Source organism: Malania oleifera, chromosome 5 (genome assembly GCF_029873635.1).
Source record: "Malania oleifera isolate guangnan ecotype guangnan chromosome 5, ASM2987363v1, whole genome shotgun sequence".
NCBI classification, from domain to species: Eukaryota; Viridiplantae; Streptophyta; class Magnoliopsida; order Santalales; family Ximeniaceae; genus Malania; species Malania oleifera.
In genome coordinates this window covers 63,324,875-63,396,963 of record NC_080421.1, presented here as the reverse complement: position 1 = coordinate 63,396,963, position 72,089 = coordinate 63,324,875, and the positions used below count along the sequence as shown (strand labels likewise).

The window sequence follows — 72,089 nt, the reverse complement described above, 5'->3', positions numbered from 1 at the left end:
GGGAGAGTTCGTCGACGAACTACCTTCTTGACCTCGTCGACGAGGTAACGTGGCTCGTCGACTAAGACCAGTGTATAAATAGGTCAAATCTTCATTTTTGGTCGAAATTTCCTGTGTAGATCTCCTTTTCTCTCTCCTCTTTAGTTCCCTACCCTTCTCTCTTAATTTCTAGGTGCATTCTTTGCCGACTCGACGATTCAAAGCCACCATGACACTCCTGGGAAAGTTCTCTACATATTTTGCTGGAGTGGATCATCGGTGGAACGAGCTTAAAATTCATCCCAGATTCAAGGTAAAACTTTTTATTCAAAATTTGGCTTTACCATAGTTGTAGGAAATGTTATATATGAATAAATATTGAAGTTTAGTTTTGGAAGATGTTGTTTTCAGGGTGTTGACCAGGGAACCCTACGGGTGTTGGAGTGATTGTTTTAGGGACTTTTTCAAGAATCAGGTAAGAGGATAAACTAAGCTAGTTATTTTCATGAAAATGTATATATGATTTTACAGCATTTGATTTCAGGAATATATATATATACATATTAGCATTATGTTTGGGAAAATACCACTATAAATGAGAATATGTTTAAAATATATGAATACCCATTTTGTGTGGCATAAGTGGAGTTTATTATAAAATACTATTTTCTAGGAAAATGCTAAATGATATAGAGTTTTACAATGATATACCGGCGTACAAGCCGAGAGTTTTATATGATATACCGGCGTACATGTCGAGGATGTTTTTGTATGATATGCCAGCGTACGGGCTGAGCTTGTTACACGTTATGCCAGCATACGGGTCTAACCATTTATATGATATGCCGACATACGGGCCGAGCTCCTTATTGATATGTGATATGGCGTACGGGCCGTGATTGATAAAATATGAAATGTCGGCGTATGGGCCGATGATTTTCACATTATGTGTATGAAATGTGATATGATGATATTAAATTGACAATTATTATTATGGAATAGTAATGTATCATAATTTGGAATATGTTATATGTTATCAGAACCTAGTTGGCTTTGTAATGACCTCAAAATTTATATAATTTTTTTTTATGTATATATACTATAACATTTATAATGCTCTGATACCAAACTGGATTAAACCCATCCATCAGCCCAAGCAGCGAGAAGCAGAATTCAAATAAACATAACCATATATAATTATATACAATACTAGAGTGCTAAAATGTTTCCCAAAATATACATATATGACTGTTTTTCAGAAATACCCTCAACTGGCTAGGGCTATACAAAAATACTCCCAAAATACTCAATCTACTTTCAGGGCAATACTGAGGCCCCTCTATCTGCGAGCCTGGTCTGCTCGCCTACTTGGATCACCTGAAAAATGTTATAAAGTAATGGGATGAGCCAATGCTTAGTAAGACGAAATATCCTATTGTTAGTGTGTGGCAAATGAGTTACAATACTATAAAAATCTGTTTCTATATAATCATGTATAACTGAATCTATAAATACAATACAAGTAATATGAATCACCACCTTTTCCATGTTGTTTAACATATTTGTATTTTAGGTTTCTACTCAAATACTTCTAATGTACTTAAGTATGTTCTCTGTCTCTGTAAATTTGTATATACATAATAATAATTGAAAACTTCTCTCTAGATAAATGTGTGTCATGATTTAACCCCTCATGACAGGGTTGTACAGCTCGTAGGTGGGATCTATCCTGACTGGTCGACCAGGATAAACCACTATACTCTATCGGTCTGATCAGCCCTCCTCAACCCATATATGATGGGGAGCCTTTCCACTCGTGGGTTCTATACGATCGACTTTTATACCATGTATTATTTGAATAGGTGGTAGAACTCTATACTGTATATAGCTATGGTACTGTGCTTTGTAAACTATATGGTCCAACAGGGTTTGATACTACATAATACATCTCTATAAACAACTATCTATTTTATCATGATTCTGTAACAACTGTATCAACCATGACGTTGTAAAAAACTGTATATATATCAACTGTGTTTTTGTAATTAACTGTAAATATGTATGTCATGGTACTGTAAAACTGTATAATCATGGTATTTTTGTAATTGCTATAAAATATATACATTGTCTGTATATTCTAGAAAACATAACACTAAAAATACTATAGAACATGTTTCTGTACTGTATCTATATTCTCAAGCCACACAGTAATTTTAAAACATATTAAACATACTGTATGAACTGTTTAAATTTCTATTGTGAATAATATTCTGATAGTAACGTATAATTCATACTGAAAATATACTAGGATTGCCTAGCATAGCATATTTCCCTTACCTAACTATTAAAAAGCCCTTATCGTATACAAGTTCTACCCTCGTGGTGCTTCCTACTCGACACCTTGAAAATAACATTCTCTATAATAGAATATCAATATTTCTTTGCCTACATCATTTCCTACAACTGCCAGAAGGCCAAAAATTGACTAAAAGGTCTTACCCTGATTCTGGGAAGAAATTCAACTCGATCCCACCGATGATCCGCCCTAACAGACTTGAATAGAACTCCGCCAGGAGCGCCGTGGTGGCCTCACATCGTCGATCCGGTGACTAACGGAGCCGAAATCGAAGATAGAAGAGGGAAGGATCGTAGAGGAGAGAGAAGAGAGGTTTCGGTGAATTTCCTGCGCATAAAAATGAGTTTGGCACTATTTATACTGCAGCCTTCATCGACGAGTCCCGTAGAAAGTTCGTCGATGAACCTGCACCCTCGTCGACGAGTCCCATAGAAAGTTCATCAACGAACCTGCACCCTCGTCGACAAATTTCAGACTTCCAAAAATCCACTCTCGGTATCTTCTCATTGACGAAACTTGTCTTCGTCGGCGAGACCCTATGTTATCCTCGTCGACGATTGCCCTGTGTTTGTTGACGAGGTCGTTAGAAAATTCCTGAATTATTATACCCTAAAGTGCAAGCATTCTTCAACGAAATCAGCTTCCTCCTTCTGTTACTGTTTCCATTTCCCTCCCTCTTCATTATTTAAATACCATTATTCTTCAGGTCACTACATTCTCCCCTCCTTATAAAATTTCATCCTTGAAATTTACTAATCATATATCTCATCATTCTTTAAAGGCAAAATGGTCTACTTATTTTACTACCCACCCTCACTTATGGTGGAGGAATACTATAGTTACATGGGTAGCTCTGGGAGATTACAAGTGTAAAAGAAAATTCCCTCAAAACCAAAATACTACCTATCCTATACTTTAAATTACATTTACATTGTACAAAACAAAACTATCACTACTTTAATTACACATCACTGCTATGACCCACTAAACAAGTGGGGATATTTTCGTCTGATCTCATCTTCAAGCTCCCACGAGGCTTCGTCTATCGCGTGATTTCTCCACAGGACTTTGACTAATGGTATCTTTTTATTACGCAATTCCTGTTCTTTTCTGTCTAAGATCTGTACTGGAGCTTCCTCATATGCTAGATCACCCTTGAGTTCCAATTCTACATAGCTGATGATATGGGAAGGATCTAGGACGTATTTCCTCAACATAGAGACATGAAACACATTGTGAATCCTGAATAGAGATGGCGGTAAAGCTAGCCAATAGGCAACTAACTCAATCTTCTCGAGTATCTCAAATGGGCCAATGAACCTAGGGCTCGACTTACCCTTCTTCCAAAATCTCATCATCCCCTTTAATGGTGCGATTTTCAGAAATACATGATCACCCATTTCAAATTCCAGTTCCCGTCGGCGAGTATCCGTGTAACTTTTCTGCCAACTCTAAGCTGCACGGATCCTATCTTGAATGAGTCGAACTTTATTGTACACCTACTATACTATTTATGGCCCCATAACTCGCCTCTCACCCAGCTCACTCTAGTATAAAGGGGAACAACATTTCCTACCATAAAGTGCCTCATAAGGAGCCATGCCAATGCTAGTCTGGTAGCTGTTGTTGTAGGCAAATTCCACCAATGACATATACTGAGTCCAGTTACCCCCAAAATCTAAAACACATACTCACAACATATCCTAGAGTACCTGAATAGTTCTCTCTGTCTGACCGTCTATCTAAGGATAGAAAGCGGTGCTGAATGCTAGTTGAGTCCCCAATGCCTCCTACAAACTCCTCAAGAACCGTGATGTAAAATGTGGATCACGGTCCAAGACTATGGATACCGGCACTCCATGGGGTCGAACAATCTCCTATATGTAAATCTCTGCTAACCTGTTCATAGAGTAGCTAACCTTAATGGGTAGAAAGTGCGCTATATTCGTCAACTTATCAACTATTACCCAGATGACATTCTGACCATGCGGCGCCGGCGGTAACCCAATAATAAAATCCATGGATATGTGGTCCCACTTCCATTAAGGAATGAAAAATGGTTGCAACTAACCTGCCAGCCTGTGGTGCTCAGGCTTAACCTGATGGCACGTCAAACACCGCTGCACAAACTCTACTATTTTCCTTTTCATGCCACTCCACCAGAAATACTCCCGCAGATCCCTATACATTTTCGTACTGCCAGGATGGAAAGTGTATAGAGATCTGTGTTCCTCTTCTAGAATCGTCCTCCTGATACTGTCATCTACAGGCACACACAATCTGGTGCGAAATCTCAGAGCCCCATCATTAGAAATGCTGAATTCTTCCCCTCGACCATCCTGTATTCTGGCTATTACTTCTGCCAATTCCGAATCATTCCTCTGAGCAGCTTTAATTCTCTCATAAAGTGTAGGTTGTATAACCATACTGACAATAAGTGCCTGAGGATCATCTTCCACTAACTCCACACCGAGTCTTTCCAAGTCCATCTAAATTGGGTGTTGAACTACTACGGCTAGCTGTGCTGTATTTTCTGATCTACTGCTTAAAGCATTAGCCACCACATTTTCTTTACCTAGGTGGTAACTAATGGTACAGTCGTAATCCTTGATGAGTTCTAACCACCTCCTTTGCCGCATATTCAACTCTTTCTGTGTAAAGAAATACTTTAGGCTCTTATGGTCAGATAATATTTCACATCTCTCACCATATAAGTAATGTCTCCAGATCTTTAGTGCATATACAACCGCAGCCAATTCCATATCATGAGTAGGGTAGTTCTTTTTATACTTTTTCAACTGCCTGGATGCATAAGCCACCACCCTACCATGCTGCATCAATACACAACCAAGCCCTTTCAAAGACGCGACACTGTAAATCACATACCCATCACCTCCTGATGAAATCGTCAGTACTGGTGCAGTGACGAGCCGTTACTTTAGTTCCTGAAAACTCTACTCGCATTCTTCATCCCACACAAATCTGGCATTCTTCTTGGTCAAACATGTGAGAGGTCCTGACAAAGCCGAAAACCCCTCAACAAACTGACGATAATAACCAACCAGTCCCAAGAAACTTCTAACTTCCTGCACGTTCTTCGGCTTGGCCCAATTTACTACCGCATCGATCTTGCTGGGATCCACTGATATACTGTCTCCTGAGATCACGTGGCCTAAAAATGCAACTTTCTCAAGCCAGAACTCACACTTACTAAACTTGGCATAGAGTTTCTCTTCCCTAAGTGTCTGCAGTACTTGCCTCAAATGCACCTCATGATCCTCAAAACTCCTTGAGTACACTGATATATCATCAATAAAAACTACTACAAACTGATCTAGATACTGGTGAAAAAATTTATTCATCAAATTCATGAACACAGCTGGAGCATTCATCAGACCAAAAGGCATAACGAGAAATTTATAGTGCCCGTACCTGCTCCTGAATGCTGTCTTTGCAATGTCCTCTGCCTTTACTTTAACCTGATGGTAACCTGATCTAAGGTCGATCTTGGAATATACCTGTGTACCCTGGAGCTGATCAAACAAATCGTCAATACGGGGTAGAGGATATTTATACTTAATAGTAACCTTGTTGATTTCTCTATAATCAATACCATCCTCAGAGACCCGTCTTTTTTCTTTACAAAAAACACTAGAGCTCCCTATGGCGATACACTGGGTCGTATAAATCCCTTATTCAGTAAGTCTTGCAACTGATTCTTCAATTCTCCAACTCAGCTGGAGCCATACGATAAGAAACCTTAGAAATCGGTGCCGTCCCTGGAGGTAAATCTATGGGAAAATCCACCTCGCGTTTAGGAGGCAACCCTAGTAGCTCCTCTAGAAAAACATCTAGAAATTCTCGTATGACTGGGGTACTGTCAAGCTTCACTTCATTCTCTGACACTTCCTTTACAAAAGCCACAAACCCTTGACTTCCATCTAGGAGCAATCTACTCGCCTGCATTGCTGATACTAGCTGTGATGGAGCACATACACGAGAGCCAATAAACCTAAATTCTTGCTCACCAGGGGATCTGAAAATTACTTCCTTCTGAGAACAATCAATACTGGCATGATTAGTTTCCAACTAATCCATACCCAGTATAACATCAAACCCACACATCTTAAACACAATCAAGTCTGCTGGTAGCACTCTCCCCTGAATTTCTATTGGATAGCCTCTGAGTACCCTTTTACACCTCAACACTGACCCTGATGCTGTAGCTACTGACAGTTCTCTATCTAATAACTGAGTCTCACTTCCAGATAATTTAACGTATGATTCTGATACAAAGGAATGAGTAGCACTTGAATCAAATAAAATAATAATAGAATATGATAAAACAGTAAAAGTACCAGTCACCACATTCACGGCAACCTCAACATCACCCGACGTCAATGCGTAAACCCTCGTCGGGGCCACATTCCTCTACTGTCCTCCATAAGGCGCCTGATATCCCCCCTGATAGAGCCTAGGAGCTGGGGCCTGGTCTGGAAGTCCTAGGCATGTATGTGCTATGTAACCGGGTCTCCCACATCTATAGCATACATCTCTCCTTGCTCGGTACTCCCCCAAATGATGTCTCCCGCACACTTGACATACCAGGATGATTGGCGCACCCTGATTCCCCTGAGGTCCTGCCATCTGCCTCTGATCTCCCTATCGCAACTTCCTCTCCATGGACCCCTATTGGAGCCAGCCTGAAAGCCCTGAGGCGCAGGCCTCTTCCTCTGACTCTGAGTCGCTATGCCTCTCTGTATACCACTCTTAATGATCGCAGTTCTGTCTACAACCTCCATAAATATCTAAGCTCTTAAGCCAATCACCTGCTCAAATAAGTTTTGCCTCAGTCCTTCTTCAAACTTCCTTGCCTTTTTCTCTTCATCAGGTGCTAGATGTGGAGCAAAACGTGACAACTCGATAAATCGAGTCGCGTACTAGGATACCGACATCTGCCCCTATACTAGGTGCATAAACTCTGCTGCCTTCGTGCTCCAAACGATAGCAGGGAAATACTGCTCAAAGAACATCCCCTTGAATCGGTCCCACGTCACTGGCACTAGAACAAACCTCTGCTCCTCTATCAGTCGCGTTGATCTCCACCAACGCTTTGCCTCCCCTATCAGCTTATATGCTGCAAATACTACCTTCTGCTCATCTGAACAAGGAAGCACTGCCAACGTCTCTTCGATGTCCTGGACCCAATTCTTAGCTACAATCGGGTCATCTCCTCTAGCAAAGGACGGGGGCTTCATCCGCGTAAACTGCTCGATCGAACAACCACGCTCCCCAGAGCTCCTGACCATCTCAGTCATCACCTTCTAGGTGACGCTGCGCAGTACTGCGTCAATATCTCCACCCATGCTAGAACGTCTTGACCTGTCTCCCCCAGCATTCGTACCACTACTTCTTGAGTCCATCCTGAAAACAAAAAACACACTTAAGAACCTTATCTTCTACACAGACCTATCCTATACCAATTCAAAATTAACTACCTTTCCTGACCTTAACTCAATATCCAGTTCTATCACCTAGACACACGACTCGACAATAGTTTACTATGATTTTCCTAAAATCGTCACCCTAGGAAAAACAAAGAAACCACCACGGTAATCCTGTACCCAGACCACAGAACAAACCTCAAATTCTTTCCTATACTTTGGTATTGCTTTCGCTGCACTCTAAAGTCTATAGAACCTAGCAACCTAGGCTCTAATACTAAATTGTAACGACCTCAAAATTTATATCATTATATATATATATATATATATATATATATATGCTATAACATTTATAATGCTCTAATACCAAACTGGATTAAACCCAACCATCAGCCTAAGCAATGAGAAGCGAAATTCAAATAAACATAACCATATATAATTGTATACAATACTAGAGTGCTAAAATGTTTCCCAAAATTTACATATATGACTATTTTCCAGAAATACCCTCAACTAGCTAGGGCTATACAAAAATACTCCCAAAATACTCACTCTACTGTCAAGGCAATACTAATGCCCCTCTATCTGCGAGCCTGGTTTGCTTGCCTACCTGGATCACCTGCAAAATGTTAAAGTAATGGGATAAGCCAACGCTCAGTAAGACAAAATATGTCATTGCTAGTGTGGCAAATGAGTTACAATACTATAAAAATATGTTTCTATATAATCATGTATAACTGAATATGTAAATACAATACAAGTAATATGAATCACCACCTATTCCATGTTGTTTTAACATATATGTATTTTAAGTTTCTACTCAAATACTTCTAACGTAATTAAGTATATTCTCTGTCTCTGTATGCAATGACCCAAAAAATAATGGTATTTAAATAATAAAGAGAGAGGGAAATGGAAACAGAAACGGAAGGAGACAGTAGGATTCGTCGATGACATTGCATTTTGGATGGAATAACCTGGAAGTAATACATAGGGCCTCATCGACGAACACAGGGAGTTCGTCGACGAGTGCATAAGGGGACCTCATTGACGAAGCTACGCCTCGTCGACGAGAAGATACCGAGAAGGGTTTTTGGGACAGTTTGAAATTCACCGACGAGGGAGGAAGTTCATTGACGAAATTATTAAAGGACTCGTCGACGAGGTGACGTGTCTCGTCGACGAATCCGACTCTATAAATAGTGAAAACCCAAATTTTTGATGAAATTTTAGTGCAGAAAATCCTCTCCTCTCTCTCTCTCTTTACGTCCCTCTCTCATTCTCTCTTCGATTTTGGGCCCATTTCTTGCCGAATTAAAGATCTGAGGCTACCACGACGCTCTTGACAAAGTTCTCTGCAAGTCTGCAGGAGCTGATCGTTAGAGAAGTTGGTTTGGATTTCGTCCCAATCTCAAGGTAAGGCATTTTATTTAGTATTTGTCTTTCTCTTAGTTATAAAAAATACAATACACGAAGAAATACTGATGTTTTGTTTGGGGGATGTGGTTTTTAGGGTGCTGAGTGGAGAGCCCTGCGGGTGTAGGGCTAGAGTACAGTAGGGGCCTTTCAGAGATAAGGTAAGGGAAATATGCTATGCTAGGAATTTTTATAATGTTAACAGAGATTTTACACATATGTATATAGCAACTTATTACCTAGTTTTACAGAATATGAGTTTAAAATGCTTGTGTGGCCTAAGTAGATATTTATGTGATAAAGAACTTATATAGTTTTTACAATATATCATACTATACTGATTACACAGATATAGACAATATCTTACAGTTTTACTCAGATCTGTATGTTATAGTTTTATACAGATCAATATATCACAAAAATTTATCCAGAGTAGTATATTACAATTTTACTAAGATCAATATATATATATATTACAGCTTTATACAGAACAATATATACAGTGTTTATAGTATGTCATGTTTCCTATTATCATAACATACAGAGTATACAAATAGAGCATATAGACAGAGTATACAGAAAGATATATAGAGATAGCATCAAGATGTTACAGATACAGTATACAGAAATTACAGTATTTATAGTACAGAAAGATAACGTTATGGTAATTTTTGAAACATGATGAAAACAGTAAAAAAAGTATATATATATATATAGTATCAGATCCCTGAGGAAAGATTACAGACAGATACAGATAATGAATACAGGGCACGGTACCATTGCTATATACAAATAGAGTGCAACCACATATCTCAGATAGTGTGTGGGTACCGTCAACTGCAATAGGAGAGTATGCAGCTCCCCAGTTCACTGGGTTGAGGGGGCCAGTTTGAAGAGGTAGCAGCCAGTCCCGTGCCTAGGAGAGTTTGCATTTTGGCCGAGCTAAGGTATTGTAGAGTATATTGACTTATCTAAAGGGCCGACCATATTAAATCCCGCCTACGAGCCACACAACCCTGTCATAAGGGGTCAAATCATGACATACAAAGTTCTAGGGATAAAGCACAGTTATGTATATGTATATAGTTTTACAGTATATGATGAGTATAGTATGATATTAGTAGTATGAAAAGTAGAAAATATAGATGATACAGTTATATTTTTAAATTATGAAAAGAAAGATATGCTTTACAGATTTACTATTGTATTGTAGTTCAGTTGTTATTTAAACAGTATTCCTAACTTAGTTGCCACACACTAGTAATAGCATATTTCCACTTACTGAGCGTCGGCTCACCCCATGACTTTAACATTTTTAAGGTGAGCCAACTAGGTGAGCAGATTAGACTCGCGGATAGAGAGTATATTGGTTACCCTAGTTTAGAGGGTAAGTTTGTGTAGAGTTTTGCATTTTGGGACATATATTGTAGAGAGAGATTTATTTTATATAGTTATGGTTTAGAAATACAAATTCCTGGTATTGTATGATGTGTATGGATGTATGGATTACGTTTCCGCTGCATAGGTATGATCTTATATTCAGATTTACCTAGTGCCTTTCGAGGCTCGAGCTTCATACCAGAGGGTATCAGAACAGTTAATATATATATATAAAAAATGATATAAATTTTGAGGTCGTTACACTGTAAATTTGTATATACATAATAATAATTGAAAACTTCCCTGTAGATAACGGTGTGTCATGATTTAACTCCTCATGACAAGGTTGTGCGGCCCGTAGGTGGGATCTATCTTGGCTGGCCAACCAGGATAAACCACTATACTCTATCGGTCTGATCAGCCCTTTTCAACCCATATCTGATGGGAAGCCTGTCTATTCGTGAGCTATATACGATCGACCTTTATACCACGTATTATCTAAATAGGTGGTAGCACTCTATACTATATATAGCTATGATACCGTGCTCTGTAAACTGTATGGTCCGACAGGGTCTGATACTATATAATACATCTCAATAAACAACTATCTGTTTTATTATGATTCTGTAACAACTGTATCAACCATGACTCTGTAGAAAATTGTATCTATATCAACTGTGTTTCTGTAATTAACTATAAATCTATATGTCATGGTACTGTAAAACTGTATAATTATGGTATTTCTATAATTTCTGTAAAATATATTCATTGTTTGTATATTCTAAAAAACATAACACTGAAAAATACTGTAGAACATGTTTCTGTACTATATATATATTCTCAAGCCACACAGTAATTTTAAAACATATTAAACATACTTGATAAACTGTTTAAATTTCTGCTATGAATAATATTCTGGTAGTAACGTATAATTCATACTGAAAACATACTAGGATTTCCTAACATAGCATATTTCCCTTACTTGACTATTAAAAAGCCCTTATCGTATACTGGTCCTACCCCCATGGGGCTTTCTACTCGTCACCCTGAAAACAAAATTTTTCAAAACAGAATATCAATATTTATTTGCGTACATCATTTCCTACAATTGCTAGAAGGCTAAAAATTGACTAAAAGGCCTTACCTTGATTTTGGGAAGAAATTTAACTCGATCCCATTGACGATCCGCCCCAGCAGACTTGAAAAGAATTCTGTCAAGGGCATCATGCTGGCCTCAAATCGTCAATCCGATGACTGACGGGGCCGAAATCGAAGAGAGAAGAGGGAAGGACCGTAGAGGAAAGAGAAGAGAGGTTTCGGTGAATTTCCTGCGCAGAAAAATGAGTTTGGCACTATTTATATTATGGCCTTCGTCGACGAGGTGAATCGAAGAGCCACGTCACCTCGTCGATGAGTCCTATAGAAAGTTCGTCGACGAACCTGCCCCCTCATTGATGAATTTCAGACCACTCTCGGTATCTTCTCATCGACGAAACTTGTCTTCATTGACGAGACCCTATGTTATCCTCGTTGACGATTGCCCCGTGTTCATCGATGAGGCCGTCAGAAATTATTTGAATTATTATACCCCAAAGTGCAACGTCATTGACGAATGCTTGGCTTCCTCCTTCTGTTACTATTTCCATTTCCCTCCCTCTTCATTATTTAAATATCATTATTCTTCGGGTCACTACAGGCTTGGTTTAGGCTTGCACTTGTACGGTATCATTGCTATGTGTTCATGATCATCATGATATTAGTGTTATCGCTGTCGTACGGGGCAACGTGAGGATGGATAGTCGATGTGGTTTATTGAAGTGATGGCGCCCCTGGTGTATGAACTAGGTTTGGCCAACCCATCGTACTTACAGACTATACTTTTGACTTGGCAGTGGTCAGCCAGCCATTGTCAGGTCCCACATTCAAGTCACACAACCCAGTCATGTGGGGGTAATACATGACACCAGCTAGCTAACCTTCGAGGGTTGTTTTGTATTATTATTATATGTGATGAATTATGCTTATGGAAATCCATATGATTATACGTTTTTTTCCTAGAAATAATATAGACAGTTTTACTAAATATGCTTATGTATGTTTTTATGTATAACACGGAAATACTCATGTTGTCACACACTGGTATTAGTTTATTTTCCCTTACGGAGAGGTGTCTCACCCCAAATTATATGAACATTTCCAGAGCCTCTAATAGGAGAGCGGATAAAGCTCCGCTAAGGTAGTTACAACTAGTCTGCCGTTTTTGAAGGGTAAGTAATTGCTAGGGTCAGATGGATTTTGGGTGATGACCCTAGGACTGGTTTTTGACTGTTTTGGGTTGTATATGATGAATGTAGTAACTCTGGTATTGTGTTAAATGGTGCATTGGGATGTGTATGATTTTATGTTTCATGGTGCTTAGGCTTCTGTGTTGTGTTTCTGATGTATCCCTGGTACCCACGGGTTCAGGTTGATTATGATCTGCTGGGTTTATTATATTGGTTTTGTTATTATGGAAAAAAAAATGGTAAAATAAGCAGGTCATTATAGATATCCTCACAAGTGATGACCAAAAGATATGCTTTGGGCTCCTATGAGCCAAATGAAGGATGATTGGAATGGTGCATTCCTAAAAGAGGTGAATTGCGTATTAAAAATATTTTGCTAATTTTAAACATTTCCTATTCACTACATTATATCTCATTTAAAATAAAATGCATGTTTGAAAATAATTATGACAAAAATAAACATTTAAATAAGATATATATATATATATATATATATATATATATATAGAGAGAGAGACACACACACACACACACATGATTTGTTATCGAGGTTCGGCCAAACCAGCTTACGTCCCCACCTTGGGTACACCCCCAAGGATTCCACTAACCCTACTTACTTAACGGGCGGAGCAGAAACCATTTATACTCTTCTTATGGGCGGAGACTCCTCAGCTCAAATTATGGGTCTGAGCCATAACCAGTACTCCCTATAAGGCAGAGTCACCTCAGCTCAATTATAGAGCTGAGCCACAACCAATTCTCCTTATGAGGTGGAGACACCTCAACTTAATTATCAGGCTAAGCCAAACTGTGCACACTTTATCGGATGGTGCAAATCCTAGCTCAATTACCTAGGCTGAGCCAAACTGGTTTCTCCTTACGGGGCGTAGTCTCCCCAGCTCAATCCCGTGCTGAGCCGAACTGTTACAAATATAATATTTTGTACAAAATAAATGCTTCTAAAAATAAGCAAGGATGTACAAGTTGAAGCTCAAAATGTACTCTTTAATGATATGAAATAAGCTCAGTAGAGTAAGGGCTATTTTCTCAAAATAATATTTGCAATCTTTGAATGAGATGAATATGTTAAAAGCATCAAATATTCAACCCTAATAAAAGTTTCTCCAAATAAATTTTTTTTTTATTAAAATGTAGGATAACCTAGGGTTTTCTTTCAAATGATTTTTGCAAACAAAAGATTTATATATGAAAGCTCAAAAACAATAAGGCTTTTCTAGCACCATGTATATGAGTGTAAATATGTGATTTAAGCCTTTTAAAAACAATCTAAGAATATTTTGTAGAACATGAGATTAAGAATAGAAGAGTGAAAATATACTCATGTGTTTTTAAAGGATGAGTAAAAATAAATATATGCAATAAAAAGCTCCTTCAAGAATCTAAGCTCAATAAAAAGAAATTTTTTCTCCAAAGAATTTTTTCAAAGGAAAGAGTAAAAGAAAAGTTACAGTTTATGCACTCCCAAAAAAGGATGGAGTGGAGCTTTTGATTTTGATTCAAAAATGCTTAAAATATTTGGGAGGATTTTTAGCTAATCAAAAGCAGTTAATTAAAGTTATGAGTGAGTTCTTTATAGATTTTTCGAAAATATGATCGTTATGGGACACACTCGTCATTTTGAAATTATTTAATCAAAAAATTAAACATGTTTAGCGCTGAAATTTTGAACAACCCGAAAGGGTCAGTTGATTGACGACTTCGTCGATCGGTTGACCAAAGCTAAAAATTCAAATTTATTTTGGGGCTCAATCGACTGAGCAAATCACTGGTCGGCTAACCAAAGGCGATTCCGAACCCTTCGTTAGATCGGTCAGATGTCCACAAATGCCGGTCAGCCGAGTGAACATGGTCGATCGATTGGTGTTATTTTGTTTTAAAAGGTCAATCGGCTGAGGAATGCAAAAAGGCCAAGTTCTAAGGTCAGTCGACTATGTAAACTTACTTAAAAAATGCTCGGTTGACTGAGTCTTGTCAAGCTTTGACTTCTGGCCTAGGGCATGGTCGGTCGACTGAGCTAGTTTGAATGTGGAGGGTTTGGTTGATCGAGCTCAGTTAAAACCTAAGTATTAGCACTGTGTTGACCTTGAAATTTTCCAACCCTATGATCATGAGTATGACATTTTAAGTGAAGGGTTTTCTATGAAAATTTTGGTTTCCTAAGGTCAATCTACGTTCATTCTGAGTTTAGCATCATATCAAGTAGAGCATGCATTATTACAGACCAAAAATATAAACCAAATGCAATTAAAAATCAAATAATATATATATCTTCTTCTTCTTTGCTTTTCCGATTCTTCATGGAATACATCATACAAGATGTTCTTTAAGTTCTTCGGGCTTCCATTTCTCTTTTACCTCATGTGTATGCTGAATCATAAACTTGTTTAAACAATAAATGCACACATGAGATACAAGTGGTTTGTCATAATCAAAACGGAATCGGACTCAAAAAGTCAATAATCTCCCCCTTTTTTATGATGACAAACACAAGAGAGCAAAATGGGTACAACCTAAAAAGGCTCCCCCTTATAGTATGCATAACTTTAATGATAAACCATGAAACTCAAGCATATTCAAAAAAGAAGACATAACAATTTAATTATGCATTTAGTTTTGGCATTAAGGCACAAACACTCATCCTATTTAATCGTTTAAGAATACAGGGAGTATGAAAAGATTAGCAACATTTTGCTTAAAAAATTCTCCCCTTTTTGGCATCAGCAAAAAGGTCGAGTTAAGTATAAAACTGTTGATCTCATAAGTCACACCAGGTTTTGATAATGACAAAAACTCAAGTATTTGATGACTATCTAATTTATGTGCAGGTATATAATTAGCAAATCAAATTAATGGCATGTAAGTAGAGCTTGAAGACCCTGAAGACTATATTATGTTGTATTTCAATTCATTTCTTATATGGGTCTGTAATAGTAAATAGGAAATGATCTATAATAATCAATGCATTACATGCATGATTAGATAGATAAGCTCAAAAAGACCTAGAATGACCTTAGGTCCCATATGCATATATAAAAGAGTGCCTTATTAAAATAAGTTAATCATCATGTGAATAGGGTCAGCATTTTAAAGAGAAAAGAACTGAAAATGCCCAAATTGGCATGTTCGGTCGACCGAACCTTGATACATAGGGAAGTTCGGTCGATCGAACCTCCCTGGGTCAACATGTTGACCCCTCGGTCAACCGACCAAGAATATATAGGCAACACCTTGGTTGACCGAACCCCCACATGGGAAATTCCAACCGAACTGAGTACGGTTGACCGAACCGCGCAAGATTTGGAATATCACCTTCAAACCCTCAAAATGGTCGACCATCTTCTTAGTTCAATTTTTTCACGGTCGATCGAACTAAGACACTCGGTCAACCAAACCTTAAGTACGGTCGATCGGTGCTTTTGGGTTGGCAAAATTTACCGAGATTAAAACACTGTTAAATTTTATTAACCTCACTTAAACTTTTTATAAAATGACCAATATGTCATGAATGGTATATAATCTTGGGGAATTCTATATATTACCCCTTATTTGCAAAAATTAGTCATTGATTAGCAATCTTAATTGGCAAAAATCCTCTAAAACTCAAAAATTCCTACTCTCATTTTCAAGCATCCTACACTCATTCTTATTGCTAAAATCACTTTGTAAGTGAGCTTGAGTATTCTTCTCATTAGGCTTACACTCTCACCTGTTTGGTGTTGATTGAAATTTATTTATCTTGATAGTAAGCCCTAAATGTTTCTAGGAGACTTTGTTAATAAGTCTTCCTTAGGAATACTTCATTGAGCTTTTGGGTTTTGCATTGCCATTGCAATACTCAAGGAGTACACATTGTGTTTGGTTGCAAAAAATATTCTACAAAGCATTTTCAAAATATCTCTTGTGCTTATCTTTGAGAAATACATTTTTAGATACTTGAGTGTTGAAAATCTTTGTTACTATATTTTTTGATTGATATCATTATCTTGACACAAAGATCAAATAAATTTTTTAAACCATTTTTGAATATCTATTGTGGTTTATTTTGAGAAAAAAATATTTGTTGAGATATTTGAAGTGTGCTTGTGATCTTTGTTGTTGCATTGTGATTGAGACTATTATTTTGACACAAAGATCTTATCACTTACACTCTCACGTACTGATTGCAATATTTGCATAAATATTTGAGAGTAGACACTAAGACTACATTGAGCTTATTTTATCACATCATTCGGTAGTGTATTGATCACATTGGTACGTAATCTGCTTAGTTGAGAAGCATATTAGTTGTACGCAAATTTTCTTGTGAAATCTGTTGTATTTCAGGAGTGGCCTGAGGGGGCATTAATCTAGCTTAGAAGGATTGTGTAGGTTGAGGTCAACCCCGTGAATTGACGTGTTTGTATTAGGTTCCACTCCACCCGTTAAGTTAGCTTATAGTGTAATCCTTGTGTGTGCGTACCAAGACGAGGACGTAGGCAGTTTGCCAAACCTCAATAACATTTTTGGGTGTCATCTCTATTTACTGCTTTATTGTGCATGTTTAACTAGATTAATTGTGCAGTTTTATTTTCGCTGTATATTTATATTGATTTACTTTATCTGCACTAGATTGACCTTAGGTTTGCGTAATACTAATGTTAGTGGATTGACCTAGGGGATAAAATTTGAAAATACCAATTTACCCCCTTATTGGGATTACGGTAAAGCTAACAATTGGTATTAGAGCCACATAGTATAGACTTAATAGTTAATTTGCAAAAAATCTAAGATGGCTCATAGCACCGTAACCTCTTTCCCTGAGAGACCCTCTTCCACATGCCCTCCAGTTTTCAGTGGAGTTAATTACACCTTCTGGAAACAGAGGATGCGCATCTATCTTCAAACACTAATTGGAAGGTGTGGAGAGTTGTCTCTAGGGGTAATTTTGTTCTCACGAAAAATGAGGGTACAACTAGAGTTCCTAAAATCGAAGAATAATATAATGATGATGATATGAAAGTTGTTAGTTTGAATGCCACTATTATGAATATTTTATATTGTGTTCTTGAAGTAAATGAATTCAATAGAGTTATGACATGAACATCATCAAAAGGGGGGAGATTGTTAGCCTTGGTGGTTACATAATTATATTTAATGTGTTTTGATGATATTAACCTATTTTTTGTTCCAAGCGTATCCTATCTTTGCAGATCATGTTAAGTCCAGATACAAGTGACAAATACATGAAATACTAAATCAAAGACAAAGATCGGACCGAGTAGATGTTTGAATAGGAAAGATATAAAAAAACACTCACTCGAAAGAACTCAAGCATATCCAAGGAAACTAATGTAGAATCATATGTAATGGAGACTGTTTGAGGTAGTTTTTATTGTAACTCTTGCAGTTTTGTTTCACACATGTCTATTGAGCAAGAGTTAAGAAAATTGCATATGCACACTGCGATATACGAATATATAGGATATCACTTAAATGAAAAATTAGTTTTTCATTATTTCATACTTCAGATTTTTCAAAGGCAAAATCATGACTTATATGGAGATATATTATACTCAACTTTGATTAAAATGGGACTAGTGTTAAGTGGTCTTAGTATTGTGAACTTTAATATACCTGATTTTCGGTTGAGTCAAAACTATTTTTATGTACCTAAAAATTCAATAAAATCAAGTATATTTTCATAAGGATAAGTTTTAAATCATATTAGTGCTATAATCTTTTACAAACTTAGTCTTGGTTGGGTTTTAAACCTCAGTTATGCACCTATCAAATTTCCTGAACACCCTTAAGTATTAGGGGCATAACTTTTTCTAGAAAAGTCCAAAAAGGACAATCTTGGTATATATGAAAAGTTAAGAAAAAATCCCACAACTTTCATGTTGATGAATTTTTCTAGTATGAGTTAATCATCAATGATTTGGGGTAATTCATCGATGATTTCTAGCAGAATGTGGCCCAAATAAAACAGTCAACGAATTGGGTCAATTAGTCAATGATTTGGGTCAAATAGTCAACAATTTGTGTCAAATAGTCGATGATTTGCATCGAGATTCAGTCCCCAATGGTTTTAAACAGCTATTTTTTAATTTAAACATATAATATATCACCTCCAACGGCCATAAAATGGCTAGTAGCCCATTTTACCTATAAATACGTCCAAAGAATTGTTTTTTATATTGATTACATATTATTCACAAGCTCACTTCATTTTAGTTCATTATTCTTGTGCTTAACATCTCTCTTGCTTATTAATCTTTTTGTGAATCATTACTTGGAGAGATTAGTATAAGGTTGTATTGTATTTGATATCAGCTCAATTAAAGGAGCATCATTTTGTAATCCATCTTCTTGTTGTAAAGGGATTGGCTCCTGTATTGAAGGTTCTTGGTGAACTGTCATTGAAGGTTCTTGGTGGACTAATTTACAAGGCTTCTTAGTGAACCTTGCAGCTTTTGGTGAGCGTTGAAGGATTTGTTCTTGTATTGTAAGGCTTCTCCACCGGTAAAGGACTTTGATAGTGGATTGTGAAATCCTTGAGTTGGTCTCAAGGCATGGACGTAGGCTTGGTGTTGAATCATGTTAAATCATCGGTGTTAAGCTTCTCTACCCTACACTCTTTAATTTATATCTTGTGTACATTTTATGTTCTATATATTGTGATATAATCATTTGCTTCTTGCCAAGATTTATATTTTGTTTCCAAAACGTATAGTTAACACCATAGAAGATCGGAGGGCATAAAGACGATTGTCCCTCACTAAAATGGGATACAACAAGTTGAGCCATGTGATCTTTATACAAATATGTTTAAGCTTTTTGTAACAAGACTCTAATACCAATTTTTAGTTTTAGTGAAATCCCAAGAGGGGGATGAATTGGATATTTAAAAATTTAGGTCAACTATTTTACCTATTTTTCAAACAAACACAATCTCAAGTTTAGGGTTTCTTAACCAATCAAATGCTATAAATATTTAAACATACAAGTGCAGAAATTTAAATGAGAGAAGGGTTAGAGCAAACAACTCTGAGATTTACAAGGTTCGGCAAATTCTGCCTACATCCTTGTCTCAAGACAACTGCTTAAGGATTTCCATTATTGACTCCTTCAACTAAGGCAAAGCTACCATGTACAACACTCCTTCACTCGGACGGAGATACCCGTTATAACACTCCTTGTAGGCAGAGCTACCTTTCCAAACGATATGCACTCGCTTGGCATGGTTCAAAACTCAAACCGCAAAAATATGAAGGAGAATAAAATTTTGTGTATAATCAAATGCTCCTTTAAGAGTTGGCGAGTACAATGAAAGAACTTTTTCTAATGCACTCTCACAAGATAAGGATGAAGCTTAAGGAGTTGGTGAAGATTCTCTTAAAAATATTTTTGAAATAAATGAGAGTAGATGATCTTTGATGTGAGAAAAGAGTATAATAAATGCCCAAGGATACAAAAGTATGAAATAAATTTTGCAAGAGTGTTCTCCAAGTGTTTGGGCTTAGTATTTATAGGCAAATATAAGAAATAGACATTATATGACCATTGTGTATTAAAATAATATTTAATTTCAAATTTTATGGGCGTTTTCTTGTCAGAATTTCTAGAACCCAAAAGTTCCGGCTGACTGAACTAAGGTTCAGTTGACTGACCCAATGGTTATTTCCCTTTTAGCGCAATTCAATCGACTAACCTGATGATTCGATCTGTCGAATCATGCTCGGATGAACTTTGGTTGACCGGGAAAAACATTTGGTCGACTGAACACTTTAATAATTTGAGTTTTAGTCATTTTTCAAGTTCAAAACCATTTCACACCTTTTGATTTAGTTTATCATTTTTAATAAAAAGATTTTCCATGAAAATTTGAGTTCTTAAGGTCAATCTATGGTCATTATTGAGTTTCATATCAAATCAAACGAGACATGCACTTACAATTGAAACCTAAATACATTACAACTGAAAAAATACTTGTCTTCAATCTTTGTTCTTCAATCCTCCATGGAATGAGCCATGTGATGTGTACTTTGAGTGCCTCATGACTTTCATTTTGCATCGACCATTTGTACTTTATGAAACAAAAACCTATTCATATACTAGATACACAAATGAGATGCTTGTGATTTGTCATTTTCAAAATGGGATATGATTAAAAAAGTCAACAAGTTAAACTTAGAAAACATCTCCGACTTGTGTCGCATGAAATACACCAAGACCTTTCATGATAAACTCATGAAGTAGATATGTCCAACCTGTGATGTTATCCTTACCGATCTCCAAACATCTTAATAAATGTAGTCCTCTGTCTTTTGTGTGGTTGTTTTACACAAAAAAATATTACCTGTCTCAAATTTTATAGCTGCAGCTCCACCTACAACTGTGGTACCCAGCAGTGCATAGATATTTCCCGCTAACTTTTGTCCCTTCATCACCATTAAGTCACCTTTACACACCTTCATTTTCCCATTTTTAGACTTGTAACTATACCCATTATAATCTAAAGTGCCCAATAAAATTACATTCTTCTGTAGATCCGATACATGCCTTACATCACATAATTGTTGGCCTAACTAGGCTTTTCAATCTTGTTTTGATGATAACAAATAAAGATGGTTTAACATGTGTTATTAAGTGACTTTATTTCAGAAATGCATAACTCAACACTTATATTTGTCATGGAAGCAAGCTGGAAATCAAATACAAATCAAGAGAAAGCTTCATTAAGTATTTAAAGACAAATGAAACAACTTAAAGACCAAAAGGGACTTGAAGTCAAGAGGATCATCAAAAGACTTGATGATTTAGTACTCAAAAGCCATATTTAGAAAATTTGTTTGTAAGTACCACATATTTAATATAATTTAGAAAATATGAAGCTCTTTAGGTGATATTTATGGACTTAGAGACCTATTTTAAAATCCCAGAAAATGTTTTATGAAAGATCAAAACATGTGAGCAAAACTAAATTTGAAAAGCCAAAAAGGAAAAATCAGTAAGAGGTCTGCCCAATCGACTGACTAGAAACACTTTGGTTTAGTCAATCGACTAATAGAAAAACACTAACTGAAATAATTGTCTAGCCGACTGACTCAATAAACGTAAACCACCCAGTCGACAGACAATTCCTAGCCGACTGACCCATTTTGAATTGTGTCATGCCAGCCGACTGACTATTTCATAATTTAACTCCTGGGAGACAGAAGGGTGTCAACCACCTATCCAGCCAACTAACCCTATGAAAACACACAACCCAGTCGCCTGTCCAGCCGACTGACTCTACGAGTTTTTGATTTTTTTAAACTCCAACAAGAAAATTTCAAATTTTGGTTTTTCAAATATGAACGTTGTAAAATCTTGGTGGACACTCCAAGTCACTTAGGGAACAAGGAAACTAATCCTAGAATGCCTATAAATACTCCTTTAATCCCAAGAATTCAAACATCTAAGCAATTACTTAGCACTTTTGCAATCAAAGCTTACAATCTCTCAAAGCTCTCTATTAATCACACTCCATCTGAGAGAAAAGTTCTAAAATTGTTGCTGAATCATCAAACCATGGTTCTTCCATTAAGTTTTCTTAATCAACGAACCTTTGGTGATCTCTATACTTGAGCTTCATACTTTCTTTATTATTATTTGATTGAAGTATAGTCTACACTCTAACTTGTACAACTCTACTCTATTTTGAGAGTTTCTTTGTACTCTGATAATTGTAGCATTCTCATTGCATCATTGACGGTTCAAAGCTTGTCTGGATTGTTGTACCAAGCGGGGGTTGATCGCTTGGAGAGGTTTCTTTTCCTGAAAAAGAGGGAATTTTGTAAAAGGCTTGCTTTGCCCGAAAAGGAGCACACTTAGTGGAATCCTTTGGTGGAATTAACCAAAGGCGTCGACGTAGGCTGGGGATAAGCTAAACCTCATAAATCTTGGTGTTCTTATCATCCTTACTCTTTTTACCTTTTGCACCATATATTCTTGTGCATGCTAAGTGCAAGTTGCGGGGCTTAAAATTCATATTCAAAGAAGACTCTTGATTTTAGAAAGTACATTTTAATTAATCGTTTGCGAAAACCCATAAGGAAGTACGTTGGTTAATTTGCGAAAATCTTGATTAAGAGAAGCGCAATAAAATTTTCATTCAAAGCAGGGTTTGCAAACAACTACAGGGCTGCTAACAAAAAGCATAAAATTCTTGAATAATTGTTTGATTTTCATACTTTGGTTGTTTGGATTGAATTTTTAATTTTTCAGTACTTTGTGGTGTGATTTGGTTGTGATAATAAGATTAATTTACTTTCTTGTTGTTGCATTAATACAAGTAAAAAGTTTAAAAGAGGTTAAATTTTTAAATAATCCAATTCACCCCCCTCTTGGGAAAGATCTTAACAAGAAGCTATGAAAAGATCTAATTGCACATATAGGAGTAGCTCTCTTCGGAGAGGGCCAATCCTCAACTCGTCCACCAATCTTTTATGGAAATAACTATACTTTTTGGAAAAAAACGAATGCAAATCTATCTTCAACATATGGATTGGAAATCTTGGGAAGTAGTCATGGATGGAGATCTAATTCCTACTATAATAGTTGATGGAAAACAAATTCCTAAAGAGAAAAGGATATGACCGATATAGACTACAAAATGCTTCAAATAAATTCAAGTGCCATAAATGCCTTATATTGTTCTTTAGATGCTAATAAATTCAATAGAGTCATGGCTTGCAAAACGGCCAAAGAAATTTGGGACAAGTTAGAAGTAACGTATAAAGGAATGGTAGATGTTAGAGACAATAAGATAGACATGCTAACCATTGAGTATGAACCATTCAAAATGAATTCAGATGAAACAATCACTAGTATGTATACTAGATTTACTCACATAATAAATTCTCTAAGTGCCTTAGGAAAGACCTACACTACCTATGAGATGATTAGGAAAATACTAAGAGGCCTTCCCTCCATATGGGAACCAAAGGCCACTGCAATTACGGAAGGTAGGAATCTTAAGACCACCTCACTAGATGAACTTATAGGTTCACTCACCTATGAAATGACATTAAAAGAAAGAAATCCTGAACCTAAGCATAAGAAGTCCATCGCCTTTAAAGCATCTAGTAAAAGCTCAAGTGAAGATGAAAGTGAATCAAGTGACCTAGACCAAGATGAATTAGCATTCATCACTAAAAGACTTGGCAAGTTCTATAGAAGAAATAAAAGGTTCCCTAGAAAGCTTAGTAAAAAGAAATCTGAAAAAGGGGAAACAAGTAGGAAAGAAAACGAAAGTAAAAATGATCCTCCTATATGTTATCATTGCAAGAAACCAAGACACATCAAGCCGGACTGCCCTTTACTCAAGAAGGATAAAAAGAAGAAGAAAGAAGCCATGAAAGTTACTTGGGATGATTCAAGCTCAAGCGAAACGGAGAACGAGTCAAATGGACAAGAGATAGTGAATATGTGCTTCATGGCAAATGATGAAGAGGTAAATTCTTACTACTCCTCAACGGAATCTAGTAATTAATCTTGTGATGAATCTTGCGATAGCATGCCCTCTTATAAAGAACTACAAGCTGAGTTATTTGCCTTATATAAAAGATTTATCAAAGTCTTCAAAAGAAACATAACTTTGAAAGAACAAAATGAAGAACTAATAAAACAACTTGAATCTTCTAAAACCATTGAAAAGGAGAAAGATTCTCGTATTGAAAAGTTAGAAAATAAAATAAAAGATATGACTCAAGAAATAGGCAAAAAACAAATAGATGATCTAAATAAGAAGGATTTAGAAATAATTGAACTTAAAAAGTCAATGGAGGATAAAGATAAAATCATTTATAGCTTTACCAAAGGTAAAGAAAATTTTGAAAAGATGATTGGACAACAAAGATTACATGGAAATAGAGAAGGAATCGGATATAATGGAAAAACAAATAAAAGAAGTAAGAAGTTATTCATAGGGTATTTTGTTAAAGAAGCAAAGTACTATGCTAGTACTTCCTCAACCAATATACATGAACATACTACTTGCTGCATGTGCAAGAATAAAGGACATGTGATGTTCAATTGCCCACTCAAAAGAAAATATGTTAAAGTTCAAGGCGAATGGAAAGTAAACAATGGAACTAGAAATAATCCAAAGAAAGTCAAGAAAATTTGGGTTCCAAAAACTAACACCATGAATCCTTCATTGTAGGTGTGCTTTAGGACAACACCATCAAGGGAAAAGTGATACTTGGACAGTGGGTGTTCAAGACACATGACCGGTGATAAGACCAAGTTCACCACACTAAAACAAAAAGATGAAGGATACGTGACCTTCGGTGACAATGCCAAAAGCAAAATTGTTGGCATTGGTAAAATAGGTAAAGAACCCTCTTTTACAATTGATGATGTGTTGTTGGTAGAAGGTTTAAAACATAATCTTTTGAGTATTAGTCAATTAAGTGACAAAGGTTTTGAAATAATATTTAAGAAAAACAAATGCATTATTCAAAATCCTAAGAATGAAGTAACCTTATTCACAGCTCATAGGGTAAATAATGTATATTGTATAAATCTTGATAACCTAGTTAATCAAAATGTGACTTGTATGGCTGCCATGAATGAAACTAGTTGGCTTTGGCATAGAAAACTAGGGCATGCAAGCATGGACCTATTATCTAAACTATCCATGAAAAATTTAGTAAAAGGATTACTAAAAACAAAATTTATAAAAGACAAGATTTGTGATGCATGCCAAAAAGAAAAACAAGTCAAAACAAGTTTCAAAAAGAAGAAATACATATCAACTAGTAGACCCTTAGAACTCATGCACCTAGGCTTATTTGGTCCTACTAGAACCAAAAGCTTAGGAGGCAAACAATATGCCTTTGTGATTGTAGATAATTATTCAAGATACACTTAGGTATTGTTCTTAGCAAATAAAGGTGAAGCTTGTAACATGCTAATCACTCTATTTAAGAAACTACAAAATGAAAAAGGCTATAATGTAACTAAATTTAGGAGTGATCAAGGTAGAGAATTCAAAAACAAAGATGTTGATAAATTTTGTAATGATCATGGAATAAACCATAACTTTTCAGCACCTAGGACTCCACAACAAAATGGAGTTGTTGAAAGAAAAAATAAAACCCTCCAAGAAATGGCAAGAACCATGATAAATGAAAATAATTTACCTAAGTACTTTTAGGCGGAAGCCGTAAATACAGCTTGTTATATTATAAATAGGGTATCTATTACATCAAGTCTAGATAAAACACCTTATGAACTATGGAAAGGTAGAAGACCCAATATATCCTACTTTCATGTATTTGGATGCAAATGTTTTATTCTCAATAATAAAGATGATTCAGGTAAATTTGATGCAAAATCTGATGAAAGTATCTTCTCAGGATATTCCACAAATAATAAAGCCTATAGAGTTTATAATAAAAGAACTCTTACTATTGTTGAATCCATACATATAACTATTGATGAATCAAATCACTATGTCAAAGAAATTAAGAATGATGAAAGAGAAGATATCTCACAAAAAGAAGAAAATCTTGAAATAAAGGAAGAAAACAATGATGAAACTTCAAATGAAGACTCCATAGAAAACCAAGAACTACCAAAAGAGTGAAAATATGTTAAAAGTCATCTAAAAGATCGAATTCTTGGAGAACCATCAAAAGGAGTAACCACTAGAGCATCATTGAAAAATATATGCAACCATTATGCATTTTTATCTCAAGATGAACCCAAGAATATTGAAGAAGCCTTAAAAGACGATTCTTGGATTATGACTATGCAAGAAGAACTAAATCAGTTTGAAAGGAGTCAAGTATGGCAACTAATACCTAAACCCAAAGATCATTCAATCATAGGAACCAAATGGGTCTTTAGAAATAAGAAAGATGAAAATGGGGTAGTTGTTAGAAACAAAGTTAGGCTAGCACAAGGTTATAATCAAGAAGAAGGCATTGACTACGATGAAACCTTTGCCCCCGTAGCAAGAATGGAAGAAATTAGAATGCTATTAGCCTATCCAACTCATAAAGATTTTAAACTATATCAAATGGATGTAAAAAGTGCATTCTTAAATGGATATATAAATAAATAAGTTTATGTTAAACAACCTCCAAGTTTTGAAAGCACAAAAAATCCCAATCATGTATAAGTTAACAAAGGCTTTGTATGAGTTGAAACAAGCTCCTAGAGTTTGGTATGAAAGACTAAGCAAATTTTTACTCAAAAATGACTTTTCAAGAGGAATGATAAATAACACACTATTCATTAAAACTAAAAACAAAGAAATGCTAATTGTTCAAATATATGTGGATGATATCATATTCGGTGCTACAAATGAAGAACTTTGAAAAGACTTTGCCACATGTATGCAAAAAGAATTTGAAATGAGTATGATGGAGGAGTTAAATTATTTCCTAGGATTACAAATTAAACAAGCCAAAAATGGAACATTCATTAATCAAACTAAATATATTAAAGATATGCTTAAAAAGTTTGATATGGAACAAAGTAAACCCATAGGAACCCCTATGAGTGCCTCAACAAGCCTTGATAGAGATGAAAAAGGAAAACAAGTAAACACAAAACATTATCGAGGAATGATATGTAGTTTACTATATTTAACTACTAGTAGACCCGATATCATGTTTAGTGTATGCATGTGTGTTAGGTTTCAATCAACACCTAAGGAAACGAATACTTAGGTACTTGCTAGGCACACTTGATCTAGGCCTATGGTATCCAAAGGATACTGACTTTGAAATGATAAGCTATTCCGATGCTGATTATGCCAGATGTAAAATTGATAGAAAAAGTACAAGTGGCACATGTCACTTCTTAGGTCGATCTTTAGTATCTTGGTTCTCAAAGAAACAAAACTCCATGATCTTATCAACCGCCGAGACTGAATATGTAGCAGCCAGGAGTTGTTGTGCACAAATACTATACATGAAACAACAATTAAAAGACTTCAATCTAGATTATCAAACAATAACAATAAAGTGTGACAACACAAGTGTGATAAACATATCTAAAAATCCCATTTCACACTCAAGAACCAAGCATATTGACATAAGACACCATTTTCTAAGAGATCATGTTCAAAAAGAAGACATAATTCTTGAATTTATTAATACAAATGATTAATGGGCCGATATCTTCACTAAACCTCTCTTGAAAGATGGATTTATAAACATTAGAATAGAGCTTGGACTATTGCATAATAGAGAAATTGAGTAAAAAGTCAAATTAAGAAAGAGTTCACAGTCAGCCAACTAATTCCAGGTTTAGCCGACAGATTGAATAAAGAAATAAAGAAAAGCATTGCAGTCAACCGACCGGCCCGAGACCCAGCCGACTGACTGAGCTACGGTTTCTGAAACAGAGAGCAGTCAGCCGATTGACCCTGAAGTCAACCTACTAACTGACGGGAAAACCCTAACTTTGTTTATAAAAACATGAGTCATTCGAGTTGTTAGCCAATTAACTTAAAGTTTCTACTCTTCCTTACTTTCATCCTCTTCCTTTCCTCGGTTCCTTCTCCTCCAAAAATCACCAAATCCTCTCTTCCATTTCCAAAATCCATCACTACCACCTTTATTTTTCCATTAAGAAACTTCAAAATGACGAGGACCAAATCAGTTGGAAGTAAGAAACCTTCCACTTCATCTTAACACACTGAAGATCCGGCCATTGACCAATGACTTGTAGCCCCACACGCCAAGAGTTTTTATCGCAATCATCTAAGCAAGATGGAACCACTCCTAGGTAAAGTTCTCGACACTTCCTTCTTCACCTCTAATTTCCCGCATATCATTTCGTTATTCAAAGTCCTAGGATGGAAAAATTTTGTACTCTTTCAAGCTAAGGGACACTTCCTGAATCTTATCAAAATTTTCTACACCAATCTTGTTAGAGAATAACATGGGCTTTCGACCAATGTAATGGGAAAATCTATAGCTCTCACTCCCAAATCTCTTGCTAAAATTTTTAGAATTCCCAATGGCGATTTTGAATGTCCTACTTTTGGCACGTCTTGGATTCTCAAATAAGACTTCTCTCCAGAAGAATTTCTTCCTTTGGTATTAGACCACGCACCCATCTCTTTTGATAGTCCTCCATTATATAAGCATTTGAATCTTCAGGCTCAAATTCTGCAAAAAATCATTACATATAATATCCTCCCTCAAGCTGGATCTCATACCTATATATCATATGCCTATTGTTTCTTCCTCTAGTGCTTGCTCAAGGGCAAGAAAATAGGCCTACCAAGCCTTATGCTCAAATGGATGCTATCACGTGTAGAGGCACGACAAGTTACCCTTCCTTATGGAGGCATCCTAAATATGCTTTTTGCAAAACTTCAAATATCTTCATCCTCCAATCTCTTTGTAAAACATACCCACTATGATATTTTTAATTCCACAACTCTTAAATTAATGGGGTATGAAAAATATGATGATGGATGGATTCTTAAGGGTAGCGGAGGTCAAGCACGCCCACCTCCTCCTCTTACTGGTCCTCCTGCATGGTTTAATCCATTTTACCAACATTCACAAGCTTCAGCCAAAACATGCAAATGGGAATCCAATCCCTTCAAACCAACTTCTTAACTCTTCAAGCAAATTATTCCTCCCTTGATGACGGTTTGGGTCGTATTGAGAAACACTTAGTCAGTTCCTCTCGTCCCTCTGACCCTATGGATATTAGTTCTGCTCCTACTAGTAATGATGGAAGTGACGAAGAGGACTCCAAAAATGACGATGATGATGATGAGGAAGACACAGAAGCGAAGCATGGTTCTGAAGAAGGCGAAGATTAAAAATCAGAAGAAGAAGAAGATGAAGCTGATGATAGCTAATGTGTTTCTTAAAAATGATAACTGATGTGACATTTGTAATTTTTATATATATATTTCGGTATGTAATATGATAAAACACTTAGCTTGGTCACATTGCTTGTTTGTTTCGCCTTGTTTTTGATTGATGTCCAAAGGAGGAGAGGTTGCGAAAAGCAAAGATGGAGTATTATATATGTATGGAATATTTATGATTTTGATGTAGTACTATGTATGGAATGATATGTATTGATCACATGGAATATGGTATGTATTGATCACATGTATGGAATATGGTATATTTATGACTTTAAGCTCATGTTAAAGAATGCAAATAGTAAGGGGGAGTTTGTTTTATCCTCCTTATCTTTGCTTCTCATTTGTCATCATCAAAAAGGGGGAGATTGTTAGCCTAACTAGACTTTTCAATCTTATTTTGATGATAACAAATGAAGATGGTTTAACATGTGTTGTTAAGTGACTTTATTTCAGAAATACATAATTCAACACTTACATTTGTCATGGAAACAAGCTGGAAATCAAAGACAAATCAAGAGAAAGCTTCACTCAATATTTAAAGACAAATGAAACAGCTTAAAGACCAAAAGGGACTTGAAGTCAAGAGGATCATCAAGAGACTTGAAGATTTAGTACTCAAAAGCCATATTTAGAAAAGTTGTTTGTAAGTACTTCATATAAAATATAATTTAGAAAATATGAAGCTCTTTAAGGGATATTTATGGACTTAGAGACCTATTTTAAAACCTCGAAAAATGTTTTATGAAAAATCAAAACATGTGAGCAAAACTAAATTTGAAAAGCCAAAAAGGAAAAATCAGTAAGAGGTCTGCCCAGCTGACTGACCAGAAACACTCTAGTTTAGTCAGTCGATTGATAGAAAAACACCAGCTGAAATAACTGTCCAGCTGACTAACTCAATAAATGTAAACCACCTAGCTGACTAACCCACTTTGAATTGTATCACGCTAGCCAACTAACTATTTCCTGATTTAATTTCTGGGAGACAGAAGGGTGCGAGCCGCCTGTCCAGCCGACTGACCCTGTGGAAACACATAACCCAGTCACCTGTCCAGCCAACTAACTCTACGGGTTTTTGATTTTTTAAACTCCAACGGGAAAATTTTAAAAATTGGTTTTTCAAATATGAACGTTATAAAAACTTGGTAGACACTCCAAGTCACTTGGGAAACAAGGAAACTAATCCTAGAATGCCTATAAATACTCCTTTAATCCCAAGAATTCAAACATCTAAGCAATTACTCAGCACTCTTGCAATCAAAGCTTACAATCCCTCAAAGCTCTCTATTAATCACACTCCATCAGAGAGAAAAGTTTTGAAATTGTTGTTGAATCATCAAACCACGTTCTTACATTAAGTTTTCTTAATCAACGAACCTTTGGTGATCTCTATACTTGAGCTTCATACTTTCATTATTATTATTTGATTGAAGTGTAGTCTACACTCTAACTTGTACAACTCTACTCTATTTTGAGAGTTTCTTTGTACTCTGATTATTGTAGCATTCTCATTGCATCATTGACGATTCAAAGCTTGTTTGGATCATTGTACCAAGTGGGGGTTGATCGCTTGAAGTGGTTTCTCTTCCTAAAAAATAGGAAATTTTGTAAAAGGCTTGCTTTGCCCCAAAAAGGAGCACACTTAGTGGAATCATTTGGTGGAATTGACCAAAGGCAAGGACGTAGGCTGGGGATAAGCTGAACCTCATAAATCTCGGTGTTCTTCTCATCCTTACTCTCTTTAATTTCTACACCATATATTCTTGTATATGCTAAGTACAAGTTGCAAGGCTTAAAATTCATATTCAAAGAAGACTCTTGATTTTAGAAAGTACGTTTTAATTAACCGTTTGTGGAAACCCACAAGGGAATACGTTGGTTAATTTGTGGAAATCTTGATTAAGAGAAGCGTAATAAAAATTTCATTCAAAGCAGGGTTTGCAAACAATTACAGGGCTGATAACAAAAAGCATAAAATTCTTGAATAATTGTTTGATTTTTATACTTTGGTTGGTTGGATTGTGTTTTTAATTTTTTAGTACTTTGTGGTGTGATTTGGCTGTGATCGTAAGATTAATTTACTTTCTTGTTGTTGCATTAATACAAGTAAAAAGTTAAAAAGAGGTTAAATTTTTAAATAATCCGATTCACCCCCTCTTGGGAAAGCTATTCTAATTTCAATAATGTTCTCACAACACCATCATATATTTAATTCTGACATTTCCTATTCCAACTATTTTGCATGAAGAATCATTTACCATTAGAACAGAACCAGAATATACTGACTTGTAGGTGTTGAATCAATTTTTATTTGGTGTCATGTGATAAGAACATTCTGAATCTAGGATCCAAAAATCCGTGAGGTGTTCTGAACCCGAAGATACATAAAGCATATCACCATCACTGCTCCCTGAGTCTCATTCTTCCACTACATTTGTAGATTTTGACGAACCCTCTTAATATTCAACATTCCTTGTCTTCCACTTTGGACACTTTGATTTTATGTGTCCAATTTTACCACACTTAAAACACCTTATGTCCTTCTTCTTTCCGGACTGCAACCGAGATTTATTACCACTTGATCTGCTTCGAAACTTGCTTCTCCCACATTCCTGGTTACCTTTCACCACAAGCTCTTTACCTTGTAAAATTTCATTGCTGCCTTCTTTTTTTGATGAAAACACAGTAATGCGGTTGTTACCTCTTCCAAATTCAGGGTTTATTTTTCCTATGTTAGAATCGTAACCAAATTTTCATACGTATGAGATGCAGGTAGGGAATTCAATAGCATCAACGCCTTGTCTTCTTCCTCGAACTTCACATCAATCCGCATCAAATCACTTACTATCTAATTAAATACATTGATGTGTTGGTTCAAATATGAACCCTTCGCCATCTTAAGCTAATACAATCTTTGCTTAAAAAATATCTTGTTTGATAAAGGCTCAAACATATACCGAATTTCCAGTTTTTGCCAATCTTCCACCAGAGAATCCTCATCCATGACGTGATACAACACATCATCAGTCAAACTGAGCCTGATAGTCAACACAAGCTTTGTTTCCAATTCATTCCAACTTGTTTCATCGATGCCTTCGAGTTAACCTCTGTATAAAACCTTCACCATACCTTATTGCACTAACAGATCCTAAACCCTTCTCTGCCATAAGCCGAAGTTTCTCATTCCATCAAACTTAACAACATCAAACTTTGTAGAAGATATTTTAGAAGTCATTACAACAATGCTCTGATACCAATTTGTTGAGAAAATTGAATGCAAAGCATAACAAAATGATCATACAAAGGAGCAACCAACAGTGAAATATACAGAGAACATAATCACGTAGATTATAATTAAAGTAATAAGAATGACATAAAGAATCACATGGTTCAGCAATACATATATCCATAGGAGTAAACAACAATATAATTTTTACTATCTTGTGTCCAAAGACTTGAACAATTACAAAGTTACAACATATACCATGTATATATAACTCTCTCGAAGGTTTTTCCCTCAAAACCTACCCATACATTTTCCCAAATTCAAAATTCGAAAACCAACACTGCGTTACCGAGCCAAACTATTGACAATTTTAGACATACCGTTGACATTTTAATACCAAGAGTAAACAGTCGAAGTAACAATACCAAAACAGTTGACTGTTTCTTGTCATCTTGACAAAATCATCGATAGTTTGCTCCTATAAACCAAAACTATTATTGTTTATTATATTTTCTCATTGTACATGCATTCCACTCAACATATGAGTCACATGTTACAACATAAATTTACTTATTAACAACATTTTCCTTCTGTAAATTTCCAGCTCGTTAATTCTCACATAGTTTTTGAGCATTTTCTTCTTCAAAAATTTCTTTTTGTTCATTCTTGATCGAAGATTAAATGTCATGCAATACAAAAATTCTTTAATTAATTTGATTATATGTGTGTGTGTTGTGTTTAAAAAAAAAAAAAATACTATGGCATTTAGTTTCCAACAATTCTAATTTTCCTCTTCTATGATAATTTTTAATTTTTATACATGTGCTTTGTTCGAATATAAAGTGTTTGCAACAATAGGCAAGTTCCAATGATGTTTGATTTGTTATGATACTTATTATGCCTATATGTTTTTTTTTTTTGCTTCTCTATATTATACCATTTACAATGTTCAAAACAAGTATTTTGATCCATTTGTATTATGCCCCATTTCCTAATCAATCTTATATTTTCCTTATTTTTTTCTCATCAATTTTATATAACCAAGGTGCTTCAATGAACTAAGCTATTATTTTAATGAAGTTTAAAAAAGTAAGGATTTTTTTATTAGTAGTTACATAAACTTTAAATTATAGATGTTATTGTGTGTTTGTGTAGTGCGCAGATATATACATATGCTCGCACACACATGTTGTAGCATTATTTAACACTAATATTGTGAAAAAAAGTAAAACATAAATCATTAATACAAACAGAAACCTATATATAATAATGTCCAATTTAGTTTTTCCCTTCATTTTTGCGTTAATGATATATTAATTGATAAAACAAATACAAATATAATCTTACGACTTATTTTATTAGTTTAAAAAAGGCATGCCTAGGGTTTCCAAATTGAATATTATCATGTTTCTTTTATTCTTATAGCAAACTCAAGAACAATATAAAGAAAATACCAAAACAATTATGAGAACTATCCCAATCTTTTCATCATATGTCATTCACAAATTGAAATCTAAGAAATTTGAACATATTGAGGAATGCTCAAAGTATTGTATGCTAATTGAACATTTCTGCATAACCTTTCCAACACACGCACAATAAACTTAGGAGCCAAAATTAATGAATGAACTAAAACATACATTTATCTCATTGTAAAATATCCTACTAAAATCAAATATCCCTGATTCCACCAATGGTAATATGCGTTCTTAAACATAAAATGGAACAAGAAGAGTGAACACCCAGAACTTGTAACAAAACTAACCTACACCAAACACAAACAAGAAAAAAATTAGTTGAGCAACCAAATTTTAGATCCTTCTCAATACTTAGCAATGCAACGGCAAAACCAAGGATTATGTCACAAATTCATTAGTTTTTCCACTTTAATTTAAGAAAAAATAAGCACTTTGTCCCTTGCATGATTTTGAACATTATGAGCTGAGAGAATTACTTTTTCTTTGTAGTGACAACCCAAAACGTATCAAATTAAGAAAAAGGAAATTAATACATTTTAAATGACTTATAAGAAATTGTCACTAATAAATGTTATCATGAATGGATGTTGGTGATATGTAGAATCTATCACTAAAATCTATTATTAGTAAATATTTGTAGTATTTTTAAACAGTTACTAATGATTTTTTGCATTATTAGTTATTAGCAAAATAGTCATTACAAAATTATTAATTTAATTATTAGTCTCTCATGATTGCATAAAAAAAAAACTACTTCAAATATTATTTGTATTTAAAAACAACAAATTGCAAAATTTTAAGGAGGTTTAATTTAAGTACTATTTAGTTTACTCATGGGACACTTTTTTAAAAACTAATTGTTATATTTATTATTTCATAAAATAATTTAATTACCATTAGAATTGAAAAAAAAATATCAACTCAGTTATTATTAATGATTACATTATTAGCAGTTACAAAAATATTAATTCAACTATTATTAATGGTTAGAAAAAACAAATTATAAACTTATAGAGAAATTTCAAAATACTAATAATGTTATTTTTGGGAGGATTTTTTAAAATATTGGTTATTTTATTATTTATCAAATAATTAATTTTTTATTAATAGTTGTTATATAAATTATTAATTCAATTATTATTAAATTCTTATTTTGTTATTAATAGCACTTAAAATTAAATTGATAATTCAAATGTAAAAAAATAATTAATTATTAGTGATTATTAGAAAATTATTAATTCAATTATTTATAGATATAATGAATGAACCATCTTTTTTATTTTTCATAACACTTAATTACTGGTTATATCATATGTTTATTTTATTTGGTGACTAAAAATAAATAAATAACCTAAATTTAAATTTGTAAAACCATACCATACCAGACCAGACCAGACCACCAAACCCTAATTTTAACTCCCTATAAATACTACATTGCAACTCTTAAAGCGGTGCGCCTCTCTTTGCCCTAGCTCTACCATGGAAGTTGTCTTTCGATCTTCCTCTCGGTTCGTCCCCGTATGATATATGTTTTTAGTTTACTTTCAGGTACAGTTACTATCTGCACGGAAAAGCAAGGTAGCTTCTTGGCTGGATCTTGATCTGTTGACGATCCAGCCAACAATTCTTACCAAGAAACTTGCAATAGTAAATAGTTGCCAGTGTCACTCGCCTGAATCTGATTCCTCTTTTTTCTGATTTTTCAGGCCCTTATACTTCTGGCATATTTATCTCTGCATCTCTTCCCATTTCCGATGAGTTCTTACACATTGAAATTCGGTGCTCCATTTTATTTTATTTTTTTAGAATCGATAATTTTTGTTTTTTTGTTTTTGAAATTTTAGAAAAGGATATCTTTACAATCATGTATTTTTTTATTCGCATCGGCGAATGATTTTTAACGATGTGTTACTGAATTGAGATTGAGATGGTGGATGCAAACGCACTCTGTCCCAGAACCGGTTTCTTCTAAAGAAGCGAATGTTTTGAGGCAATTTCTTCGTTTGCAATATGGATGAACTTTTTGGGAGTTCTGTTCCAATTAACTCGCCTCTGTGATCTTCATCCAATGGTCACTTTGGGCACATTATTGGATTACATTTCCATTCAATAATCTTATTGCCTTCCCTCTTTTCTGTCCTTATTTTGATTCAGTACCAAAATCTGTTAAGATTAGCACCACAAAGATTCTAATACATCTTTTGAATGCTTATTTTATGTGGGCTTGAGCAGATGATGAAACAAACATATCATGTCACTGATACTACTCTCCATGATGTTTCAAATTCGAGCTTTTTAAAACTGATGCTCTCCCACTTGATACTTTTCTCTGCACTTTGTAATCCTTTTCACCTTATTGTCTAGAAAGAAAGTGATGGTGGGTCACGTAGTTTGTTTATTTACTCATCATTCTAGCACCCTCCTTCTCCCCTCATTTTGTTTATTCATGTACAGGAACTATTTTGTATCCATCTTTCGTTGCTGTATTCAATTGTCCAATTGCTCTAACCTGTAAATATTGTCGTTGAGAAATCCTCTTCTTAGATTCAAGTTCTATGCTGTAAGGATTGAAAAAAGGAATTAGGAACTAGGCAGGCCTAGGTCTAGGTTTCTACCTTCAAGAATGAACTTGAGGTAGAAAAATTTAAACAAAAAGCTATCTGATGTAGATAAGTTGTTAACCTTCACTGTTCTTCCCCCTCCCTTTTTAACCCGTGCAATCTCTTACCTCCCATTGAAATTGAAGGGTTGTCGTCCCAGATGGCATTTTGATTGTGTAGGGAAACTCTGCTTGCAAAACATCTTTTGGCTATTCTTATCCTATTCAAATGGCATTCATTTGCAGTTTAATTTATTAGCTACGGACAAGGGAGTGACCTTATCAGACCTTCTCTAGAGGTTGATTTGAGTAAATTTTCTATGGCTTGTATGGTCTTACCTTTTTGCAAATTGGAGAAAGGGTTTTGGTAGATGCAATCCTCGAGAATCTCATGAGATTGATTTGTCCAGAAAATCAATTGAAGTGTCTTGAGAGATTTTGGTTGGATACAAGAACGTCAATATGAAATTTTGGAGTTAAACACTGCCAGTGGACAGATCTGATTAGGGGGGGTAAGTCAACCTACTATTTACAATTCATATTTAACTCATTGTGATAGATTTGGCAGACAGTTGAGTAGTCATTCCTGATAGATTTATGCAGCATGCGGGTAGAGGTTTTCATGATATTAATGGAGGGGACTTTCGTACATGGTTGCACTTAGCTATGTGATTTGGTCAATATTTGATTCAGCAAAAAACTGCTGGGTTGAATTGGTTCTCATCAATTTGTAACATCCCAACCTAATGCTACTTGGGCCAATGGTTAGCCTTATATTTGGAAAGCCTCTTATTTCAGGTTCGGTTTGTAAATAATGAAATGGAATTGATAGAATGAAATTTAATTCTTGATTTCATTATGTTAGGAGCCTGCAAATTTTAAAATTTGTTCAATTTTGCTAATTTGTTTTACCATAAAAGAAATTTAATTTAGCAAATAATGTATTTGGTTAATATTGTAAAGATGAACTAATTAAAAATGGAGTTTTTTCCCTGTTTTATTATTAAAAAGAAATAAAATATTAAATAATACTCTTATTAGGAAAAAAATTCTCAAGCTGATGCTCACGTAATAGTTGCGAAATTTAGAAGTCCAGCGAGTGAGAAGTTGATGTTTGGCACGGTTGCAGAAAAAATCTCGTAGTATGAAACTAAGAGATTTAAAGACTTAGCCCAATAGGGTGGTGATGTGTGGCATTGAGCGTTATATGAAATTTACCAGCTATATATATAGCATAACATCTGAACTTTGCTTTACAAATTTATGTTTAAATATTATATTATTGTGATATTAAAAAGTACTTATTAATTATAAACATGTATTTTATTATGGAAGTGTTCGAATATAAAAAGTGATTATTCAATAATTAATTATTGCCAAATGCAACCTGATCAATAAAAAAAAAAAAATACTCATGGAAAAGAAATTATTGATCATAAACAAGTATTTTGTCATAAAAATTTGGATAAAATAAAAAAAAAAATTTAAAATATGACTCTAACCCCTTAATTTTCAAAAAAATACTAAAAATTTTTTTATAATTTAATTTTATTGATGAAAATAATTTAATTTTATTGATGAAATGAAATAACAAAATTTGTCCTTAATAGAATGATATTTTAAAATGACTTTAATTTAGTAAATAAAAAAAAATATGATTAATATAATAATGAAAATCAAATAAGTTGATTAGGGATTGAACAAAAATTTTGAATTGATTACTTTGATGTTTTGGGTCAATTAAATTATATAAGTATGACAAAATAATTTGTATTATTTTAAAGTTTTTTTAAAATATAATTGGAAAAAATAAAATTTCTTAACAAGTTATAAAATTCAAATGTTATGCTATATATATAACAGATAAATTTCGGACTAACCTGCGAGATTTGCTTAGTGCCACGTGTCACTTCCTTATTAGGTTGAGCCGTTAAATTTTACAGCTTCATGCTACGAGATTTTTTCTGTAACCGTGCCACGCGTCAGCTTCTCACTCGCTGGTGAGCTTTTAAATCTCGTAGTTTGGTGTTGCGAGATTATGTGAGCATCAGTTTGGTAAATTTTTTCCCAATAAGATTATTATTTAATATTTTATTTTTTTTAATAATAAAAAGGGAAAAAACTCTTAAAAATGTAATTGAAAAAATCCTCATTTTTGTCTTTGAAACAAATAATGGTTATAAAAAATATGATTAAATGATAAAAGTATAAAATAGTACAAATTATAAATATGTTAATAAAATAAAAATTATTATTCTTATTTTTTAAATGTTCAAAAGTCACTTTACTGTAATAATCTTATTTTTCATGATAATTGAAAATATTAGAAAGATTTTGTGTTTAAGTTTTATTATTATTATTTTAATTTTTTGAAATGTACATGTGTTTTTTAATTATATTTAAATTCATATAATTATTTAATTTTAATTTTAAATAAAAAATGTATATAAAATGAATGATTTAACCTAAATGTTTACAGATTAAAATTTATTGATAGTAAGTTGTCAAAACTACGAAAATTTGTAAATTTTGATTTTTTAATTTTTTTTACCAATAATTATAATTAGTAATAAAAATAAAAAATTCATAATATAAACAAATATGCTTTTATAATTTATTTCTTTGGTACCTAAAAATAAAATTAGAAAATAAAGAACATCAATGATGTAATATAGGCCTTAATATATTTAAGAACTTTCATACATTTATCCTCTTCTAAATGGAACTAATAAGATAAATGTATGAAAGTTCTTAAATATATTAAGGCCTATATTACATCATTGATGTTCTTTATTAGACATATAGCATTGATCTTATTAAGTTTGGATTTTTCATTTAAGGTTAGGTTGAAGCTTCCCTTATACATTTCTTCGTTGAGAATGTTTTTTGTCATTTGTCTTCCCACCTTTCTAGTTTGGCCTAAATAGCTAACATACATCTTGTTAGGCTTTGGTTGCCTCTGGGTTGAGGTCAATGTTCAAATGACAATTCCTAACTCTCAAATTTTTTTTATATTAACAGTTTTCCTATCAAAGTAGGTTGTGCTATTTTTGCATGAGAGGGTAGCATACAAGCATTCTACTGGAGATTTATGATTCCATCGAGAAGTGGAAGGATAAATTATTGTTTCTTTTTGGGAAGAAGGGTTGGGGTACAAATATGGACTAGGTGATCCCATGAAGCATTTTGTCACTCCATTATTTTCTTTAGAAGACAAGGAAATTAGGAAGACTTTAATAATGACTATGCTAAGGGCCTTTGCAGAACTAAGACCCACCACTAAGCTTATTAAATTAAGTAATATGACAATCATCTTTTGGTTGGATGTTTTGTCCTTTGCATTATGTCATTCCCAAACTAAAAGAACCATTCATTGCACTCCTTTTTGCCTAGTTAAGTCAATCATGTTTATGAATTTATCTCAAGCCTTGAGCTCATTCTGACCCCAAGCCAACCTTTTGCCCCAAGTTGACATAGTTTTTGAGTCCATAGCTCATTCTAACATAATTAAGCTAAATTTGCACTCAAGCAAATCCTAAGCCCTATGGTTCTCATTCAACCTCAAGTCACCCTGTGGTTCTAAAAGAAATTATAGGTTTTGAACAAATTATAAGCCTTGTTAATTATATTAGGGACTTATATTAAATTTATTAGTGGTGGGAGGGGCTTGGATGAGATGAAATTGTATATATTAAATTTGAATGGTATATGAGTTTAACATTGTTGAAAATAAGAGTTGGACACTGTTGAAACCAGGAATTAAAATTCAAGCAAGGAAATGAAAAAAAAAAAAAGTGATCAGAATACATAATCTAATAATTGCATATATCCCTTTCTTATTACATGTTAAACGAAATAATTATGTATTACTATTAAAAATTAAAAAAATAAAGTGATAATATGTATTTTTGAAAGCAAAAATTTTGAGTTTAAATGTAGATTTCTATAGATTAAAATAACTTCATACAAAAACTAAATTCTGTCTAAATCTAAGCAAACCAACTAAAAATTTTCCATGCTCCCAAAAACATGGTTAGGGATTGACTATTTTAAAAACAAGAAATAACCCTAGAAATTTAATATATTATTGAGGTTCCAGCCAAAATAAAAATAAAAATAAACAAAGAAGAAAGACAAGGGAACAAACCTAAGGTGTCCGGCGAGAAGCTAAGGCCATCAGTCGGCTGGGAACAGCGGGAGCTAGACTGGGAAAGGCTCGGGTTTGACAAGGGTCGCAGTGGGAAACTGGGAGAGGGCGTACTAGGCCGTCAGTTCGTTAGGGCTCCGACGAAGCCTGTGACATCTAGCGAACAAGGCACACCAGGCCGAGAGAGAGCAACGGGAGACTGGGAGAGACGATCGCGCGGGGAAGAGGAGGAGCCAGGAGAATAGGAGGGAAAATATCCTGCGGATAGGGATAAGAGATTTTAGGCATTAGTGACGGTTTCAAAACCATCACTATTATTCTCCGTCTTTTTTTTTTTAAATGACATATCATTAGTGACGGTCCACAATTCGTCATTAATAAAGAACCAATGGTGACGAATTTATAAATTCGACACTAATATTCTGAACTTAAATTTTTTTTATTTTTTTTAAAAAAGGAAGTATTAGTGACGAATTTAAAAATTTGTCACTATTGGTCCCTTATTAGTGACGAATTTACAACATCGTCACTAATACTCTGAACTGAAATTTTTTTTATTTGTTTTTTTAAAAAAGGCATTATTAGATATGTTTTCAAATTCATCACTAATAAGAGACCAATAGTGACGAATTCATAAATTCGTCACTAATACTCTGATTTAAAATTTTTAATTTTTTTAAAAGCAGGAAGTATTAGTGACGGTTCTCGAATCCATCACTAATAATAGGCCAATAGTGACGAATTTACAAATTCGTCACTAATACTCTGAACTCAAATTTTTTTATTTTTTATTTTAAAAGTGAAGTATTAGTGACGGTTGTCAAATCCGCCACTAATAATGACCAATAGTGACAAATTTTGAAATTCATCACTAATACTCTAACCTAATACCTTTAACTAATTTTTTTTTTTATATATTCATAAATATTAGTAGTGACGGCTGGTTAATCGTCACTAATAAGTGACTTTTAGTGATGAATTTAATCCGTCACTAATACCATAAAATCGTCGCTAATATTTTCCCGAAAAAAATTTCACGCAAAAATTGTTTACCACGCAGTTTTTAGTGATGAAAGTATTAGTGACGACTGCTAAAACCGTCACTAATGCGTACATTATTAGTGACGATTTTGAAGAACTGTGACTAATACAACACTATTAGTGACGGTTTTAAAACTGTCACTAATACTTTCATCACTAAAAATCTATTTTTTTGTAGTGCACAAAAAATATGATCTGCAAAAGTAATCCATTCAATTAAAGTTAGTTTATTAACAAATCTTTTCGTAAGCTCAAAATTAACTTTTGTATAGTCGGTTTATTAACAAATCTTCTCCACCTATTATTTTATGTCTATGCATGTTATAGCCATTTGTATTTTGTTAAGCCCATTTATTAACAAATTTTATGCATGATTTTCCACATACATGCATGCGATGTGGAACTTGCATCCTATGCAAAAATTACTAACATGCATGAGTTGTACGTGCATGTGATTTTATTATTTACATCGAAGTTGGTTGTGGCCACTCCATGCATGATTCACATGCATGTTGGTAATTGAGGAAGGGGGTTGGTCTAATATGTGTTTAATACCTATTTGGTTTAAAATATGTATTTGATACATGCTAGTAATTTTGTGTGCATGTTGGTAAAATTCAGTTACAAGGAAAATATCTTTCCAAACCTTAATGAATGAGATGAGGAATGAGGATTGATACGCCCAAAATAATCTAGCCAATAAGAACAAGTCAACACCTGGCTCGTGCCTCCTCCGAGTCAAACATTTTGACGAGCAATCAGTTCCAACCCAATAAAATGAGGAGAGATCCACGCCAGCGGCTTAAATAGCCGAGTAATGGGCGCAAGCATTTTATGACCTGGGAGCGATGAAGACGAATCAACCAAGGGTCAACTCGAGCCCCTATAAGAAGGGATCTGGGGAGGAAGCCAAGGTAATTCATTCAACCTATTCTACTATTGCATTCAGCCTCTCTAGAGCATCCCTTTTACTTAGGCATCGGAGTGATCTCCCAGAGTACACCCCGGGTCCTCTAAGCCTTTCTATTTTCTATCCTTTTCAGGTCATCGGAGATCTGGGAGCATTCCTATTGGTCGTCATCGATTTTTCCCCGCAATAGTTGGTGCCGTCTATGGGAAACCACTCTAGTGAGGCACTCGTGCTGCTCCCCTCTCCGGCGTTGAAAAAAATCCACCTCTCACGGCTCTAGCTTCGGCCCTGTCGGAAAAGAGTCACCCCAGTCAATCCATTCTACACCCGCAGATCCTTCAAGAGTCACTAGGGAGGAGTTCCTCGCCTTCCAAAATAAAATGGAGGACATGCTCAACCCGCTCTTACGCCAAAAGAGTCAGGACGCATGCGCCCCACTTCAATAACGGGTGAGTCTGGATCCACCTCGGAAAACAGATGAAACAAAGGAGAGCAAGAAGAAAACTTTAATTACCAAAAAGATAGAAGACGTGAATAGCGTAGACGTCAACCAACAAAAAAGATCCACGGAATTGGAGGAAAGGATAAAAAAGATAGAGCAGATAGAAAAAATGAGGAAAGAGGGCAAGACTAACCTCCTATATGGGGAAGCATCTCTACGGTCCTCAGAGCCACCCTTCACAAGAGAAGTGATGGAGGTCCCACTGCCCAGTAGATTCAAGATACCCACCTTTGAGAGGTATGAGGGCCTCTCTGACCCAATCAACCACTTGGATACCTTCAGGGTGTTGATGCAGCTGCAAGGCGCTCCTGATGCCATTATGTGCCGAGCCTTTGCAGCAACCCTCAAGGGTAGCGCAAGAGATTGGTACCAGACCTTGTGGCCCGGATCAATCGACTCCTTCTCGGAGATGGAACAACTATTCACCGGCTACTTCCTCAGCAGTCGGAGGATTGTCAAAACAATAGCTCACCTAATGAGCATGGTCCAGGGAGAGAGGGAGACACTAAAGAAATTCATGCATTGCTTCAACGCAGCAACCCTGGAGGTCCGTAATCTAGACATAGGAGTAGCATTAGCAGCCTTGACCACAACTTTCCAACCTGGAAGCTCCCTGTACTCGCTAGGAAAAAACCCACCGGTTGATATGGGGGAGTTGATGGCCCGAGTGCAAAAGTACAGCAACTTGGAAGAGATGATGGACACTAGGGGAAGTCGTATTGAGTTGAAGAGGAAAGGGAATATCTGGGAGATGGACGAATCCTCTAGGTCTGCGAAAAGGCACAAGACCACTACGCTACTCACTAGCCCTAACATGAGACGACAATCCAGTAAGTTGTCCACCTATATACCCCTGAATATACCGCGTTTTGAAGTACTGATGCAGATAAGAAAGAAATATTATGTCTCATGGCCCGAATCCATGCGAACTCCGGTGTATAAACGAAACATGTCTAAGTTTTGCCAATTCCACAAGGATCACGGGCATGACACAGAGGAGTACATTCAGCTAAGAAACGAACTTGAAGCCCTAATAAAAAGGGGATACCTATCAAGGTTTATCAAAAAAGAAGATCCGCCGAGGGAACCTCGTGAGCAAAAGAGACCCAACGCAAATGACAAGGAAGAACAAGTCATAGGGGAGATTGCAGTGATCTTCAGAGGATCTACTAGTGGAGGATACAGCGGAGGCGCTCGCAAAAGGTACGCTAAATAGGTGCTCTCAGTGGAAAAAGGGGAACCAAATAGCAAAAGAAATAGAAAAGGTGAAGATATCATCTTTGATAGCCGAGACGAAGAAGGGGTACAACAACCACATAATGACGCATTGGTACTCTCCTTATTGTTGGCAAACTACAAAGTCAGGCGCGTATTAATAGATAATGGGAGCTCGGCAAATATTATGTTCTGGTCAGTACTAGAAGGGATGAAAATTGGAAAGGAAAGACTTAAACCAATCACAACCCCCTTAGTTGGGTTTGGTGGAGATGTGGTTCATCCCGTAGGGATAATCACGCTACCTGTGACAATGGGGACGACCCCACAGCTAGTTACTTCATTGACAAAGTTCTTGGTAGTTGATCGGCCCTCGGTATACAATATCATATTGGGCCACCCTTTTCTTAATGCAGTCCGAGCTGTAACGTCGACGTATCACCTCAAGATGAAATTCCTCACACCGCACGGGATAGGGGAGGTCAGCGGAGATCAAGCAGCAGCTCGGAACTACTACGTTATGGCCCTGAAAGGAAAGATGGAGGCAAGAGAAACCCTAACCATGGAAGACCTAGAGGTAAGGGGGGAATATCCTCAAATCAACAAAGTAGATGAAGATATTGCCCGCGTACCCCTACATGGCCACCAGGAGAGATCTGTGCAGATTGGGAGTCACCTACCTGAAACCCTGAGAGCAGAGCTAAACCAGCTACTAAACGAATTCGCAGACGTCTTCGCTTGGTCTGTTGACGATATGCTAGGTATTTATCCTGCCATCATAGAACATAGGTTGCAAGTGGACCCCAACCACCGACCTGTGAAGTAGAAGAAAAGGAGTTTCGCGATGGAGCGAGTTAAGGTAGTTGATGAGGAGGTAACAAAGCTGATGCAAGCAAACTTCATCAGGGAGGTGAACTACCCGGAGTGGCTAAGCAATGTGGTCCTGGTAAGGAAGCCTAACGAAAAATGGCGCACATGCATAGATTTCACATATCTAAATAAGGCGTGTCCGAAGGATAGCTTCCCTCTCCCCCGAATCGATCAGCTGGTAGATTCAACTTCTAGGCATGAGCTTCTCAGCTTTATGGATGCATACTCGGGATACAACCAAATCCCCCTGCATGAGGCTGACGAAGAGAAAACGTCTTTCATCACTGAAAGGGGGTTGTACTGTTATCGAGTGATGCCCTTCGGATTGAAAATGCAGGGGCCACGTACCAGAGGTTGGTGAACAAGATATTTAAAGATCAGCTCAGCAAAACTATGGAGGCATACATAGACGGCATGCTGGTAAAAAACTTGAAAGAAGAGAAGCATTACGAAGACCTGATAGATACGTTTGAACTCTTACGCAGGTACCACATGAAGCTAAACCCATCAAAATGTGTGTTCGGCTTTTCAACAGGAAAGTTCCTTGGTTTCATGGTGACACACTGAGGTATAGAGGCCAACCCAGACAAAATAAGAGCATTGCTAGAAATGAAGGCTCGGTGGACGAAAAAGGAGATCCAAATCTTAACAGGGAGGATAGCCTCCCTCAGCAGGTTTGTCTCCTGCTCAGGGGATAAAGACTTACCCTTCTTCAAAGCCTTAAGGAAGAAAGGAGGATTCGAATGGGGGGAGGAATAGAGCAACGCCTTCGAATAGCTTAAACAGTACCTCAACTCCCCACCTCTATTAAAGAAGGCAAAGACATGAGAAAAATTATACTTGTACATAGCCACAACAACAAATGCAATCAGCTCAGTTTTAGTCCAAGAAGAAGGCAGGCAGCATCAACCCATATATTACACTAGCAAGGTGTTGAGTGGAGCAGAAAAGAATTACAGCACGATAGAAAAGGCAACATTCTCCATCATCTGTGCTGCACGAAAATTAAGGCCCTACTTTCAGGCTCATAAGATAACTGTGCTAACAAACCTACCACTAAGACAGATTCTTCAACTGCCAGAAAGTTCGAGGAGGATGACGAAGTGGTCCATTGAATTGGGCGAGTTCGACATACAATACTTGCCAAGGCCTGCGGTCAAGGCCCAGGTGCTCGTCAATTTCGTAGCAGAAAGACCCCCCAAATTAATGGGAAGGTCAGATGTATGGGCGCTGCACATTGACGGGTCATCAAACACAGCTAGAGGAGGTGCAGGATTTATCCTCACGACACTAGATGGTACTGAGACTCTCTACGCACTAAAATTGGAATTCTCAGTAAAGAATAACAATGCCGAGTACGAAGCTTTGTTAGCAGGTCTACAACTAGCAGAAGCATTAGGGGTAGCACAGATCAAGGTGTCAAGTGATTCCCAGTTGGTAGTAGAGCAGCTGAAAGGAGAATTTGAAGTTAGGGATTAGAAAATGAAGAAGTACTTGGCCAAGGCCTAAGAATACGCAAAAGCCTTCATACACTTCGATATAGAGCGTGTGCCAAGAGCCGAGAATACAAAGGCTAATGCACTCTCGAAATTGGCCTCGGCAACCAGCTCAGAATGGAGGGATGCAATTTACCTAGAACGAATTGCGAAACCCTCATACGAGGAGTACGATATCAACTCACTGCATTTTGAAGTCAAAGATGGAGACTGGAGGGCACCTTTGTTGCATTACCTCCGTGATGAGTCCATATCAGGGGATAATAAGGAGTCCCCTAAGGTGAGAAGGAAGGTGGCGAGATACACACTGATAAATCAAGAGCTATACAGACGATCTTTGTCGCTGCCGTACCTTCGTTGCCTGAGTAGAGAAGAAAGAGACTACATCCTGAGAGAAATCCACGAAGGAATATGTGGAAACCATCTAACCAACAGGGATTTAGCTCAAAAAGCCCTACAGCAAGGGTTTTACTGGCCCACGATGAGGAAGGATGCAATCGAGCTCGTCAAACGATATGACAGTTGCCAATGCTGCGGGGGAATACCACACACACCCTCCAATCCGCTCTCCCCTCTTGTCAGCCCCTGCGCCTTCGCCCAGTGGGGGATAGATATCTTGGGACCTCTGCCCCGACAACCGGACAAAGGAAATTCTTGCTAGTAGCGATCGATTACTTTACTAAGTGGGTAGAAGTCGAAGCCTTAGCCCACATAACTGAGCGAAACATCACCCGATTCATCTGGGCATCAGTGGTTTGTCGGTTCAAAATTTCGTGGGCCATAATCACCGATCACGGGAGACAGTTTGATAATGAGCGCTTCAGAAAATTTTGCTTGGACTTATCCATCAAACTACTCTTCGTGTCGGTAGCACACCCCCAAAGCAATGGACAGGTCGAAAACATGAATCGTACCATACTATATAGCCTAAGGACAAGGCTCGAATCTATGAAGGGAAGATGGGCAGAAGAGCTCCCCTCCATCATTTGGGCATACCACACAACCCAGTGAGCCGCGACAAGAGAAACCCCATTAATGCTAGCCTTTGGGGTAGAAGCTGTAGCAATACTTCAACGAGCAGGACAACAATGAAGAGCTTAGGGCGGAAATAGACTTGCTAGAGGAGAGACGGGATCAAGTCGGCACAACAATTGCCGCCTACCAACAAAGGGTGGCAAGATACTACAACCATTAAGTAAGAGTGCGCAACTTCCAGCCCAGAGACTTGGTCCTCAGAAAGAATCGAATTAGCACACAAGAGTCATGCTCGTACAAGCTAAAGCCAAAGTGGGAAGGTCCATACCGAGTTGTAGCAGAGATCAAACCGGGGACATACAAATTGGAGGAGATAGGGGGAAATAAAATTCATAATACATGAAACTCTAATATGTTGAAAAAGTATTATTCATAAAGTGTTTCATACAACGTAGAAATAAATTCTCAATTACATCAGTTGTACTACTTCAATGAGGCTAAAAAAAGCTACAAATGAAATTTTAGCATTCTAGCTTGCTTTGCTCCCCTCTCCTGCTTTCTCCTCTTCCCCCTCTTCCTCTTCGTCCATCTCCTTTGCAGATTCTGGACTCTCGTCTCTATAACCGTGCGAACAAATGCTCTCTAAACGGAGATCCGGGTGCTTAGTTCTCACTTGTTCCCGGCACCTCCTAAACCCTAATCGATAGATCTTCGCGGTGTCAAAAACGAACCGTGAAGAGCCCTTATACTTCTTCATAGCGGTTCGGGTCACATCAGTAGCAGCAGCAGCGACAGTCGCATGAATTTCCTCTCTACGGATCCGCTCAACTTCCGCCTGGAGGGCATGTTCCTGGTTCTTGGCATCGGAGAGTTCATTTTGAGAAATTACATACTTCTCCCTCACATCCATTATTTGGCGGTACATCTCGGCCACCTTTTCCTCCTGCGCCAAGGCCATTGTCACCAGATGAAAAGAGAAACAGGGGAAAATAGATTAGTAAAACTCCACCATAAGAAGAAAAATAACCCAGCGTATACCTGGTAAGAGGAGTGTCGGATCTTCGCTGAAAGAACATCAGGAAGAGAGCACTGAGCTTGTACATAGTCTTCCACATGGATCACCCGGCGTAGAGCGGAAGCAGAATGGGTCGGCTCATGAAAGATTGCCTCAGTATAAGACGTGGGGATTGGAGGAGGAGCCGCGATGTTCTCACCAACAGGGGCTTCACTATCACCTACAATAGGTGCATCCCTCTGAGATGATTCTCCCTCAAGCTCCCTTCTCTTCTTCCTGCTCCTACACACCCTCTGCTTCTTAAATTCCCCCATGAGAGATTCATATCTGTTAAAGTTCATATCTGCAAAGATATAGAGAAAAGATAAAAACGCGAACAACAGCGGGAATATCCGAACACATATATAAAAATCAAAGGCAAGGTAAGACTTGGGGAAACTGGGTTGATCCCCCACTGCACGAGGACACACTCTTGGAGCAGCTCCTCGTGAGGGACAATCCCCTGCTCGCCAAGGGCTCGCAGTTCTTTCAAGATGGCCTTCTCGTCGGGGGAGAGCTTCGAAAGAATGTGGCATACCCGAACTACAAAAAAAAAAAAAAGGTGAAAGGGAAATAAGTAAGTCAGTGGATAACCTACATGCAGCCCTGTATAAAAAGGGGGATAGGGATAGATAATGTTACCATCCAGAGGAGCAGACCAAACAAGAGAGCCCGTATAATTCAACTCTCCTAAGGCAAAGAAGTACCAGGACTTCCAATTGTGTATGGAAGAGTTGCCCGGCGTGAAAAGCTTATAACCTGGAAAAGAGTTGAAATTATACAGCTCCTCTATAAAGTGCATTCACATTTGGAAGCAACTCCTAAAGGCAGGAACTGTGGGTTGGTTGCCCAATGGAAGCAGGAGGACGGCAAAACAGGTAAGCGAAAGGTAAGAGTTCGAAACCAATTATGAAGGGGCTATTCGGTAAAAGCGCAGTACGTTAGAGATAAAGGGGGGAAAAGGGAGCCTAAGACCTAGGTCCAAGTAATCAGTATACAGGAAGAGCTCCTCGACACCCAGGTCAAGGGCTGATTCCGAGACGGCGGGCAACCTAACAGTAATATTTTGGGGAATAGCAAAAAAATACCAAACATTTTGTAAATCAGAGGGAGGTAGGTCACAACGAGCACTCCTTACTGTAGTTGGAGCCCTCGCAGGCTGCGAGGAAGACTCCATTAGGAAAGCAAAAAGTGGAACGAACGAAAAAAAACTTTTACAAACGGATCAAACAAGCAAGCGTCCCGTAAAAACAAGGAAGGAAAGATGCCAAAACATATCAAACCAATAAATTTTGCGTGAAAACAGCAAAGTTACCATACAAGAAAAATCAAGTAGGCAAAGTGAACGTAAAAATAGTGAAGAACATGAAGAACAACAAAACAAACATGTGAAATTCAACACAAAGACGGAGAAAAGCAGGGAAAGGGGACGAGGGAGAGCATAACTAACGAAAATTAGGGGACTTCTTTGGATGAAGATGAGAAACGAATGAAGGGGGCCCTGCCTTTATAGAGAGAGGGTGGCACGAATCCCCGAGGAAGTGGGAATCTCGAAAAATCTCGTCTGCACAAAAAGGATTGTGTCTCGAGAGAAAGGACATAGAAATCCCCGTACATACAAAAAATCACTGTACGTGCACGGCCGTGACGCCAATACCGAGAATAGGCAACTTCCCGAGGATAGACGGCACCTCGAAAGGACAATGTCGCCTCAGAAAAAGCATCAGACTGACACCCCCATAAATGAGAACATCTCATTTAAGTGACTTCCCAAGGTACAACACATTTAAACATGCATTTATCACACTTCTGCAGGATAGACGATGTCTCGAAAGGACAACGACGTCGCCTCGGAAAAAGGGTTAGATTGACACCCCCCATAAATGAGGACATCTCACTAGGAGAAACAGGCCCAACTGACGAGCACGACTCATTAGGCGAAATAGGCCCAACTGACGAGTATGACTCGTGAGGCCAACAACAGCCCAGCAAATGAGCACAACTCATTAGGCGAAACAGGCCCAAATGAAGAGCACCGCTCTTGAGGCCAACAACAAGTAAGCTAAGAAGCCGCACGATAAAGCTACTCGATAAAATGTTCTTCATGTAGCAGCTTCACAAGATATACTCAGAAAAGCTGCTTCACGAAGCAGTCCGGCAAATATGCTCCATGAAGCAGCTCGGCAAGACCTGCTTCGCAAAAACGTACCACGAAGCAGGATGGCAAAATTGCTATACGAGGTAGCTTGGCTAGAATTGCTCTGCAAAAATGCTCCATGAAGCAGCTCGACAAACACTTGACCAACCAAAATCTAGTTCGGAAAGATTACCATTGAAGCGGCTCGGAAAGATTAGGTCGGAAAAACTTATTCAGTAAGTAACCCATAGAGCAGCCTGGAAAATTTTATTTACAAAAGTTGCTCGGGAAAAGTGCTCCACCAAGCAGCTCGGAACATCGGCTCGGCAAAATTTGCCTAACTTGAACCAGCTCAACAAAAGTACTCCACGAAGCAGCTCGGGAAAAATTCTCCACGGAGCAGCTCGGAACATCGGCTTGGCAAAATCTGCCCGGCTCATAGCAGCTCGGCCAAAGTACTCCACGGAGCAACTCAGAATAGCAGCTCGGGAAAAGTGCTCCATGGAGCAGCTCGGAACATTGGCTTGGCAAAATCTGACCGACTCGAAGCAGCTCGGCAAAAGTACTCCACTAAGCAGCTTGGAATATCAACTCGAGAAAAGTGCTCCATGGAGCAGCTTGAAACATCGGCTTGACAAAATCTGCCCAGCTTGGAACAGCTCGGCAAAAGTACTCCACTAAGCAGCTCGGAATATCAGCTCGGGAAAAGTGCTCCATGGAGTAGCTCAGAACATCAACTCGGCAAAATCTGCCCAACTTGGAATAGCTCAGCAAAAGTATCCACGAAGTAGCTCGAAATAGCAGCTCAGGAAAAATGCTCCACGGAGCAGCTCAAAACATCGGCGCAGCAAAATCTGCCCAGCTCGGAACAGCTCAAAAAAAGTACTCCATGAAGCAGCTCAGAATATCAGCTCTATAAAAATGTCCCATGGAGCAGCACAGAATATCAGCTCGGAACACCGGCTTAAAAAAAAAAAATGAGCATTACATGTTCTGGAGACAAGGGGGAAAGTGCAGATACAGCGATTGTTCAAAATTTTGTCCAGAAATTTGAAACTGAAGGGGGGACAACTGATACGCCCAAAATAATCTAGCCAATAAGAGCAGGTCAACACCTGGCCCGCGCCTCCTCCGGGTCAAACATTCTGATGAGCAATCAGCTCCAACCCAATAAAGAGGAGGAGAGATCCACGCCAGCGGCTTAAATAACCGAGTAATGGGCACAAGCACTTTATGACCTGGGAGCGATTCACGCCCCCGCTCAATAAAGACGAATCAACCAAGGGTCAACTCGAGCCCTTATAAAAAGGGATCTGGGGAGGAAGCCAAGGTAAATCATTCAACCTATCCTATTGTTGCATTCAGCCTCTCTAGAGCATCCCTTTTACTTAGGCATCAGAGTGATCCCCCGGAGTACACCCCGAGTCCTCCAAGCCTTTCTGTTTTCTATCCTTTTCAGGTCACCAGAGATCTGGGAGCATTCCTATTGGTCGTCACCGATTTTTCCCCGCAACAAGGACCATTAAAAGAACTTTTAAGGATGTTGAAGTAGGAGGAAAAGCAGATTAAATTCCATATAGATGGAATAGAAGTGGTGAACTTTGGGAACCAAGGAGGCTCCATAGTAAGTGCAATTTGGTACTTTGGCAAGTCTAAAGATTTGACAAGTAGTAAATTTGCTCTTTAGTATAACCCATATTTGCTTGATCTCACCAAGACATGCTAGGACTAGATAATAGCTTGGTAACTCATTAGATACTAGTATGGCCAAATTCTAAACTAGTGAAACAAAAACTAAGAATAATGCATCCAAAATGGCAATTTAAAATTAAAGAAAAAGGTGAAGAAATAGTGTGACATATGTTCTCTTAGAAGTATGCAACTAATCAAAATGGATAGCTAACATTGTTCTGGTTCTCAAAAAGGATGAAAAAGTAAGGATGTGTGTTGATTTTTGGAATCTAAATAAGGTTAGTCTAAAGGATGATTTTCCATTATCCCACATTGACATATTGGTAGGTAACACAGGTGAACACAAGTTATTCTCCTCCATAGATTGTTTCTCTAGATATAACCAAATCAATATGGTAGAAGAGGATAAAGCAAAAACTACATTTATTACTAAATATGGCACATTCTGCTAAAGTGATGTCTTTTGGGTTAAAAAATATTGGTGCCACATATTAGAGGGTCATGGTTACAATATTTCATGATATAATGCACATGTAAGTTGACGTATATGTAGATGACATGATTGCAAAGTCAAAGACTAATGAAGAAGACCCACTAGTGCTGAAAAAGATATTTGAAAGTCCGAGGACGTACAAACTAAGTTTAAATCCAGCTAAAAGCACTTTTGGAACAATGTCCAGTAAGATATTAAGCTTTGTAGTAAGCCAAAGAGAGGTTACGGTTGATCTAGCTAAAATATTTGCTATAGAGAAGTTAAAACCTCCTTCCACTAAAATGAAAGTACGACGATTTGTAGGAAGATTGAATTACATTACTTTATTCATAGCTCAGCTAATACATATGAACTAACTTTTAGACTCTTAAAGAAGGATAATACTTGTAATTTGAATGAAGAAAGCCAACAAGCTTTTGATAAGATTAAAAAATATCTAAAGAATCAACTAGTATTGATGCCACCAATAATTGAAAAGTCATTGACTCTATATTTGACTATACTAAAGGAATATATGGGTTGCATGCTATGTCAGAATGAAGAGACACAAAAGAACAAAAAAGCAATATGCTATCTCAACAAGAAGTTTATCAATGTGAGTCAAGATATCTAATCATAGAAAAGACATACTATATGCTTTAGCCTAAGTTGCTCACAAGTTATGATAATACATGTCTATACAACTCACTTGATCTCTTAGATGGATCCATTGAAGTTTATCTTTGAAAAGTTGACATTGTCAAGTAGAATAGCTCAGTGGAGTATGCTATTATCTAAGTATGACATTGTCTATAAATCACTTGATCTCTCAGATGGATCCATTGAAGTTTATCTTTGAAAAGTTGACATTATCAAGAAGAATAGCTTGGTGGAGTATGCTATTATCTAAGTATGGCATTATCTATAAATCAGCTAAAGCAATTAAGGGGCAAATGGTAGCTGATCACTTTACCAATCATGCAATAGAAGAAAAGGGAACATCAAATTTGAGTTTCCCTGATGAAGACATCTTAGCCATGGAAGAAGAAGAGGAAAAAATGGAAGACGTATTTTGATGGAGCAGCTAACAAATATGAATGTAGAATAGGGACGGTGTTAGTATCACCTTAAGTGCAACAGTTTCCTATTACAAATAAGTTAACTTCTCCCTATACCAACAATGTTATTGAATATGAAACTTGCATAACACTACACAAAATAAGAATATGGGATGTTGAAGTTCACGAAGATTCAACTTTTATTATATGTCAAGTTGTGGGGGAATGGAAAACAAAAAAACTTGAAGTTGATACCTTATCAACAATTCGTCAAGAAACTTGTACAATAGTTCTGATTCATATCCTTTAAGCATATACTGAGGTTAGAGAATATATTTGTAGTGTGTTGGCAACTTTGGCTTCTATGATAAGAATTACTAATAAGGAAATAATCCATTTGTTGCATGGTTATTGAAGAAGAAGCATATAGAAAGCCATGGTACTATGATATTAAACAATATTTATAAATTCAGTAATATCTACCACATGCATTTGAAAATGACCGCAAAACAATTCAAAGGTTGTCAATTGGATACTATCTCAGTGGAGATACCCTATACAAGAAAGGATTAGACATGAAACTATTAAGATATGTGGACGCAAAAGAAGCAACTCAAGTTATGGAAAAAGTTCATGGAGGGTCATGCTTTACACACCCACATGGACATATGCTAGCAAAAATAATCTTGAGAGTTGGATATTATTGGACCACTATAAAAATTGATTGCATAGACTTTGTCAAAAGATGTCATAAGTGCCAATTATGTATAGATAAGTTAAAAGAACCACCTATCCCATTGCACTCCATGGTGGATCCTTGGCCATTCTAAATGTGAGGCATGGATATAATTGGACCAATTCAACCCAAAGCATCAATAGTCATTGCTTCATTTTAGTGGCAATTGACTATTTCACAAAGTAGGTTGAAGCTTCATGTGATGCCCCGATTTCTCATACCATTTCTTTTCCATATAAAACATAAATCATATAATCATATATTGACCATGTCAACCTATGATACCACAATACATAACCTGACTTGAAAGTGGGTACCAGGTACACAATCATACTCATATACACAAACCTAAAAATGGGAGTTATTTCATATATATACATACCACAGCGAATACACATACTAGAGTACTGCCATCAACATATACAAGTCTAATACAAAACCTCTAGTGGAATCAAACCTCCCTAGCTCAAAATACTCATCTTGTTTACCCAGGGTATCGACTCCCCTCTATCTCGCAGCTCTATTACCGGATCTATCTCGGTTTCTTGAAATATTTAAATAATTGGATGAAACACATCTCAGTAAGACGGAATAAATTATCTACAGTGTGTGGCAATATGAGATTGATTATATCATAACATATAATCATTACAGTAATAATAATATCTTTCGAGAAAATATACAATTTCCAAAATCATAAACGTATAGATATACAACACAAGCTTTTAATTTAATTTTCAAATCCATTCGTACACAACCCATGTTTACCAACGAAGTTCTTGAGAATAGGGAAGTTTACCCACCCACACAAGTAGTTTCTCTCTGCCCTGATATCATTTGCATCTTAGCTCGATTAACTCAAGTTCATCTACAGCTGATACTTATCAGAGCACTCACCTTACTCAGTGAGCCCTCAGACGGTGTGTTTTACCTTGCTTTAATTATTTATTAACTCACACTATTTCATTTCTCATTTTCTTTCTTGTTCATTCTCATTTCATTTCCATTTTCATTTCATTTCCTTTTCATTTCCATTTCCATACCTAGCTCATGAGTGTCCCCTGTTACTGATACATCCGTGTCTGTACTCATGGTTGCCCTAAGAATATCTTTCCATGTCATGCTTCCCCTCATGAATAGGGTTGTGTGGTCCGAAGGTTGGACCTAACCGCGGTTGGCCGACTCGATTAGGTCAAATCAAATATCATCATATATCTCGTGTCTGTAGTACGACTAGCCGGCCAAAAGCCCTGATTCGGACTCAGGGGCACAACAACTCTACTATACAGATCAGTCTACTGTCACACCACATGATCCACGAACTCGTGTGGTTGCACTAACTTCACTGGCAATGGTACCGTGCTCAATATCGCAACCCATTATGAGGGTTTCCATATCCATCCATCAGGGTTATAACTACTACATACCATCAATCATTATGCGGTATTGGCATTTCATCAATCACATTTCTGTATTCATATTTCGAAATTTCACATTTCAATTCTCACAATTCATTATTCATATTGCAGAATTAATGGTGCAATATTCACATTTCTTATTTCCATATTTCAAAATCTGTATGTAGTATTCACATTACAATACATACATTCACATATTCTTAATTTCATATTCTCATATCAGTATTCACATATCATTATTCTCATTGCAGCATTATCCTTGCAATGATCTTACTTTCAGTATACTCACATCATATTTGTATTGTAGTGTTTACGTTGCAATATTTTCATTTCTCTTTTTCACATTTTAAAGTCTGCATTGTAGTATTAACATTGAAATATTCACATAATCAGTATTCTTAACTCAGTTTTAGCAATTCAATATTCACAACTCATTTCATTTCATATTACCATATACATATCTCATATTCATCATTTGAAGATATACATCTTTTAGTGCATTTCACTTTCATCATTTTTTCCCATTTCAAATCTCATATCTCATTTCACATTTTCAGGATAAATCATTTAACCCAGTTTAAAATTTTCTCAATATAAATCATATGCCACACAAATTTCATCTGATATTTATATCATAATAAATTCTAGGTAAAATAACATAATACGATTTTCATATAATAACCCAATCAGTATTTTTCAAATCGATTGTAATAATTTATTCCACTTACCTGACTTATTGAGAGGTCCACTAATACCCTAAATCTAATGCTCTTTGGCATTCACAGCTCAAAAGCCTAAAAATCACATTTTTACCAAATCAGTCAACTTATTTCCCATAACAATTTCTGTATAATACTTCCCAGATTTCAAATACTTCAAACAACCCATTAAACCCTAAAATCTCTTACTTACCCTAATTTTGGGATGATGCCTCAAAACTCTAAATTGAAAATTGACTCTGCCTATGTTGCAGAGAATCTTCCCAGGAACCTCATGGCGATTCTCAATTGTCAATTCGAGCTTTAACGAAGCCATAAATGAAAAGAGAAGGAGAGAGAACTGTGGTTCTAGAGAGAGAGAGAGAGAGAGAGAGAGAGAGAGAGAGAGAGAGAGAGAGAACAACGCTGAAAAATAAGGGTTTCACCCTTTATAGCCTGTAATTCGTCAACGAATTCAAGTGGTTCGTCGACGAACCCATGAAGGAACTTCGTCGACGAACCTAAAACTTTCCTGAAATTCCCAAACTCTCGGTATTCTCCCACTTATGGGACACGTGTACCTCATCGCCAAAATTTATGGAACATTCGTCGACGAAGACCTTGTGTTTGTCGCCAAAGCCCTACTATTCTCCCTTTAAAATTTCCTTCCTTTTCCTTATTCTTTCCCTCTCACTTCCTTTTCTTTTCTGTTATTAAATTTTAATTTTTTTTTGGGTCTTTACATTCTCCTCTCCTTATAAAATTTCATCCTTGAAATTTGTCATTTCTCACATTTCCCTTCTTAAAGAAAAATACCACGATTTATTAATCACCCTCACTTATGGCGGAGGAATACCGTGGTTACATAGGGGTTCTAGGAGATTACAACCATTGAAAGAAAATTCTCCCCAAAACCATTAAAATCAAAATACCAACTACTCTATACAAATTCAATTACATAACTTAATCTCGGTTCCCACTGAACAGCTGTGGGTATCTCCGACGCATCTGCTCCTCTAACTCCCAAGAAGCTTCCTTTATTGCATGGTTGCGCCACATAACTTTTACCAGCGGTATGCTTTTTGTATGCAGTTCTTGTTCTTTCCAATCCAAAATCTATACTATCATTTCCTCATAAGACAAAGCATCACTGAACTCCAGTGCCTTATATCTAATCACATGGGAAGGATCTGGGACGTATTTCCTCAACATAGAGATGTGAAATACGACGTGAATTTAAGTCGAAATTGGTAGTAACGCCAACCTGTAGGCAATTGGACCCACTCTTTCAAGAATTTGGAATGGTCCAATATACCTAGGGCTTAGTTTACCTTTCCTGCCAAATCTCATAACTCCTTTCAACGGTGCCACCCACAGAAACACATGATCCCCAGTGTCAAACTCTAACTCTTGTCGGTGAGTATCTACATAACTCTTTTGCCAACTCAGCGCTGTTCTGATCCTGTCCCTGATGAATCTAACTTTATCTTGAGTCTACTGCATCAGCTCTGGCCCCAATATCTGTCTCTCCCCAATCTTATCCCAATACAATGGGGATTGGCATCTCCTACCATACAATGCCTCAAATGGTGCCATCCCTATGCTGGCCTGATAGCTGTTATTATACACAAACTCGACTAGTGGTATAAATCATAACCAATTGCCTCCAAAGTCTAGCACACATGAACATAGCATATCCTCCAATATCTGTATCATCCTCTCCATCTGTCCAAGGATGAAATTTTATGTTGAACGACAACTAAGAACCCATAGCCCCTTGTAAACTTCTCCAGAAACGGGATGTGAATCGTGGGTCTCGGTTTGAAACTATAGACACTGGCACACCATGCATTCTAACTATCTCCTGTACATACAACTCTGCCAATCTGTTTAAGGAGTAGTTAACTCTGATAGGAAAAAAATGGGCAGTCTTCGTAAGTTGATCCACAACTACCCAAATGGCGTCATGTCCATGTAGTGGCGGCTGTAACCCAATGACAAAATTCATCGCTATATGCTCCCACTTCCACTTAGGAATATACAATGGATGCAAAGACCCCACCGGTATCTAATGCCCAGCTTTCACCTGCTGGCATGTCAAACACTGTACTACAAATTCAGAAATCTCTATTTTCATTCCGCTCCACAAAAAAGATTCACGAAGATCCCTATACATTTTAGTACTACTAGGATGTACCGTATACAAGGATCGGTGGGCTTCCTCCAAAATCACTTTCTTAATTTTAGTATCAGCAGGTACTCATAACTTAGTATGGAACCTCAAGGTCACATCATCTAAGATACTGAAATCCTCCTCTAGATCATTCTGTACTTTCTCTATAAGTTCTACCAACTCTGCATCACTCCTCTGTGCTACTTTAATTCTTTCCTGTGGAGTCGGTTGCAACACCTGATTGAAAATAAATGTCTGATGATCACCCTCTACAAGTTCTATCCCCAGTATCTCCAAATCCATCAGAACCATATGCTGGATCTCCATTGCAGATACTGATGTAACGATTAATTTCTAGTTCAAGGCATCAGTAACCACATTAGCCTTTCCTGGGTGGTAACTGATGGTGTAGTTGTAATCTTTTATCAACTCCAACCATCTTCTCTAATTCATGTTCAATTCTTTCTACGTAAAAAAGTATTTCAGGATTTCGTGATTGGTAAAAATTTCACACCTATCCCCATAGAGATAATGTCTCCAAATCTTTAGTTCGTATACCACTGCTGCTATCTCCAAATCATGGGTAGGGTAATTCTTCTCATATTCTTTCAACTGTCGAGAGACATATGCTATAACTCTCCCCTGCTACATCTGAACAGAGTCAAGCTCTTTATGCGATGCATCATTGTAAATCATGAAACTCTCTTCACCTAAAGGAATCGTCAACAGCGATGCAGTGATAAGCCGCTGCTTCAACTCCTGGAAGCTCTGCTCACATTCATTAGACCACTCAAATTTCACCCATTTCCTGGTCAATCTAGTTAACGGAACCAACAAATTGGAAAAACCATCAAAAAACCTATAGTAGTAGCCAGCCAATCCCAAGAAACTTCTGATTTCCTGCACATTCTTCGGTCGCATCCAATCTACTACTGCCTCAATCTTACTTGAGTCTACTAAGATACCACCCCTGGAGATCACATGTCGAAGGAAGGTAACCTGCTCAAACCATAACTCATACTTTTTGAATTTCGCAAACAGTTTCCTTTCCCTTAGTACCTGAAGTACTATCCTTAAATGTTTCTTGTGCTCCTTTGGACTCTTTGAATACACCATTATATCTTCAATGAATACCACCACAAACTGATCTAAATACTAGTGGAATACCTGATTCATCAAATCCATAAACACTGTAGGAGCATTAGTCAGTCCAAACAACATAACCAAGAATTTGTAATGGCCATACCAAGTCCCGAATGCCATCTTTGAAACATACTCTGCTCTAACCTTTACCTGATGATACACAGAAAGTAAATCTATCTTTGAGAAAACCTGTGTCCCCTATAACTGATCAAACAAATCATTAATGCGGGGAAGTGGGTACTTATTCTTGATAGTCACTTTGTTAATTTATCGATAGTTGATGCACATTTTCATCGACCCATCTTTCTTTTTCACAAATAATACTGGCACTCCCTAGGGTGACATGCTGGGCCGAATAAATCATTTATCAAACAATTCCTGCAACTAATCCTTTAATTCTTTTAGTTCTTCTGGTGCCATTATGTACAGTGCTTTCGAAATTGGTGTTGTCCCTAGTACTAGATCAATAGAAAACTCTACCTCACGATCAGGAGGTAGTCTTGGAAAATCCTCGAGAAAAACATCAAGAAAATCGCTTACTACTGGATTATCCTCAATCCCCAACTCTCCTTCTGATACCTCATTTACATAAGTCATATAACCCTGACAACCCTCTAACAGCAATCACCTCGCCTGAATGGTGGATAACAACTGTGGTGGGGTACGCACACAAGACCCACAAACCTGTACTCCTGTCCTAACAACCCTCTAACAGCAACCACCTCGCCTAAATGGTGGATAACAACTGTGGTGGGGTACGCACAAAAGACCCATAAAATTGTACTCTAGTACTAGATCAATAGAAAACTCTACCTCACGATCAGGAGGTAGTCCCGGCAAATCCTCGGGAAAAACATCAAGAAAATCGCTCACTACTGGAATATCCTCAATCCCCAACTCTCCTTCTGATACCTCATTTACATAAGCCGTATAACTCTGAAAACCCTCTAACAGCAATCACCTCACCTGAATGGTGGATAATAACTGTGGTGGGGTACACACACAAGACCCACAAACCTGTACTCATGTTCCCCTAGACATCTGAACACTACCTCTCTCTAATGACAATCTATATTGGCATAGTGAGCAGCTAGCCAGTCCATCCCCAGTATTACCTCAAATCCATGCATATCCAAGACCACCAGATCGGCTAATAAAATCTTCCCATGAATGCCTACCAGACAGTTACTAAGTACTTTACCACATATCCCCATAGTCCCTATCAGCGTAGCCATTGAAAAACTAACACTCAACTACTGTGTTTCTAACCCATAAAACTTAACAAACTCTTGGATGATAAAAGAATGAGTCGCCCCTAAATCAAATAAAGCAGTAGCTGTAAATGACAGAATTGAAACTGTACCTATCACAACATCTCCTACTACCTCTACATCCACCAATGTTAGCGAATAGACTCGAGCTGGGGCAATATTCCTCTACTGTCCGCCTCGAGGTGCCTGACGATCTACTGGATATGGTCTAGGAACATGCGTGACAACTGGCTGTGCACGGCCATCCCTCGCCATATGCACAGGCCGATAACACTGATAACACACAATCTCCCTAACCCGGCACTCTCTCAAGTGTCTCATGTAGCATATGGGAAAAGAAGGGGGTGTCTGACTGCCCTGTACAGCTCAATCTCTCACTATCTGTCTTCGTCCTCCCCTGCTATCATGCCTCCTCCAAGGCCCTTGACTAGACGCTGCCCGAACATCTGAAGGTGTAGGCCTCTTCCCTTGATTCTACGGTGCGGTGCCTCTCTGAAGGCCACCCTCAATCACTGCACTTCTGTTTACTACCTTTGTAAGTGTTTGAGCTCGAAAGCCTATAGCCTGCTCAAATATACTCTGCCTTAGACCCTCCTCAAATTTCCTCACCTTCCTCTCCTCGTCAGGTACCAAATACGAAGCAAACTGAGACAGCTCAATAAATCTCGCCGCATACTGCTGTATTGTCATCGGTCCCTACGTTAGATGCAGAAACTCCACCGCCTTCGCACTCCTGACAATAGCAAGAAAATATCTCTCGAAAAAGATCTCCCTAAAGTGGCTCCAAGTCACCGTTATAGGGTCCGATCTCTGTTCCTCCAACAATCTCGCTAATCTCCACCAGCACTTTGCCTCCCCAGTCAGCTTAAATGTTGCAAATAAAACTTTTTGATCATCCATACATGGGAGAACTGCCAGCATGTCCTCCAAATCTTGAACCTAGTTCTCAGCCATAAGTCAGTCAGCTCCTCCAAAAAACGACGGAGGTGTCATCCGTGTGAATTGCTCAATCGTGCAGCTCTGCCCTCCCAAACTCCTGGCCATCTCTGACATTACCTGTTGGGTGACGCTACGTAATATAGCATCAGGGTCTCCTCCACCCATACCATAAGGCTCCGCCTCATCACCCCCAGCATAAGCACTACTATTTCTTGGATCCATCCTACAAAAGATATAAAACCATTTTAGAACTCTATTATCATATCTCGCTAACACACCCAGCATACTCAAACTCTCAAAATATTCTTCTACAAACATTTCTCTTAACATTCTCAATCCCCATTTAAGATTCAATATTACCACTCAAAAATACGATTTGATGATAGTATCTATGGTTTTCCAGAAGTCGTCACCACAAGAAAAACACAGAAACAAACACGAAACTCCTGCTTCTAGGTTGCAAGATAGAACCCTAAATTCTAATCTCATCCTCTAACAACAATTGACTCATATCACTTCAATATCCATTCCTATACTCTAGTATTGTATTCTGCTGTTTACTAAAGTCTGCAGAACCTAGCAAACCTAGGCTTTGATACCAAACTGTGACGCCCTGATTTTTCATACCATTTTTTTTCCATATAAAACATAAATCATATAATCATATATCAGTCACGTCAACCTCTAATACCACAATACATAACCCGACTCGAAAGTGGGTACCTGGTACACAATTATACTCATATACACAAATTTAACAGCGGAAGTAATTTCATATATATACATACCACAACGAATACACATACCAGAATGCTACCATCCACATGTACAAGTCTAATACAAAACCTCTAGGGGAATCAATCCTCCCAAACTCAAAATACTCACCCTTTCTACCCAGGGTATCGACTCCCCTCTATCTTGCAGCTCTATCATCAGGTCTATCTCGGTTTCCTAAAATATTTAAATGATTGGATAAGACACATCTCAGTAAGACGAAATAAATTATCTATAGTGTGTGGCATTATGAGATTGATTATATCATAACATATAATCGTTACAGTAATAATAATATCTTTTGAGAAAACATACCATTTCCACAATCATAATCATATAGATATACAACACAAGCTTTCATGAGCTTTTAATTTCATTTCTAAATCTATTTGTACACAACTCATGTTTACCAGCGAAGTTCCTGAGAATAAGGAAGCTTACCCGCCCATACAAGTAGTTTCTCTATGCCCTGATATCGTTTGCATCCTGATCTGATTAACTCGGGTTCAACTACAACTGATACTTATCAGAGCACTCACCTTACTCAATGAGCCCTCAAGCAGTGTGTTTTACCTTGCTTTGATTATTTATTAACTCATGCTATTTCATTTCTCATTTTCTTTCTCGTTTCCATTCTCATTTCATTTCCATTTTCATTTCCTTTTCATTTCCATTTCCATACCTAGCTCATGAGTGTCCCCAGTTACTGATACATTCATATTTGTACTTATGGCTGCCCTGAGGATATCTCTCCACATCATGCTTCACCCCATGAATAAAGTTGTGCGACCCAAAGGCTGGACCTAACTGTGGTTAGCAGACTCGGTTAGGTCAAATATCATCATATATCTCATGTCTGTAGTACGACTGGCCGGCCAAAAGTCCTTATCTGGACTCAGGGGGCACAACAACTCTACTATACAGCTCAGTCTACTGTCACGCCACACTCCAAGAGCCCGTGTGGTTGTACTAATTCCACTAGCAATGGTACCATGCTTAATATCGCAAACGATTATGAGGGTTTCCATATCCATCAATCAGGGTTATAATTACCACATACCAGCAATCATTATGCAGTATTGGCATTTCATAAATCACATATTTGTATTCCTATTTCGGAATTTCACATTTCAATTCTCACAATTCATTATTCATATTGTAGAATTAACGGTGCAATATTCACATTTCTCATTTCCATATTTCAATATCTGTATTGTAGTATTCGCATTATAATACATACATTCACATATTCTCAATTTCACATTCTCATATCAGTATTCACATATCATTATTCTCATTGCAGCATTATCTTTGCAATGTTCTCAATTTCAGTATACTCATATCATATTCGTATTGCAGTGTTTATGTTGCAATATTTTCATTTCTCTTTTCCACATTTCAAAGTCTGCATTGCAGTATTAACATTGAAATATTCACATAACCAGTATTCTCAACTCAGTTTTCGCAATTCAGTATTCACAACTCATTTCATATTACCATATATATATATATATATATATATATATATATATATATATATATATCTCATATTCATCATTTCTCAGAAGATATACATCTTTCAATGCATTTCACTTTCATCATTTTCCCCATATCAAATCTCATTTCTCATTTCACATTTTCAAAGTAAATCATTTAATCCAGTTTAAACATTTCTCAATATAAATCATATGCCACACAAATTTCATCTGATATTTATATCATAATAAATTCCAGCTAAAAAAATATAATACCATTTTCACATAATAACCCAATCAGTATTTTTCAAATTGACTGTAATAATTTATTCCCCTTACCTGACTTACTAAGAGGTCCACTAACACCCTAAATCTGATGCTCCTCAGTGTTTACAGTTCAAAAGCCTAAAAATCACATTTTTATCAAATCAGTCAACTTGTTAGCCTAATAAGGCTTTCACCTCTTGTTTTGATGATAACAAATGAAGAAAAGGTTAATGACATTATGTGTTCAAGTAATGATGTTTTCAGGAATCTGAAAAAGCCAAACTCAACAAAGTTTCGAAAGATCACCAACAAGCTTAAAGGTGTATGTTGTGTCATGAAGTGATCAAACCAGGAAGCACAAAGACATCTGAAGATGAAATGAACCTAAAGCTTCAATATGATAATGAAGTTTCAAAGAACAAGAAATATTTATATTGTTAGGAAATCTTCATGTAAGTACTTCAAAGTTAAAAATGTCATTGTGAATGAATTGAAGCTCATTAGGGGATAAAGATGGACTTAGAGACTTTATTTTAATACCCCAGAAAATGTTTTTCAAAAGTAAGAAAGCAAAGAAACAAAATTTCTTTGAAAAAGAAAGAAGGAAAGTGATTTTGTACGGTCGAGGCGACTGAGGTTAAATCCTCAGGCAACTGAAGATTTTTGCTAAATAAAATCAAATAGGCACTGTATCTTCAGGCGCCTAACCCTGTGTCTTCAAGCTCCTAAACCTACTTCAGGCTACTGAGGTTGCACCTCAGGCAACCGAAGTACGGCAACAGGTAGATTTTTCAAAACTTCTCTTTTTTCAAATTTAATTGACTTGCGCCCTAATATTTTTGGAAACTTTGGGGGCACTCCATGTAAACTTGGGGAGCACGAATGAAAGTGTTTTTGAAGCCTATATATACATGGTTTATAAGAAAAAAAAAAATACCAAGCATTGAAAATTCTTTCAAGATCTCTTTCACTCAAAGCTTCTTGCTATTTGTTTTAAAGCTCTGAATTGCTGTGAAATTTCTGAGAAATCTCTGAGCTTTTACAACTTCTCTAAAGTATCTGATTTGAGTTCTTGATCCTCATCAAAGAGAAGTAAACCGAGGATATTTATATTGAGCTTCTTACTTCATTCTTTTGATATTTTGAATTTGAAGTATATTAGTTCTAAATTGTTTGTACTAATCAACTCTTTGTGTGAGCAAGTTCTTGTACACAAGTATTTGATTTGCATCTTGTAGATTGACGATTCCAAGGGTTGTTTGGATCGTTGGCTAAGCAACGGGATATTGCTTAGAGAGGCAGGCTCTAGCCTAGTTAAGGAGTGGCCGGACGAGGGGATATCGTTTGGAGAAGGCGGGCTCTAGCCTTACCCAAGGAGTATTGTAAAGGTATTGTTCTGCTCGTTAAAGGAACAGGTTTAGTGAATCCTTTGGTGGTTTGCCAAAGGTGAGGACGTAAGCTAGGTATAAGCCGAACCTTGTAAAAATCTCCGTCTCACTCTCCCTTTCCTTATTCTTTATTTTCAATACATATTTAAATTGCATGAATGGTTTAAATTTAAAATCATATAAACTACGTATATTTGGAAATCAAGTAAACCTTAAATTTTGATTTTAATTTGGGTTGCGGAAATCGAAAGGGAGTACGTTGGTTGAACCATTCTTTGCGGAAACCATATAGGAGTACGTTACTTGGCTAAACATCCCAAAGATAAATTGACTTAAGAGTTTATTTGAATTCTGAAGTTTAGAAGGAGTAATTGGATTTTATATTGAACATCATATTGAAGAAGAAATTTGATATATATAGGGCTTTGTTCAAAACTCACATTCACCAAAGGGCTGAAAACATCAAAAGCTGAAAGTTACATATATTATATTGATTGTGATTGGATAGTATAAAGATTTGTTTTATATTTCAAGAGTCTTAAATCTTGAATGATTTCATCAATCTAATAGTGCTGCAGTGAACTTATATTTGGTAAATAAATTATGGTTGTGTTTGTTTGGAAATTGTGATTAATTGATTGATTGTTTTTACTTTCAAAGTGTGGTTGAAGATTGAATATTTAATTGTGTTTAATTGTGTTGTTGATTGATTTTTCAAAAGAAATCAAGTTCTTGTTTGATTGACAAAATAAATAAAGTCAAAGAATTGGTTAAATATTAAAAGAAGTTAAGGACTTTAAAAGAATTAATGAGAAAGTTTTAAAAAGCCAATTCACCCCCCCCCCTCTTGGGAAGCTATTCCTAATTTCAATTTGGTATCAGAGCGGGGTTATAAAAAATCCTAACAAGTAGTTATAAAAAGATCTATATGGCTAATTTAGGCATAGCTCCCTTTGGAGAGGGACAATCTTCAACTAGGCCTCTAATCTTTTGTGGACACAACTATACATTTTGGAAAAAGAGAATGCAAATATACCTTCAAACCATGGATTGGAAAGCCTGGGAGGTTGTCATGGAAGGTGACCAAATTCCCACTAAGATAGTTGATGGAAAACAAGTCCCCAAGGAGAAAATTGATATGAAAGACTTAGACTATAAGGTGCTGCAAGTAAATTCTAGTGCTATGAATGCTCTATATTGGGCTTTAGATGCCAATGAATTTAATAAAGTAATAGCTTGCAAATCAGTTAAGGAAATATAAGACAAGCTTGAAGGCACTTATGAAGGAACTATAGATGTTAGGGATAATATGCTCGATATGCTTACAAGTAAATATGAAGCTTTTAGAATGAATCCGGATGAATCCATATCTAGCATGTATACTAGGTTTACCCACACAATCTATTCCCTAAATGCCTTAGGAAAAAATTACACTACTTATGAGATGATAAGAAAAATTCTAAGAGGCCTTCCTTCCATGCGGGAACCAAAGGCTATTGCTATCACAAAAGGTAGAAATATGAAAAACACATCCTTAGATGAGCTTATAGGTTCTCTCCTCACAAACGAAATGGCAATGAATGGAAAGAATGGGAAAACCAAAGATCAAGAAACAATAGCCTTCAAAGCCTCAAAAGAAAGCTCTAGTAGTGAAGAGATGGATGAAGATGAAGCAGCCTTTATATCTAAAAAGTTAGCAAGAATACTAAGAAGAAGAAACAAATTCAAATGAAGAAATCAAAAATCTGAATAAGATGAATCGGAAGAAGAAGTTAGTAAGAAACCAAAGAATAAAACTCCTACGTGCTACAATTGCAATAAAGTTGGACATATAAAACCAGAATGTCCACTGCTACTAAAGAAAGAGGCTAAGAAGAAAAAGAAAAAGGCCATGAAAACCACTACTTGGGACATGATGAGTACAAGTAGCTCAGAAAATGAATCAAGTGACCAAAAGGTTGCTTATACATGCTTTATGGCTTAGGACAATGAGGAAAGTTCCTTATCTAAATCTTCAAATAATTCTTGTAGTGATGAATCCGATGATGAGAGCAGGCCATCATATGAAGAACTTCAAAATGATTTATTCAAAGTTCATAAGATGCTGGTTAAAGTAACTAAACAAAATACTTCATTGAAAAATATGAATGAAGGTATAAATAAAAGAGTTAGAAACCCTTAAGGTTGCAAAAAGAGAAAAGGATTCTAAAATCAAGAAAATTGAAAGTAAGAATGAATCTATGAAAAAGGAATTGGAATCCAAAAATCTTACTGAAAAGGAAAAAGACTTGAAAATCAAAGAATTAGAAAGTAAGAATGAAAGAATGATAGAAGACCTTTGATTCTCATCCTCTACGATGTATGAGAAAAACATATATATATTTATGAATTAGAGGATAATGTAAGAAAATTATCTTTAGAATTAGAGAAATTACAAAAGAAGGCTGATAATAAGAAAGACAATGAAATAAACAATCTCAAGAGTCAAATCAAAGATAAAGATAAAATCATTTATAACTTCACTAAAGGAAAAGAAAATCTTGATAAGATGATTGGCTCACAAAGAATGTCATTGAACAAAGAAGGCATTGGTTTCAATGGAATTGAAAATAAAAGGAAAAAGAATCTGTATATGGGATATTTCTCAAAAGAATCCAAAGACTATGCTACCACATCTAGTAAAGCCTACACAAATACAATATGCTTATATGTAAGAAAAAAGGGGCATATCAAGTTTGAATGTCCATTTAAGAGAAAGGGTGTGAAGACTAAACAGGTGTGGAAAATAAAAGAAACATTCCTTGACAAATCAAAAGGAACCAAGAAGATATGGGTATCAAAAATAAAATAGAGAGTAGAAGGATCCATAAAAGTTGGATGATTAAATGAAAAAAAAAAAAAAAACTTTAAAAGCTTATAACATAAGTTTTGTTAAAAGATAGGTATACATCAATAAAAAGAGAAACTTGAACCATTATACAATAAGAGAAATAAGTTAGAAAGGTTCAAAACAAGGAAACAAGGAAATTTTAGAAGTTGAAGAACTTCGGTTGACTAAGCAGATAACCTCAGGCTCCTACATGTACCTTAGGTGCCTTAGCTCCAGACCTCAAGCGACCGAACATCTACTTCCTGTTGAATTTTAGCCTAGAAAATTCTTCAAGTGCCTGTACTTATTCTTTAGGCGCCTGAAGTCGCGGAGTCCTTATATTTTAAATGTGTGAAACCCTATTTCTTCTAAACTCTAGGCTCCTAAACCAAGTTCTATCACTCACCCGAAGTTCCAAACACCAAACCTCCTTAAATCTCCAAGGCTAAAACCTTAGATTTCAAGCTTCTAAAGTTCAATCATACGTATTCTAGGGTTTGAAGGAAGGCATTTGCTGCTCCAAGAAAACCTCACAATGCCTCGAACTAAGAAAACGGCAAATCGCGGCTCATCTTCTGGTAGAGACGATCTTAATATCGATCGATGGCTGGTATCCTCTCATGCAAAGTATGTTTATCAAACCCGTCTTCAATCCATAGATCCTATATTTGGTAAGGTCCTTGATGTTCAATTCTTCAACACAGAGTTTCTGGATATTCTGCCATTGTTTCAAATCATAGGATGGAAGAACTTCATTATTTACCAAGCTAAAGGACTTCTTCCAAATCTTGTCAAAATATTATATGCTAATTTAGTTTAAGGAGAGGATAGCTTATCAACTGAAGTCAAGGGTAGGAAAATAATTCTTACTCCTCAATCGTTGGCTCCCATTTTTCAAATTACTCCAGGAGAGTTTAAATGTCTTGCATTTGCCCAATCTTGGATACTTCAACAAGAGTTTACACCTGAAGAGTTTTTGCCACTAATTATGGAGAATGAACCTGTCTACTTTGGACGCCACTCTATAAGCAGCTAAACTTGAGAGCCCAAATCCTTTAAAAGATCATCAAAAATAACATTTTGCCACAAGCAGGATCATAAGATCATCTCTCGTATATCGATTGTTTTGTGTTGTGGTGTCTATTAAAAGGGAAGAAGCTTGATTTGGCTAGTCTCATTATGAAATGGATGTGGGCAAATATGGATGCAAAATAAGTCACTCTTCCATATGAAGGAGCTCTTAATATGATCTTTGCAAATCAGAATATCACATCTTCATCAGATTTTTTCATAAAAAGGACCACATATGAACTCTTTACCTCAACCACTCTCAAATAGATGGGATATGAAAAATGAAATCAGGAGTGGTTCTTAAAAGGAGGTAGACAACGAAGAGCAGCTGTTGCACCTCCTCCTTCACCTCAGGATCAGCCAGAAGTTTCAGCCTCTGAAGCTCCCTCATGGTTTACACCGTTCTATAATGAATTCACCTCCTTTAGCCGAGATATGCGCGAGGGTTTTAAAACTTTACAGGATAACTATTCCTCCTTAGATCAGCGTCTTATGCACATTGAGAACATTTGAGGTAGTTCCTCACACGGTGATCCTATGGACACTAGCTCCATGCCCCGTAGTGATGATTCATCAGCTGAAGAATCTGAAAAAGAGAAAGAAGGAGATGAAGAAGAAGAAAAGGAAGCTGGTAATGACAAGAAAGAGGAAGATGATGATGATGAAGAAGAAGAAGAAGAAGAAGAAGAAGAAGGCTCATAGCAATCGAAAGGAAAAGGAATTGCTGAAGATAGTGACACTAACTCTGATACATAGATTTTTTATGGTGTTACACATGCTGAAATTCTGAATGTATTTTGTTCTTTTGTTGATGTAAAAAAAAAGAAAAAAAAGAAGGAAGTATGTGTCACGACCCGCTCATTTTTCACATATATATATTTTTTATAATAATATCAACATCAAACATCACAACTCAGCAGGTCACCATCCACCTGGTCTCGTGGGTACCAGGGATATAACAAAACATACAGCAGAAGCCTACGCAACAAAAAGTATAAAATCATATACATCTCATCATAATGTGCATAATACATATCAGAGTACTACAAACACTATCTCTTAGTATATACATCCTAAAAATAAGTCTAGGGACAATTCCCACAAAAATCCTATCCCTACCAAAAGCTTACCCTTCAAAAAGGGCAGATAATCCACACTATGTCAGCGGGGCTTTTCCTGCTCTCCTATCTGGGGCTCCTGAAAAGTTAATGAAGTTTAGGGGTGAGACACCTCTCAGT

The 72,089-nt window shown here is 36.6% G+C and overlaps 1 protein-coding gene, 1 long non-coding RNA gene and 1 other non-coding gene across 3 annotated transcripts; all 3 read left to right on the top strand.

Moving 5' to 3' along the window:
• Nucleotides 1-35,911: 35,911 nt before the first annotated feature.
• Nucleotides 35,912-37,919, top strand: LOC131156386 (uncharacterized). Its single transcript, XR_009136981.1, has 2 exons — nucleotides 35,912-36,009; nucleotides 36,168-37,919. It is a non-coding gene; the product is annotated as an uncharacterized LOC131156386 (long non-coding RNA).
• On the top strand, nucleotides 36,688-36,772 carry LOC131156913 (small nucleolar RNA SNORD36). Its single transcript, XR_009137175.1, has one exon. It is a non-coding gene; the product is annotated as a small nucleolar RNA SNORD36 (small nucleolar RNA).
• A 5,850-nt stretch (nucleotides 37,920-43,769) lies between the features above and the next one.
• LOC131155989 (uncharacterized) lies at nucleotides 43,770-44,876 on the top strand. The gene has a single exon (XM_058109445.1). It carries the CDS (start codon nucleotides 43,770-43,772, stop codon nucleotides 44,874-44,876), a length of 1,107 nt encoding a protein of 368 aa, XP_057965428.1.
• Nucleotides 44,877-72,089: the final 27,213 nt, after the last annotated feature.

Coding starts and splice junctions, on each gene's coding strand:
- LOC131155989 (XM_058109445.1), top strand. CDS start 43,770: ATGAGGAAAGAGGGCAAGACTAACCTCCTATATGGGGAAGCATCTCTA.